The sequence below is a fragment of the Benincasa hispida genome, chromosome 3 (assembly GCF_027475165.1).
Source record: "Benincasa hispida cultivar pf3 chromosome 3, pf3_genome.v1.1, whole genome shotgun sequence".
In the NCBI taxonomy this organism is placed as follows: domain Eukaryota; kingdom Viridiplantae; phylum Streptophyta; class Magnoliopsida; order Cucurbitales; family Cucurbitaceae; genus Benincasa; species Benincasa hispida.
The window spans coordinates 56,205,317-56,277,405 of NC_143480.1; the positions used below are offsets into that span (position 1 = coordinate 56,205,317).

At 29.9% G+C, this 72,089-nt stretch overlaps 1 protein-coding gene across 1 annotated transcript; it reads right to left on the reverse strand.

Annotated features, from left to right (window-relative positions):
* Positions 1–26,090: 26,090 nt before the first annotated feature.
* On the reverse strand, positions 26,091–27,199 carry LOC120073613 (uncharacterized). The gene is made up of 2 exons (XM_090311983.1): positions 27,070–27,199; positions 26,091–26,539 (listed from the first exon to the last, which is right to left on the reverse strand). Exons 1-2 carry the CDS (start codon positions 27,197–27,199, stop codon positions 26,091–26,093), a joined length of 579 nt encoding a protein of 192 aa, XP_090168109.1.
* Between the last annotated feature and the right edge of the window lie 44,890 nt (positions 27,200–72,089).

Genomic DNA, 72,089 nt, shown 5'->3' on the forward strand with positions numbered 1-72,089 from the left:
CTATGAACAACCCTATTCAATAAATTGTAGAAAACCCTCCCATGTTTTTGTGTTTCCATCTATTACAACCCTAACAATAGTCACCATTGTTCTATTGACCTGTCTAAGTTTGTCCATCAATCTGAGGATACGTAGTGGAGTAAACTGTTTTAATATCAAGCTTTCCACAAAGTACTTTCCAAAAATGACTTAAAAATTTTACATCTCTATCACTACCAATGCTTCTAAGAATGCCATGAAATTTAACCACAACCTTAAAGAACAAGTTAGCTACATGTTTAGCATCATTAGTTTTATTACATGCAATGAAATCTGCCACTTCACTAAACCTGTAAAATACAACAAAAATGTTTTCCTTTCCTCCCTTAGATTGAGCTAATCCAAGCACAAAATCCATTTCTTATATCTAACCACAATTCACTAGGAGTTGGTAACGGTAAATATTGACCACATGGTCTTGACTTACACTTGGCTTCCCTACCCTTGCAATGCATCTTTCACACTCTTTATGTACATCAAGCCTCATTTTAGGCCAATAAAAATGTTCACTCAACATGTCATATGACTTAGTGACCCAAGAATGTCCCATTAAACATCCTCCATATGCTTCTTTAACTAATAACTCATGAATAGAACAAGTGAGAATGTAAAGCTTATTCTTCCTAAATAGAAACTCATAAAACATCATATAATCAGGCACGATACGTTTTTGCTTGATATTTTCAACAATAGGTACAAAAAAGTGTCTTGTGCATACAATATCTTAATATGTTAAAAACCAAGCGACCTAGTGTGAAGGATGTTTAAAAAGATATACCTCCTAGATAGCACATCAGCAACTACATTTTCCTTACCTTTCTTATATCGTATCACATAAGGAAAAGTTTCAATAAACTCCAACCATTTTGCGTGTTTTCAATTCAGATTTTGTTGGCATTTCAAGTGTTGTAAACTTTGGTGGTCAGTATGAACAATAAACTCCTTTGGCCATAAGTATTATTTCCACATTTGTAGTCCTCTCACTAAGGCATGAAGCTCCTTATGTAGGATATTTCAAGATAGCTCCATTTAACTTCTCACTGAAGTACATCAATTATCTTTGATCCTGCATTAAAACAACCTCAATTCTTATTCAACTGGCATCACACTCAATTTCAAATGTTAGCTCAAAATTAGGCAAGGCAAGTAAATGCACATTACATAACTTATGATTCGAATCGTTCAAAGTGTATTCTTGTGCTTGTCCCCACTCAAACTTTACATTTTCCTTTATAAGTTCATTAAGTTGTGCAAGTATGGAACTAAGATCTCTATGAACCTCCTATAGAAACTAGCTAGCTGATGAAAACTCCTAATTTCACTAGCATTTTAGGTGTAGTTCACTTCTTAATTGGTTTAACCTTTTTAGAATCAACTTCCACTTTATGTTTAGAAACTACAAAACCTATGAAGCTTACCTTTTCCATGCGAAAACAACACTTTTTGAGATTAGTATAAAGCTTTTCCTTTTTAATTGCAATCAAAACACACCTAACATGCATCACATAATCCTCTAAAGTCTTAGAGTATATTAGGATGCCATCAAAATAAACCACTACAAACTCTTCTAAAAATTGATGCAATACATGGTTCATAAGTCTCATAAAAGTAGTTTTTCATTCAACTCCAAAATTCATTCTAATTTGATGATATTCAGATTTTAAGTCTTTTTTGTAAACAATCTATAACCATACAATTCATCTAGCATGTTATCCAACCTAGGGATATGATGTCTATACTTAATTGTAATTTTATCAATAGTCCTACAATCAACATACATTCTCCAAGATCCATCTTTCTTAGGTACAAGTAAGACTAGAACGCTGTAAGGACTTAAACTTTCACGTACATATCCGTGAGCAAGCAACTCATCTACTTACTTCTAAATCTTTTTGGCCTCTTGTGGATTGGTTCGGTAGGTTGGTCGGTTTGGAATTTGGGCACCTAGAATAAAGTCATCTAATGTTATATGCCCCTGAAGGGTGAAAGCTCCTTATAAGTGTACCTTGATTTGCGTCTATGAAATTTCTTTTCAACCTTCATTGCAAGATTCACTAAGTTCTCCATATCTTCGTACACTTGCAATTCAACATGTTCAAACACATCAATATTTAATCCATAAAGAAATTTGGCCGTTGTGTTCTCTTCATCGTCATCTATCTCCAATCTTTCCATTAACATCTTCATCTCCTAGAAATAATCTTTTACACTCTTACTCCCTTGGCGCAAATCCTGAAGTCTTTGTGTACAACCTCTCAAGTAATGTTTTGACACAAACTGCCTCTTCATAAGCTTGCTCAATTCTAGCCATGTTTCCATGGGATCTTCTTGGCGCCTTCTTCTCTTTAGAACACACCTTATCCCACCAATTTTGTGCATACCTGTTAAAATGCGTTATAGAGGTAGTTACCTTTTTCTCCTTAGAGAGTTCCTTACCACGAAAAAAATATGTTTTGCCTCATGTTCCTATTAGAAAAAGTCTTTAGTATCAGGTGTACCATAAAATTTTGGAAATTTAACTTCAATGTTTCCAAAACCTTAATCTCTATAGTGGGGTTCTTTTCTACCTTGCAGTATTTTATTGTGAAAACCCCATCTTCCACTAAATCCAGTCGCTGCCCTCTTCTAGGCCCATCTATAGTAAGGTCAAGGTTAGATTCATTTTGCTTTGAGTCTTCTTCCTCCTCAGGAACATCCACAACTCGCCTTCTTACATGAGGTCTTTTCCTAGCTTGAAGCCTTTGGTCTATTCTATCCAGTCTCGCATTAATTAAGGCTTCTAAGTTTCACATTACTCCCTCATTGAGTCCTTCTTGTAACTGTCCCTATGGAACACCTCCATTGCTAGACATTGTTGGAAAACAAAAAACAAGTGAAAGAAAAGTGAATCTCACAAATCACTTCTTCACGTGTTTCATTCGATAGGTGATGTTCACTCGTGTTTACACTCTTTAACGCAGGCACTCTTTCACAAAGATGGACTTTCTCAATAGGGTGATGAGCCAAAATTTTGCAATGAAGATCAGAAGAGCATGCCAAAACAAATCAAGCAAGAATGAGTGTAAAGTGTGAAACTCAAGCAAAGAATCAGTTAAATTAAACAAAAATGAAAACTAGAAATCAAAATCCTAATGTTCAAGATCCAACAAACTAGGACACAAAACAATAAGAATATGATATCTAGAATTAAGAATCTAATATTCAAAATTCAAATAATTAAGCAAGATGGACAAAGATAACAAACTACTAGATAAATCAATGATAAGAAGGAAACAAGAATTAGGAACATAAAAAAAACCAAAGACACAAATTTAGTAAACAAATGTGCTTTTGAGACAACTAATATTTTCTTATGAATTTCAACAACTTAAAACTCATGTAATTGAGCTGTTTACTTGACCTGCCCATTTGACCTAATTGCTTGACGTGTCTGCTTGACATTTTTTATTCGAATTTATGATATGGGGCCAGCCTCTTCGATTTTTATTTTATTTTTTAATTTCTTTCTCAAATCATCGCCAGTCGCTCCTTCCAATTTTTTCTTCTTCTGCTTTCAAATTCACACAACCTCCTAGAATTTCCTTTTTTTTTTGCTTCGCGAAGGATTTTCTTTTTTTACAGCTCAATTTCAAAATCAAATTTTAGCAATCAATTAAACCTAAGATTTTGATCTTTTTTTAAAAAAAAAAAATAACAACACAACAAAAACTCTATTTCTAATCAGAAAATAAACTCAACAAAGAAAGCAATCAAAGAAAACATATATGCATTCTAGAGTCTAGGCTCTAATACCAAATGATATGAAAATCCTAGACTTCAAAAATTAGGAATCCAAAAGTTGGACCCCTAATAACAAATTCTAAAACTCCAATCAATTTGACAAAATTCCTAAAGGGAATGATTAGATTTAGATTACCTTTTGATCAATGACCAAGAGATAAGAAGAACTAGTTTCTTACTCCAAGTTCAAACATTCCACAAGCAAGATGATCAGACTTAGTTGAATGTTCTTGGCATGCAACCATAATTCAAGAATTACAAAAGTGGCTATGAAACTCTATCATTTACCAGAGAATTTTCATTCAAAGAAAACCCAAAAACTCAAAACATCAAAACCTATGTACTGTATTTTTGTTCCCTCCTTTAAACTCATCCTATTTAACTAAAGGGACTTAAGAAGTCCATTCTACCCCTAATTCAAAATGAATTAAAAACCCTATAAAACATGAATGGGTCCAATAATGAAAATAACTAAAAAAATTATGGTATGGTTACAAATTAAAATAGATTAACAATGTTCAATCGGTTTTATCTTGTAGCATCAACTGAAACAATTATAAAACTTCTGATTAGATTTTGTTGCTTGGATCCCCTAAATTGAGTTCACCTCCGCTTGAATGTGAGAATTCAATGCTAACTATAGCTTCTTGGCTCTTGAGCGTGTGATTGGTCCCAAAAGTAACACAAGAGCGTCCTTGTTTATATCATAAGATATGCTGACTATTACAAGAAATATAAGAATAATTGAAGCACCAAAGAATCTTAGAACCTAAATATTTTAACAAGATTATACGTTAGTAGTTGATTGTACTTTAGTAGTTGAACCTAAATGTTTTATCAATTTTGTCTTTATATTTGAAATTTTTTAATTTTTGTTATAATGTGTAAATATTTTTGGGATTTTTCTATTTATAAGAATTTCTTTTAATTTTAATCCTTATAATATCAAATGTCCAATTTTAAAACCTAAACTTTCAATAAATTTTAAATTTACACTAGAAGAAATTCGGACTTTAATGTCGGTTGCAACCGACATTGAAGGTCTTTAGTGATTAAAGCTTGTCGGTTGCAACCGACATTAAAGCCTTTTTTTTTTTTTTTTTGGATTCTTAACCGACACTGAAACCCGAATCTGTCCGTTTTTTAAAGTTCCCTTGCCAAATCCATTTTTTCGGTAAAAAAGTATAACATGACACATCATCATCGAACACTATGGCTATGACATTATTAATGTATGGATTGTAAATCTATTACATTTAATCCACAAATTATGCTATAGAATTATAATTTAAAAGGCGTACAATAATTCAAGCCTTGAAAACACAAATTACAAGTAATACAAAGATTATGATTTTACAAGAGCAACAGAATCTTCCGTGTAAGGGCAACACAATTTTATTTGTCTACAAATTTTGGAGGGTTTGAGAGATTAAGAGATGTAATATACGTTGTTGAGATGGACTTCATTATCAGGATTCTTCTTGTTCAGCTCATCCAGCAACTACAGAAGAATTGGAAATATTTAGAATTTAACTTCAACTAAACAAGTAATGTGCCTGAGATTAAGAATTTAACCTCAGGCAGACTCCGATCTAAGGAGAAAATTTAATATTATAACCATAACCACATTTATATAATCATATGAAAGGCCAAATGTTAATGAAACTTCAATCTGTCACACACATTGAAACGTGCTATAATGTGATCAGAATACAGAAAACAGAAGTGCCAACTCATATGTAACAGTAACACAATCAAGATAACCAACTTCTGTCAGATTGCAAAAGTAATCTCCATTCAACAGAATGAATGCATAATCTGATTATATGAAACAGGTTGAGTCAGGTAAATATACCTTATACGGTGTCATGCCAAGCTCTCTCTTGAACACTTCACACACTTGATTGTACAGGGATACTAGGCATAAAACTTACCTACAAAAACATAAGAACTAGTTTTCAGTATGAAATCCAAAGCAACAGAAGTTTCTGGATCAATATTAAACTGCATATCTTGAAACAGGAGGACAATAATGGTCTCGAAGACTATTAGTTTCCCAAAGTGAACTTCCTGTACCAATAATTCTTGTTAACAAGGATCAATCACCAAATATTAAACCACCACACAATAAACATAAAGCGGCCACCAGTAGGATTAACTCAAAAAAGCATGATTCAAATTGAGCACACATGGACTATTGTGGAACAAACAACCACGACACGTAGCTAATTGTATTTTCAACCATGAAATTTGACAAGACTTATGAATTAAAACATCTTGTGTAAACCATTGGAAAGTAAGTCAAGAAAGAAATTTTGACAAGTGATGGTGATATTAACAGTTCACCACAGGCATACTAATTAATCCACATGTCCTTGTCCCCTTCCCTCCAACAGAGAGAAAATCCAATTGGAAGGCACGGAATAAATTATCAAACGCATGATGATAAGAATATAATCCAAGAAATTAAAGAAAAAACCACCAATTTACAAAGTCAAAAGGAAAAAAGAAGAAAAAAGAAAAAGACAATACTCACTCAAGGAACTAGATTTAATAGGATCAGTTTCCTCTAGAGTTGGCAACGAGGCCGGGGCGGGGCGAGCGAGAGGGGACTTTATGTGCGAGAGTGAGAGTGGAGGTATGAGTGAGAGCAAGAGCGAGAGCGAGGGATTTGGGTGATAGGGGAGGGATTTAGGCAAGAGCCAATAGAGGAGGGATTTGGCCTTCATGAACGAGAGCGAAAGGGATTTGGTCGAGAGGGAAGGGATTTAGGTGGAGATATATATCTAAATATATAAATAATATTTATGAAAACAAGAGAAGTTGATGCACAGGTTATAGAATCTATCTATAACAATTAGATTAAAAATAGTGCTACCTTCAATCATAACCAATATATTATGATTTCTTTCTTCCGAGGGAGCATTAGCTCGACATCAGTTTTCATTCTCTGAAGTAGAAATGGTCTCAATATTCCATGTAGTTTTGCTATCATCTGCAAGATTGGAATATCTAAATATGGCACACTTATGTAACAAATGATGCTAGAAAAAAATGTCAAAAGAATTACCAACTTGGGCCTTTCTGTTCTCTTGTGTTTCTTCTTTTTCTTCAGAGAGACATGAACTAACAACGAATCAAACATCAATAAAGTCTTTCTCCAAATCTCTAATGCTCTAGTATTCCTCTCTCCCCTAAGAAGTACAGATGAATGACGAAACAAAAAATGTATCGCATTACCAAAACTCTTAGAACTTTGTGGTTTTTTTAGCTGGTATATATTCAAAAACATTAAAATGTAGCCAAATAGCATCAGCTCAGAAATAGATTCAAATCCTTCATATTACCTCAGAAATAGATTCAAATCCTTCATTACGGCTGGTGACAATCTGCAAGAAAAAAGCTCAAACCTAGATTAAAATTGATGAGAAAAAGATCTAAAAAAGGAGAAATGAAATTGCAGATTGAATTACCTCAGAAACAGATTCAAATCCTTCATATCTCTACCGATCTCTCTATTCTTTCTTCAATTTATTTTTTCAATCATCGTTGGAATCTTCTCAAAGCATCGACTATGACTCTCGCTGCTTGTTTATCATTGGCATCAGGACTACGAAAAGATGCAAAATCGATTTCAAATCGGTACTACATGGATTGGTATTGCTGACCTATCTACGGGTTCTACCATTTTTCGTTGGTTCTATATATCTCTTACTTCTCTACCTTAGAAAAAAATTCATCGATAGGTGTTTGAGGGAGTGATGATCCAAGAGATTGGCTTTTTTGGCATTTTTTATCGCCATTTTTTATAGCTTTCGGTTTCAGTTCTCTTCGCCATCTACGAAGGTTTGTCTAAAATCTGAGAGAGAAAGGAGAGAAACAAAGTATAACCTAATATCATTTTCGTAAGAAACAAAAATGGGGGGACTGGAGAAGAGGTGGCTGATGGGGAAAATAGGGTTTAGAAAAGGGATAGATAGGATAGATAGGGATAGAAGCAGGAAATAAAAAAAAATTGGGGGTGGGGGGGGAATGGGTTTTATTTTTTATTATTTTTTTTAAGGAAAAAAAAGAAAACCGGATCTAAAACCGACATTAAATGTATACCTACAATGTCAGTTTAAAACCGACATTAAAGATCCACTTTTTTTTAAAAAAAAACCCGAAATTATACATCCGGTTTCACTTTTTTCAACCGACATTAAAGCCCAAAATTCTTGTAGTGTTAGTCTTTAAAGTTAATTTTAACCTAAATTTTGACCTCAAAGGAAATACAGTATGTAGTACTTTAATCTCCATTTGTAGTACTTTAATCTCCATTTTAATTTATCTAAAATAATACTAAGATCTATTTCGATGGAGACAACAATTGGAAAAGGCACTTTAGAATAAATTTCAAGCATTGGAATAACATTCAACCAATTTAATAACTGAAATAAAATTTTCGTGAATTTCGGACGTTTAGATGCCATAGGTAACTTCTCAATATTTGTTCTCTTTTGTTCTCAATGCGTGCAACATCACTTCTTTTTAATTGGAAGCTCCAATATATGCCTAATTTGTCACATTAGATTATATTATAATCCAAATCACCAATATTATTCCAATTGCAATTGAAATATTAAATATATACATGAGATCACCAAAATACATTGCAATATTGGGAAAAATTATGATACATGTGTTAAAATGCGTCTGTGTTGAAAAAATATTGCCAAAATTTAAAGATAAATAATAGACGATGACAGTTTAAAATGTTATGAAAAGGCACATTTGATGGTAGTTCGTAACTATTATCGAATGAAAATATAACTAATTGTTTTAGCCTGTATTCTCAATTGCTTTTCATTTATGGTGGTTTTTAACCGCCATGGATGAAAATATAATGTAATTGTAATAGAAATAAAGTTAGTCGCTTTGTGGGTTTGATAAAGTTGATTATGAATGAATCTATTAAAAATAATTTTTTCAATATATGTTGATTTTCACTTTTGTTAAACTCAGTCACAGAGAATTAAACAAGTGGTTAACATATTTGATTTCTATATAATTTGTTTTAAATTTAGTTCTCTTAAACTCAAAAACTTCAAACAAATTGATTATTATGCTAATGGAAGAATTTTTTAAACTTTTTTGTATTTTCGAAATTTTAGAGTTGTTTTTTCAACGAGGTATTAATGTTTTTTTTTCATATACTAACAATAAGGGGTTTTTTTAATTTTTTTTTTTAAGTTTAAGGACGTATTTGAAACTTTTGAAAATTTAGGAATATTTTTGAAATAAAAAACTAACGTTTTGCAATCGAAATTAACGATAAGGATATGTTTTTTTTTTTCAACTCTTTTTAAAAATTTAGAAGTATTTTTACAAACTTTAGAAAGTTTAGAGATGTTTTTTTACGTAAAATAGAAAGCTTAAAAGAATTCACTATAATTTAGCCTAGACTGATGAATTAATTTTTTTTTAATAAAAAATTTAAATATGTGTTATATAATATTAGAAAACATGAAAAGTTCATGAAGTTTAATGAAAGTTGAAATATTATCTTCACGTTATCGCCCAGTGCCTGCGTCTATCGCCCAACGGCCATCGTTTAGTATTTCGCCTATCGTGTAGCGTATCTGCTCATCGTTTAGTGCAACACGGCTATCGTCCAGCTTCTACACTTATCGTCTAGCACTTTCACTGATCGTGCAGTACTTTGCCTATCGTATAGCCCGATCGTCTAGCGTGTCACTCCTCATTGTTTAATGTCGGACGCATCTTCACGATCCAATCCTTTCTCAAAGGTTTTTATTAACCTTCAATAAAAGAAAGTACATATTTCTCAAAGGTTTTTCTAATACCTTCAATAAATGTATATTTTTCTCAACGGTTTTTTATAGCCTCCAATAAAAGATTGTCGAAATAGCTCAATTTTCTTGTATTGAATCAAGGATTAAAAGTTGAAAGAAAGGACTTAACCACTAATAAAAATTGGTTAAAATATCAATTTTGTCTTCATATTTGAAATTAATTCCTTATAATTTTAATTGTCCAATTTTAGAATCTATACTTTAGAATAAATTTCTTGCATTGGAATAACATTCAACCAATTTAATAACCGAAATAAAATTTGTCGTGAATTTTGGGCATTTAGATGCTATAGGTAACTTCTCAATGTTTGTTCTCTCTTGTTCTCAATGCGTGCAACATCACTTCTTTTTACTTGGAAGCTCCAATATATGCCTAATTGGTCACATTAGATCATATTATAATCCAAATCATCAATATTATTCCAATTGCAATCAAATTATTAAATATATATGTGAGATCACCAAAATACATCACAATATTGGAAAAAATTATGATACATGTGTTAAAACGTGCCTGTGTTGAAAAAATATTGTCAAAATTTATAGATAAATGAAAAACGGTGCTTAACATATTTGATTTTTTTTTTAAAAAAAAAAAAAAAGAAACTGAAAAAGAAAATAAAGCCAACACACAGTGATTTTGAAAAGTTTGAAAACATCATCATTTAACAACTTCAAAAACAAGATGTCAATTTTGGAAGTTTTATTGTGAATGTTTCTTACCAATAAAATTCCTAACAAATTCCGTGTTTTTGTTGTTTCTCTAAAAGAAAGATGTTATTTATAGCTTTTATACCAATATTTTACCTTAATTTCAATTGAGATAGAAGTGCTATATATAAAAAAGGAAGCAATAGGAAAAGATGAGCAAACCCACAACAAAAATGGTGTCAATTAGTTATTCTAATGTGTTTTTCGGAGCTTGTGCTTTCATTCTCCTTGGGTTGCATAGTACAATCTACCAAGCAGATGCTAGAAATTTTTTTGTAGTGGAGAAAGGCGACTCTACTGTCGAAAACGAATTGAGCGACGAGAATATAAAGCATCCAAAAAGGCATATCCATTTTTCATTAGGAAAACACAAGAGAATACCTGACTTAGCTCCACCTTTTAGCTTAGGAATTCTATCGAAAGAAAAACGCGTTCCTCCATTTGGACCGAGTCAAAGTAAATCAGACAATCCATCTCCCCCACCGCACGTCTCATCCATCATTTTACATAAGGCATCTAGGATCAACTTCGGAATATTACCAAAAGGAAACCGTATTCCTCCATCTGGTCCGAGTCAAAGAACTTCAGAAAGTTCACCTCCTCCACCACATGCCCCATCTGTTATTTTACACAAGGAATCTGGTATCAGTTTTGGAATATTACCAAAAAGTATGCATATTCCTCCGTCTGGACCGAGTAAAATATTTTCGGACAATCCACCCCCTTCAATGCATGCTCCTTCCGTTATTTGAAAGAAGAAATATAAGTTTAATTTTGTGATGTATCCTAGAAACACGCCTACTCTACTATCTGCTCCAAGTGAACAGGTACCATTATAAGTACCTCATGAACCCTGATTTGCGTCACGAATCCCCATCAATTAAGAGTTCTTCCTCCTGCTTTTTATGCAAGTGTTTATACGATATTTTATGTAATCCTCCTTCAATTTAACTAATATGAAAAACAAGGGCTCACAAGTTTATGGAAAAGAAAGAATATAGTGTGGGAGGTAATTGTAATAATTAATGTAGCTTTTATCTATTTTAATCGTCTCTCCTTCTAATATTTTATAATTTTTAGATTCCGTCAAAATAACCACAGTTTCTTCTTAATGTTAAAAATATAGGGATAAATCTAATAAATCACATAAATGAGTTTATTTTATGGACATTTTCCAATTGTATTCCCTTCTAATCTTTCTTGCTCTTTTTATATGACGTGTCCATTGATTATTATTATATATCATGCTTTTGCTAAATCTGTAAATAACAATTGTAGTTCATCAAAAAAGCTTGACATATGCTAAGATTATAACGATAACAATTATAAGCAATTAATTTGAGTGTTGAGAAGAAAAAAAGTTGCTTCATATGCTAAGATTATAATGATAACAATAATAAATCACTAATTTTTAGAAAAAAATATTATTTTGGTCCATCGATGGGCGGTTTAATTTGTATTTGCTGTTTAGATTTTAGATTGTTACATTTTATTTTTATCCCTAAAACTTAGGTTTAATTTCTATTTGGGTTCCTAAGTTTTAAAATGTTACATTTATTTACCCTATCTTTTGTTGAGTTTTGTTTTTCTATTTGGTCCCTAAATTTATAGTTTTACATTTTGATTTTTCACTAATGATTCACTATGAGTCATTTACTGGTTCTTATTAATTAACTTAAAAGAATTAAATTAATTTTCACTATTTAAATTAATTAAAAATTTTCAATCTATAATTATATTGAGTAGTAATTGACTAAAGTTAGTGAGTATTAATAAAATCTAGAGGATAAAGGTAAAATATTGAAATGACTAAATAATGAGAACTAAATAACTTTGAATTCGAGTACAAAAATTTAATACTTTAAAGTCTAGAAATCAAATATAATGTAAATTCAAAACTCAAAAGTAAAATCGGGACATTATAAAATAGAGACTAAGAAGTAAAATTTTCAATTATATTTGTTATTTAAAACAACTTTGGGGAATTGGAGTGTATGGCAGAATTTGAGGTTTCATTCTGAAAAATAGCAAAATTGCCAAAGAATAAAAATTATGACAACTCATGTGACATGCACATGGTCGCAAATTTTTAAATGTCTGATTTGCCCTTCTTGTTCGTAGATGTTGTTGTTAATGAACCTACAAATACTAGGTAATTCCAAAATAAAAAACAGGGTCGAGGTATATATACAAGTAATTGTTGATATTTGTCAAGACAACTGTCCTCCTAATTTTGATCATGTAGTTAACATAATCTCTATATTTTATTATATTTGAGATTCTATTTAACCACTTTTTGAATTTATCTCACCTTAATAAAATATCTCAATTTTTCTATCAAATTTATATTTGAAATATCCATATATTATTAAAACTTCTTTTATCCATATATTTTATTCAAATCTCTATATTGTTTTTCATAATCATATACATACATTTTTCATGAATTAACTGTATATTTCTCCCATTTTTAATAAATTAGTTGTATATACTATTTTTTATATTATTTTAACGTTTTGGGAAAAGAAATATCACTTCCTAAAAATTGGTATGGGTTGATTTCACAAGAATCAGTTGGATGTTTGTTCCATACATTGCCATTACTTTTGTTACTTACACAAAGATTTCATCGATTTAAGTTTTTTGTGATTTCTTTAACAAACTAATGTTTTTGCTCTAACTTTACCATTAGGATTTGATTTAAAATAAATCAATCTCTTCCTCATTTTTCTCCCCTAATGATTCCAATTAACTATTTATTTTGATTTGATTTAACCACTTTTCGAAAATAGTTAGAATTAATCAATATTTAATTTATTTATCACCATTTGGATTTTAATTTAGTATATATCTTTAGATTTTATATTATTTTATTCATTTTTTATTATTCTAAATTCAGATTAAATTTTTTATTTTAATTAGAATTTTACGGAATATTTTATACATATAATCATCTTATTATATTATTATATCATTAATTTGTCTTTTTGACAAACAAATAACTATTCACTTTTGCAATTTTGCTGTTTTTGTTATGCCTCTACAACTAATGAGTTAGGATTTTTCATAGGTTTTTGTGGTTGATGAAGTTATAAATACTGTGTAATTGTTTGTGGTTGATGAAGTTATAAATACTGTATAATTGTTGAAGCTTATGAAAATAGAATTATGAATACACAGTAATTGTAAATAAACGAACTCCCTCCCTGATTTTTCTCGCTGAATTGTATTTGAATTTATATTTTATTATCCAATTAGATTTTATCTAATTACTTATCAATTTCTTTTAATCAGAATAAACCAAAACTTACTGTTTTTTCTATCCAATTTATATTTGAATTTATTTTTTATTATCAAATTTGATTATATCCAACTAACTTTTGATTTATTTATATGTTTGTTACAAATTCAATTGTATCTAAATATATTTTTTTATTATTTTATACATTTTGTTATCAAATTAATTTGATTTTTTTTCTTTATATTTTCGATGTTTTCAATTTTTCATATACAAACATGTAAAAATGGCTTGTTGAACTAAAAATGTTTGAAACATGTGGGTGTGTATATATATATTTTTCAGCTCATTATCATTATTATTATTAATATTAGTAATAATATTATTATTAGTATTCTTATTCTTATTCTTATTATTATCATCATCATCATAATTATTATTATTTATTGAAAGAAAATAACAAAAAACTCTAAATCTCATCTTCTTCATCTTCTTCATTTAGCCGGCCCAAAATCTCATTTTCTCTTTTGCAATCTCATATCTTCGATCGTTGGTTCAATAACTCTTTCTTGAATTCCATCATCTTGGCTAGCGTTTAACGACTACCCTCATCAAGTTGCCGACCCTTTTTTCGCTTGCATACATTTTTTTTGCTTTTGACTCTACTTTAAACATCATTTTCAACAATGACGTTCTGGGATTAATAATGTTTAAAGTTGGCTTTCAAGATCTAATGAGCAAAATAGTCACATGGAATGGAGATGATAAGACTCCCTATAACGGGTTTGATGTCAAACGCAATCCTACTTCCAATGGTTACATCGTTATGAAGTTGCAATTCCTTAACATATTCACTTGCCAACAACAAATTTTACTGGTAAAATCAACTTTGCTTTTTCTCAACTTGGAGGAAGTCTATTGTTGTATATATCCAAAAGTTTCTAATGACTCTTATCGACTGCTTGTCATCTTCCTTTGCATAAAGGACCATATTAGGTGATTTTTAATTTTGCTTATGTAATGTTTAAATACTATGTATTTGTAGTTCTAAAATGTCTAGGTAGAGTGTATTTGTGGTATTCGTGTTGTTTTTGAAGCAGTGTATCTCTCTGCATTTTCATTTGTACTTAATTTGGATGTTTTGGGTAATTTTGTCATTTACTAGTTAGTATTTTTTATTATATAAATTTGTTTTGCTATTTTTATAATTTTGAAACTTTTTTGCCATTTTTCTAAACGAATCTTTAAAATTTGCTATTTCTCTTATCGGCCCTAAAACTTTTATAATTGTATCAATTATAATACTAAACTTTTTTACCTAAAATTTAGGTTTTCTATGCTGATTTTATTTTAAAATTGTCCAGACATATAATTATCACACGTCTATAATACTTCTTTTAATGTAGGGGTTAATGTAACTTTTTTGAGAAGTATTACAATAAAATGGGTAGTAGCATAATTGATTAATATAAGCATTTTTTTCATCTTTATTCCTTCCATTTCTATTTACTTATTTAGAAAGAATTACGTGATAATAATTCTGTCTGTTTTGGTAAAGATATTAATTTTAAATGAAACCAAGTGTTAAAATAGTTATGAATACTCATACAAATTTTAACATGAAAAATGATTGTCAAGTATAAATTGACTTCTATCAAAAATATAATATCATATTCTTCAATTTTTAATATCAAATTTGAAAAAATTTCAATTTTTTATTTTGATTTAAGAAAGGATTTTGGTTATATTTTTTATGCTTCCTTTTTTATAACTATATTAAAAAAGGGTAAGAGGTGATTTTTTTTTTTTTCGAATTTTGTCATTATACTTTTTATACTTTTAATTTAAGAAAGAAATTTGAATGCATTTTTTAATACTTTATTTTTTGTATAATTATATTAAAACTACATTAAAAAAAGATATTTGTAATACATAGTAGGATAAGAGAAAAAATCTAAAAATATATTACATTTTTAAAATATTTGCAAATATAAATGAGTTGATTAGTCAATCTTTGATTTTTTTTTTTTAATTTTCAATTTCGCCCTCCCTTGTCTTATATTGTTATACACCTTTTTTAGTCTTTTTATTTTCTTTCTCTTCTTCGATTTTTGCTTCTTCCATCCCTTTTTCATTTTTTTCATTTTATTTTCTTTCTCAGTTTTTGCTTCTTCCCCATTTTTTTTATTTTATTCTTTCCTTTATCCGATTTTTTCTTCTTTCCTTTATTTTTTATTTTCTTTCATTTCCTTCTTTTTCCCTTCCTTTTTCTTTCCTTTACTTTTTTATTTTCTTTCATTTCTTTTTTTTTCCTCGCTTTTTTCTTTTTTATTTTATTTTCTTTCTTTGGTTTTTGCTTATTCTTTTTTTTTATTTTTATTTTCTTTCTTCGGTTCTTGCTTATTCTTTTTTTTTTTTTTTTCTTCTCTTTTTTCGATTTTTTGCTTCTTCCCTTTCTTTTTCTTTTTTTGGTTTTTCTTTCATTTGTCCGGTTTTTTGCTTATATTTTTTTTCTATTTAATTTTCTTTTCTTTTTTCAGTTTCTACTTCTTCTCTTTCTCTTATTTTTAAATTTTTTTCTTTCCTTTATTTAAATTTTTTCTTCTTCCACTTTTTTTCACAAGAATTATGAGGCTAAATTCCGTACACAGGACTTAAAAGTACTCAATTCATAAGTGACTTAACACCAACAAGTCAATCATCAAGTTTGATTATTATAACAAATAATAAATATAAATAGCAAATGAAAGTCTATCAGTGATAGCCATTAATATTTTCTATCATTGATAGCTTAATCTTTGATTATATTTTTGTAGTTCATAGCCACTTATAGAAATCTATCATCGATAGCCAACTTAGTGAATTTAATTGATAAAGTTGAATCTCGAACTAAAATGTAAGTGGAATGCCTAGAAGTTATCACTAATAGCATGTTTATTACTGGTAGAAGCTATCATAGAAAAGAAAAGGGACTTATAAATGTTTGGAAAGGACAAGAAATGGGCAAAAAGGTGTTCAGTGGCTATGATTGATAGAAGCTTCTACTGATAGTATGCTACCAGTGATAGAAGATAATACTAATAACATGATATCGATGATAGAAGCTACTCGATAGCACGTTATCGGTATAGAAGCTACCACTGATAGCACGTTGTCGGTGATAGAGAACTATCACTGATAGCATGATATCAGTGAGATCATTGATAGCATCTTATTACTGATGTTATCAGGGAAATAAGCTATCACTGATAACCATAATATGAGTGATGTTAGTGATATCAGTGATAGTCATGATAAAAGATTATTAGTGATAACTACTATGGTAATCAATGTTGGTCTTCTTTCAAAGTTGATCACTATTTATAAATCTATCATTGATAGTCACTGATAGCCTTAAGTAATAATATTTCAATGTCGATTCCAATTGATGAAAGTGAATCAATGAGAGCTAATAATAATTGATAGCAAATTAAAAGTTAATATTTCAAGATTGTATTAATTTTTGTAAAATTGAAAGCTATCGCTGATAGCAACTATCATCGATAGCAATTGATAGAAGCTATCAGCGATAGCAGCTGATAGCAACTATCAGTGGTTATCACTGATAGTTGCTATCAGTGATAGCTTTTAATTTGAGAAAACCGGGAAGAAGCGAACAAAATGGTGACTAGGCATGGGTTTTTTAGTCTTTTACCATTTTTTGATCTATATATACAATTATTTTATCCTTGTACTACATATTCTATTATTTTGGGCTTGAATTCTATTTATGTAACTATCCCAAAAGAAAAATCAAAGTTCAAACTTTTTTTATTTTTTTTATAATTACATTTTTATACATTAATTTAAGAAAATACTATTTTTGTGATTTAGTGGTTCTATATTATTTTATATTTAAGTGAAAATTGGAAAACCATTCAAAATTATGTAAACATATTTCTATATACTTGAACATATAAAAATATAGAAAAAAAATTAATAAGAGTATCCATCATAAAAAAAAAAAAAAAAAAAAAAAAAAAAAAAAAACTACATTATATATTCACGGTAGCTAATTATGAGTTCATTATAGCTAAAGAGAGTCTCCAAATATTGTTAACGGTATAGGTAAAGAGAGTTTTAAAATAATGTTTAATACCGTAGATAATTATGGATTAAAACAATTGTAATCGTCAACTATTATAATGGGAATCTCAAACACATTGTGTTATGATAGCATATTTCACCCAACTCAACTTGGGGCCAAACGTCGAGACTTATTGATTTGATTATCAAACTATGTATGCGTTGAACTTACATATGTCCAAAATATAATAAAAAAAATTCTAGGCATACCGAAATTTTAATTAGTTAACTGATAGAAATTAAAATAGTTCATACACGTATGCGTGAGTTGTCCAATTTTAGAATGAACTATTAAAAAAAAAAATTATAACGTTTTTCAAAATTATTATCTATTTTCAATACTCTCTTTAACTTTTAAATTTTTATATTAGTGTTTCAAACTCTTAAGAAGAAATCCATTTGGAGAAGGAATTAGAAGTAATTAAAAAAAGTTTTAATTTTATATTTTCTTAAATTATTATTGATTTTTATCGAAGCAAATACAACTCAATTGACACATAATATGTATTAACGATCAAGATGAATGTAGTTCAATAATCCTCTATTTTGTTAAAAAATAATTGGTCATGTTTTTTCATTATACGTTTGACTTTGTTTAAATTTTTGTGTTGATTTTTCAACTCCTAAAAAAAATTAGGAGTTATTAAAAAAAGTTTAAATTATAACATTTTCTTAAATTGTTATTTATTTTTAATTATGCCTTTTACTTCAAGTTTTTGTATTGGTGCCTTTAACATTTTTTTAAATAAAAAATTTTAGAAGCAATTAGAATGAATTCTTCCAAAAAAAAAAAAAGGTTTTAATTCATAATATTTTCCTTAATTATTATCCATATTCAATTATTTCTTTGACTTTGTGTTCTATATTGGTGTTTATAAACTCTAACAACTCACAATGAGATTTTAAAATTAAAGAGAATAACGTATAAACTTTTTTTTTTTTTTTTCCTTCTTGAAAAGGAGAATAACGTATAAACTTAAACTATATGATATATATTTAAACCCCTCTATCATATTCATGTATAGAGTGATGCTTATAATAAGGACAAATTATTGAACGGTTAAACGATTGATTTTTCTTAACTACGCATTTTTATAGATGTTGTTCATCACTTTATCTATCGTAAAAGTCAAGTTTTTTTTTCTTGTTAATCAGGTTTCTTGTAGTTATATTCGATTTCAGTAGAAAAAAAATACCTTCTCTTCATATTTTTCAGAGTGAAATATTGTCATGCTCATTTTTCTGAAATATTGTCATGCTCATTTTTTTGTTTATGGTTCATTGATACCTTTTTAATAGCTTGAGAATGTTTTTTTAAACCTCTCATTAGGAAGAATTGAAAACAAATAATAAAACATGTAAATATGTCAAAACTTTAGAACTAAAAACAAAAGGTCAACTTTATCTTTAATTTAATATTATATAATTTTTTTCTAACGTCACTTTTTTACAAAAAAGGAAAAAGTGATTGATTTGTTTGGACTTGTCTTATTTATATTCATGAAATTTCTCCATTTGCCTCGAGTCATCATCAATGCACTGGCCTTATGTTTCAAGCATAATTTAATAATAATAATAATAATAATAATAATAATATTATTATTATTATTATTATTATTATTATTATTATTATTATTATTATTATTATTATTATTATTATTATTACTATTGTTTTTAAAATTATAAATTTAATTTCTACTATATCTATTTCGTCTTCAAACTTTTTTTTTGAATGGATTTTAATTTTATATCTAAACAAACTTTGAAATTTTATTTTCGAGTTTAACCCATCAATGAAAACAATACAAAACTTTTAAAAATTAATTGTCTTTTAGATTTAAATTAATGTTTTTTTTTATATCGCAAACTAAAATCTTCAATTTTATTTTTAAAAGTATGGAGTTGTTATGTGGTGACTCTCCTTTTAAGTCGAGAATGAGGCAAAGATTCTAAACGATGGATAATATACTCTTCAACCCTGTCCGAAACTCCATCCCGACCCTATTTTGTATCCCTACCTGTTTGAATCTTATTAATTTATCATAATAACTTTTATTATGTTATTGTTGTTATTGTAGTAATTAATACTATTGTTAGTGTTGTAGTTATTATTAAAAAAAAAGTTCAAATCTTATCTCTAACTAATATCTACTTCATGTTAAATAAAAAGATTTTTTTAAAAAAAAATTACATTTCACTCTAGCTAATATCTTCTACTTATTGTTAAATAAGGGGAAAAAGTTTTATTAAAAAAATCATATTTTATCTCGAACTAATAATCTACTACGTACTTCACCTTAAATAAAGGAGAAAAATCACATTTTATCTCTAACTAATATCTATCTAAATTATTTTTGTATAGTCAAATTAAAATTTTAAATTTGAATTTTCTCTATAAATAGTTAGTTAAAACTTTAATTTTCATTAGGTATCTCCCTTTTTATTTTTATTTTTATTTTGTTAACATGTTCTCCTTAATTTTCTCGTGAAATTTTTTTGTATCTTATTTTTTAAAAATTTCTTTAAGCATTATTGGCACATATTTTTTTTTTTGGTTTTTTTCCTTATTCTTTAACAAGTTTTTTTTTAGCTTCAATCCTAGGCATCGCCACAATTTTTCTACTAACTAGGTATTGCACCTTCATTTTTTTTACTTGTTTAAGGCATGTTATCTTTTTTAATTTTTTTTCTTATTATTTAATATAAATTTGGTTTTTTTAAATCCTTAAGGATTGAGACTGAGCTTGAATAGTTATTTTTAAAAAAAAAAAATAAAAGAATATACTCTTTTAAAGAAGTTAAATAATAGTTATAAATATATTAGAAATAGTTTTTTATTTCAAATAAATGTGATTAGCTTTTATTTTAAAATTTTCTTATTATAAATATAAATACTGGTAGTTTGTTTGATCCCTTAATATTAAAGATTTAAAATAAGAGATCAAAATTTAATTCGAAAATTAAAAAAAAAGTTTTAAAAAAGCATATTACTTCCTATCTTTTTGGAGTAATATAAAAGTTTAAAATATATATATATATATATCTATAATATAAATATTTTTTAGTTTCTTTGAGAAAAACAATTATGATTGTGGGATTTTAAGGCTTTGAAATTTGAGTAACTTTGCATTTTTTTTTTTTTTTTACTACTTACAACAAGATAAAAAGCTTCTAAAGAAAACATATGTCCTTCTAATTTTAGTTTTTTCTTCTTTTTTCTAAAATTTACTTATCCTGCCTCTATAACATAATAATCTAGAATTAATAAATATAATCAATAATTTTTTTAAGAAAAGAATTATGATTATCAGATTTGAATAATTTTGAAATTCTTTTCTACTTAAAACAAGATAAAAAGCTTTCACTATTTCTTTTTCTAAAGAAAACATGTGTCCTACTTTTAATATTGTCTTATTTTTTCTAAAGTTTTCTTATTATGCCTCTATAATATAATAATCTAACATATCAAGTATTTTCAATAAATTATTGTACAATTGTGTTGTAAGTATGAACAATCAATATTTGAAATATATTCACCTTTATACTTATTAAAAAATAATTTTAGTATATGATAAAATAAAACGTTTTTATATGATATTAACCGACCTTGCTCTTTGAAATAATACCTAAGTATACTTGTTTCTATTTTTCTTTATTTAAAATACTAATTACATTATATTAAATAAATAACTCATTCCACATACTCACATATCCACACTAACATGAATAATTAATAGCATTTTCTTAGTCATAATCACTATTTAAACAACTAACAAAAGAATTAAAGGTGTGTTTGGTGCGTGATAAAAGTAGAGAGTTGAGTTGAGTTGAGTTAATAATTATTATCTGGAGAGTTAAATTATCTGGGGAGTTAAATTGTCCGCGTTTGTTGCAGAATTGAGTTGAGTTGGTAATTACTGTCTGTGTTTGTTGTGCAAAGTTGAGTTGAGTTGAGTTTGGAAGTCTGTGTTTGAGTGTAGCGTTGAGTTGAGTTGAGTTGGGGGATCTGATGCAGTTTTTTGTGATGAGATTAGTTTTATTTTTTTCTGTTTGTTTTTTATTTCATTGTTTTATTTTTTTAGTTTTATGCTTTGCTATTATTGATTAATTTTCAAATATACACGTATTTTCTCAAATCATTTATGACATAAATTGAACAATCTCAATTTTTTTTTCTCAATTTGTAGAACATAATAGATTGTTTTTCATATATTCTTTTCAAAAACTGTAATAATTCTAATTCTCTTCCATCTATAAAACATACCAACAAAATACATTTCATATTGTTGTTCAATTAATTGGTATATTGTATATTGTATGTATATATATGGAATGTATGTATATATATTGAAGGTAATTGTCCCAATTACTAATGAATTGGTATATTGTATGTATATATATTGAATCTTGCTAACTTAACATTATTATTTCACATATCATATAGTTTAACTTTATATAATCTGGATAGTATATTTGGAATTGAAATTGTACATAGGATAATTACTTTTCATTTGATTATGATGGTGAGAATGTGATGTAGTACAATAACATTTTTCAGAAGATCACAAAAATAATATGAACCGACCGAACATGTGGCCGTTTCCAAAAAAAATCATAAAATATATGTTCTTTCGATAATTATAATATTTGTGTCATAATACAAACACTAGAAGAAATTCGGGCTTTAATGTCGATTTTAAACCGACATTAAAGATAGTGTTATTAAAGGCCTTTAATGTCGGTTTTCAACGATATTAAAGGCCTTCAATAACACCAATATTGCAGTCAACCAACATTAAAGACCTTCAATGTCGGTTGCAGCTAACATTGAAAGTCTCAACATTGAAGGTCTTGCAACCGACATTAAAGCTTTTTTTTTTTTTTTAATTCTTAACCGACATTGAAGCCCAAATCTATTCGTTTTTTTTAAATTTTGTTGGTCAAATAAGTTAAAAACGACATTATATGTCTCGTGTTGGGTTAGGAAATGTCCGTCATTGTTTTATATTAAAAAGTATAAAAAAAATTGCATGGCGAGTCCATCAATATTTATCTTCCACCTATGAATTTATCCATAAACAAGAATCAATATTTCCAATCCATTATATATACTCATCAATATTTGTCTTCCACCTATGAATTTATCCACCAAAATTTGCAAAACAATACCAGAACCAGACTTTCATAGAATACAGCTTACACCAAAGTCATCATTTCTCTCATTCACAAATATCAATTAGTACTAATTCTATGAATAAACAAGAATCACAATGCCAGAATCACAATACCATGAATACAGCTTTCAATAATAAATATATCATGCCTTCTACCTATGAATTTATCCACAAACAAGAATCACAATACCAGAATCAGACTTTCATAGAATACTTACACCAAACCATCATTTCTCTCATTCACAAATATCAATTAGTACTAATTCCATGAATAAACAAGAATCACAATACCATGAATACAGCTTCCAATAATAAACAGATCATGTCTTCCACCTATGAATTTATCCACAAACAAGAATCATAATACCAGAACCAAAATTTCATAGAATACTTACATCAAGCCATCATTTCTCTCATTCACAAATATCATATTAGTACTAATTCCATTCACAAATATCATGGTTAGATAAATTTACATTCATTCTAAGCTAGCATTTACATTCTATTGAGACAAAAAACAAGAATTACATCCTTATACAATCGGCCAACAAAATTTGCCCATTGGTCCGAATTACGTCGATCTCTCCTTGCGTATATGCATCTTTTGTATTGAACAACAAAAAGGAAAAAAAAGAAGATAAATTCTACATAAGTTTACGTCCATTTATTAAATTAAAGCTAGCACTATATAAAAAATAAATGAGTTACGTACGAGGCTAGTAATGGGAGTAGTAGGATTATGCACTATTTCGTGTATATACTTTTGCACATAGTACCAGCATCCTACAGAATCTAATTGACGAGGGCACTGCATATAAAGAAGTTGAAAACAATTGTTAAATTGTTATAAAGAAGTCGAATGAACATAAATTGTTAAAAAATGAATACAAATTTACCTTTACAGGTTTCTATTTTGGAGAAGACCAATAGTGTTGGAGATCATGCTTGGTTTGCCATGTTTTCAATCCACTAAATAATTTAAAAACACTAGCTAAATATAAATACTTCAAAACTACAATTTAAAAGTACCATAAAAGCCCATGAATCATAATATTAATTTTTGATATAAATTTCCAACGAATCATAATATTAAAAGTACCATAAATGCCCATGAATCAGTGATATGGAACTGTCATCAAAACTATAATTTAATTACTCTAAAAACAAGTCATGCTCATAAAATCAGGTAAAACTGCAAAGGTTTATTTTCAAGGAAAGTAGTCACTCCCAGTCAAGGGTGAGAATTGTTTAGGGAGTAAGCTTCCCCACTCCCAGTCACCATTTTTCTATCTCTGTTTTTCCTGATATTCCCCAATCTTTGATAGTCACTTCATTGTCGAAGAATACAATGTAGAGGGAAGAACGATCGATGGCGTTTGAAAAAATACCTAATCAAAGAATACAATGTTATCGAAGAATACAATGTACAGATTTTTATGATTTAGATTTTTGACCTAAATCATACCATAAAAAAATTGGTGTTTCTAATTTATCCATTGAGAGTATCAAAATATCAAAATACCTAAATTGCGTGAACGATCGATGGCGTGAAGAACGATCCACGGACGGCGAGGGAAGAAAGCTGATAACGATCAACGGACAGTGAGGGAAAAGTTTAGGGATTGGGTGAGGTAAGGTTTAGTGATGGCGCGACAGAGAAGGGTTTGGGCGTAAAGAAGAGAAGGGGTGCGTGATTTAGGGATATATTATTTAATAAAATAAGAAAAAAACCGACATTAAAGCCCATCTTCAATGTCGGTTTAAAACTGACATTAAAGATCCATTTTTTTTAAACCGACATTATACATCCGATTTCACTTTTTCCAACCGACATTAAAGCCCGAATTTCTTATAGTGAAACACAAAAATTACATCTCTTGACGTATGCAAAATTTATCATTCTTTTCGACATGACAGTCCATTGTCCATTTGCTGTTATCCAAAAGAACTATAAACAAAATACAGGGATACTGGTTCAAATATCAGTGGTTAGTTTACATGTTTCTTTCTAGTAGACAGAGGCAGTACCTCGTCCGTGCCTGTTCTGGTACTGCAAGGAAGTAATCTGTCTTCTGAATGTTTGTGACAAGAAGGTCAATAAAGGTGACCTAATCATCCTCATCCAGGCCATCAATGTTGTATATGGCATTTACTACTTCCTTCCGACGCCTGAACTCCAGCTCATACTTCTTCTTCTGCCACGATGCAAGTCTACCCATGTGTGTGTTCTGCATTTCAACAGTCGATCTCATGATATCGATCATTTCAGCTTGGAATTATGGCCTCTTCCTCTTATTGCCTCGAGATGACTGGGCAGGTACACTCGCTCTACCTATAGATTACTCTACTGGCTCATCATCTATTCCATCTTGATTTAGCAGTGATTCTATTTAGCGAACCTCAGGTGTGTGAATGCATCTTCAAACTCTCTGAATGCATTCGTCGCCATCACGTATGGGTCCTCACTTGATTGTCCTATTGCTCTGTCTTTCCCAAATACGGTGGAGAGGTCATCGTGATGGGGGAATGGCTTGTTCCTCATCCCTGTATTGGGATGCTCTGCATTGATACACATACACATTATTAATACTCATATTATAACACGTACCCGTACATTTTTTTTCTAGAATCTTACCCGAACCCAAAGATCAAAAACTCCCTCTTGACCTGGACACATTTGAACTCCTCGTTCCAGCTGAACCCCAACTGACTTAACATCTCTGATATTGTGTTGTATTATTTCTTCAGACTCTTCACCTTGCACTCAATGGTGTGCAGATTCAATGCACACCCGGGCAATTTCTCATGCAGAATTCGCTCCAAGTGTTGTAGGTATCCTGGTCGAAACGTCCCATTGTGGACCTCCAATCGGACTCCACCAAATACAATAGGGCTTCCACCAACTTAGCATCCTCTATCTTCGATCATACGTGTTTAGACCTCTTGCCATTACATGCCATTATGCTGCATACATACATTTGTTGAATGAAAAGATACTATAAATTAAACACATGCACAAACGAAGAATAAACTGCTAAAATCATATGCTCCAATTTAACTTGTTCACACAGAGTCTTGGTACAAAACATTTTCACAACATACTTGAAATGTTCCATAATTAAATTCCATTTAGTAGTAAAAGAAAAGTAAGCAAAGAACATCGAATAATCAGACTCTCTGCCATTGAGTAAATATTTTGACCGCCAAATCATCCGTAAACTTAGTCCATTCCTCCAATGATTCAACAAATTCAATATGATCCCCATCAAGACTAACTGATGCAGAATTCTTCTCATCGGGCATGTCAAGCATTGCACCAATTCCCATCTCCCTTGTGATCAAGTTGTGAATAAGGAAATATACAGTTATTGTTCGACATTGGACTTGTATTGGGTTGAATGATTTTCTCCTAAGAATAACCCACTTCCCCTTTAAGAACCCAAACGCTCGCTCGATAACATTCCTTGTTGAAGAATGTTTCATGTTGAAAAATTCTCTTGCAGTTGTCGATGCGTTTCCTGCTCCACACCAATCAGAGAGATGGTATCGTTCCCCTCTGTACGGTGCCAAGAATTCTTCAGCGTTAGGGTATCCAGCATCACATAGGTAATAGTATCCTATAAATGTTTCGAAATGTCATGCACATGTGTTGCGGCATGTACACCTATTAAAATAAGGTATATGGTTAGTATAATACCCTTTGAAACCCTCAATCCATATGATCGTGAAACTGCATCCCTAAGAACCCTTGAATCGACTGCAAACACTTCCTACCCTGGCAAAACGAAGACAAACTCCCCATTTTGATCACTTACTGCAAGAACGTTTGTGGCAATATTTCCTTTTCTCGTCCTATATCGAGGTCGATCGACGACATTAACATTCACTTTAATGTATGTGTCGTCTAACGCACTTGGAAAATCCTGTTTCTCTCAAGTGATCAGAATGAATTTTAAAAAATCTATCGTAACATGCATATTTATGATGTATTCATACAAAAAAACTGAGTACTTTTTGTACCTAAAACCACTTCCATCTTCCATCGGTGCATCTATTTGTGATCGGTTCTGGTCTTTTTTCAACAAAACAATGTAAAGTTGTAAGACTGCCCTAAGAACTACGTTGAAATATCTCGAAACTATCTTACCAGAACTCGAAAAGCTTCGGCGTACCACTCGATTCTTGACATCGTGTGCAAGAATGTGTAGGAATATCACAACCATCTCTTCGACGTCCACACATCTTGTTGGTTCCAAACAACCAGTCGACCGTAGCATATTACATAGAATCGTAAAGATATGTCTATTCATTCAGGTGCTTTCACAACATGCCAAGTCACTCTCGTAAATGAGGTGGAAGAAGGTCAACTGCCTAATGCAGTGCCTAGCATATGTCAGTTGTCTCTCTATCCTTCGGCAGTTGTTCAATAACATGGTTAGTATTATGAACAACTGTATTTGAGATTGCGAATAATTCTCATGATCGAAAAGAGGTCTTCAACAGTATCCATCTTTATAGAGAAAAGGGATACACAAGTTGTTCCTGAAAGGGTAAGGTATTTGGCAGATTATGTTTTATGATTAAGAAAGAATAGCAAACGATGTCAAACGTCGGTACTGGCCATATTGGGTTATAGTTAAGTTTTATGGTGTTATTTCCCAATGTACCTATAATAATCTAAAAATACATGTTTTCAAGGGTTTTGTGGATTTTTTCTTCCCTACGGATAGGGTTAATGGTATTTTAGTTAAGTCCTTTTAAAGGCTTAGTGGGTTTTTTTCCCCCTAAATTGGCTTATGAATAATTTGTATCAGCTTCTAAAAACGTTGTTGTCATACTCCTAGTTCCTAGGACAGCTCACCGAAAGATGTGCTAAAACGATGTATATAGAAAATATCTGCATTTTTTCATACTTTCAAAACTTGGTGAACCAATTGTATGAATATTGATGTGTATTTTTTTTTTTAATTCTTATGTCACCGATTATAAAGTATATTTTTCAAAAAGTAAACATTGGTTATAATATTAATACCACCATTTCATTACAATTACATAATTTCAAAAAGAATGTTAAGTTTCAATTTTGATTGTGAAACGACAGTAAGACGTATTAAAATTAATCCTGAAACCAACTTGATAATAACACAAAAAAATGTATAGAATAGGTTCTTATTGAAGCTGAAAAAAAAAATTGAAATGAACGTATTATTAGATGAAAATAAATTACATAACTGTACTATTTCACCAATAATTTACCAAAAAATTGAGAAGTATCAGATTAAAAAATATAATGTCGCCAACAATTAATAAAAAATCTGTGAACTAGTATGCCCAAAAAAATGTGAATAACAATTAACAAATAACATATTTCTATAAAAAATAAAAATAAAAATAAGTCCCCAATTTCAGTAAAAAAGGGAGATACTTCGAACGTCAAAATAACAAACCTCAAACTAATTAGGAATGATTTGCACAATTAGTTTGGGTCCTACAAGAAACACAAAATAATGATAGCTAGATTAGAAATAAAATAAAATAAATTGAACTAAGGAGTAACGAACGGCAACATACATTTTTTTAACGTTCAACACCAACACACTATATAAGAGAAAATGGAGAAATATGAAAAGAATGAGGGGAGAAATAATCTATAAATAGAAGAGGGAGAAAGAGGTGGTTGTTGGAGAGAATTGGGTATATTTAAGGGCACCTAACCTCATTAATTAAAAAGTAAAATTAATAAAAACGAATGTCAACTCAAGTTTAAATAAAGTCAAGTAGACTGTAGTTAGGTGGTTCAGCCAGAGTAAATACAAATATGACAGTAGAATAAATCTTCATATAAAACAGTTAGGGCCTTAGATAGAACATAATGTCAGATAGATCGGTCCTTGGAAGAAATCCAACAAAAACAATGAACCAAATCATCATATCAAATTTTTGTGAAACTAAAAAGTAAGCTGAAAACAATTTTAAATGAACTGGAAAAAAATATTTATGTAATATAACACAAAAAAATCTATTAAATTAGCTACCAAATTTGAAATGAAAATCAAATTAGGATGTATAAAGAAAATAGATGTAAATAAAGGACAAGATAAATATAAAAACATGAGGTAAGAATTCGAAAAATAGAACAAAAAAAAAAAAAAAAGCAACAGAAAGAAAATGGAAGAAGAAAGAGGGACGATGAAATAAGAGATAAGATGAGGGAAGAAACTGAACCGCGGGAGAAAAGAGAAGATGATGGAAAAACTAAACATCGAGGTGTCGAAAGAAGAGAGAAGGAAAAATGGCATAAAAAACACTAGAAGATTCCGGGGGGATTCGGCGTTTGATGAAAGGAATTAAGAAATTGTTAGCAATGGCAACCACCATGGAGAAACTTTGGAAAGTGACATTCCAAAGGTTTGACGATAATTAAAAAAAAAAAAAAAAAAAAAAAAAAAAAAAAAATCAGAGAATCCTAGGGGAGAATCCAAACAGCAAAAGATGAGGGAAGAGAGAAGTAAATGAAAATATAACTAGTTTTTAGGGTTAGTATTGAGTGGGTAAAAACGGTGGGTTTAATAACTCATCGTTTTTCTTTATGGGCTTAACAAACATTGGTAATAAATACCTACCCAACCCAACAATCTATACCCATTTATCAAACGCCCCTAAATAATAATTTATAGATAACAATATATCACATTTGAAAACGATTTGTTCTCTATCCATTTGATCACAAAAACCGAGTTTCATATGTATCCGTTTATTTTTTCTTTCATCATAATTTGTTGATCCTAGAGTCTTTGACATAATGGAAAGACATAAATTTTACTTTTTTAAAAAATAAAAGTCTTATCTTTCTCCTTTTTCATTATTTTTTATTGTTATTTTATTGTTGATGATGCTTCTTTAAAAGAACACAAACAACAAAACATTAGGACGAATTCACAAAAAGACCTAAATTCAATATTTGATCAAATAAAATTGAAATACTACGTGCAAAGCATGTACTAAAAGCTAGTATATATATATAGGTTTAGTAAAAGCTCACGTGAAATATATTCCCGACTAAAAGGATCAAATATCTAAGGGGTATTTATTTCAAGGGTTGGAATTGGATGGGTTAGCAACCTAAGCCCAACCCTTGTTTGAAGCAAGGATCTAGGACGTTGGTTTCCTACACCCTTTACCCATGGTTTTGAAATAGTAAATAACATTCAAATCCATGTGATACTTTCTTTTCTTTTTTTTCCTAATTTAATTTCACTAATCAACTTTCGAGACCACCTCCAGTGACCGCTGCTGACCAACTCCAACTACCACCTCTGACGACTGTCACAGGCGAACCTTCGGTCACCAAGTCTGGCGACCCCACCCGTGAACTTTTTCCTAAGTCATTCCAAAGAGACCCTTAGTTTAACAATAATATTTTTTAAAATACACTATTTATCTTCTAATTATTTTTTCTTTTGGGTTTTCTGTAGTTGTTATTATTATTAGATTATCTTCTTTTTTAATTCTCTCTCTTCCCTTCTTTGTTCAAAATTAATATTTTTACATTTTAGGAGATTTTATTTATTTTCTAATTTTTCAAGTGGAAAACCGATCACCTATTTATGAGATTTCAAGTATATGCCGAATATACTGGTAATATAGTGAAAAATGTAAATATTTTTCGCATATATCATGGTTTATTTTTTAGCATGTTAACAAATATACTTTAAAATGTAAATATATGTAAAATATAAAATTTTATTGTTCATGCACTTATCAAATATATACTGATTTATTTATAGAAAATTAAAATATATAGTGCTATATATATCGAATATACCTTGTTTTCTCGTTCATAGCTTCTTGCCGATTATTGTTTTTTATTTATGAGGGCAACAATTTTCTGATTTTTGGAGATATTTCATTTCTTATATAGGTTCTAAAAAGGAATCTCTTTTAAAAAGTTTGCAACCACAATAAACTTCCCTTACATGCTGAGAGCTAAAAAAAAGGTAAATTAGGCCATATTTTTGTGTAAAATAATAGCTCACAAGACTAAAATTATATAATTAGATATGTTTTTTTAGGCTATATGTATAGAAAGTCCGAATTTAATTGAACATTTTCATTTTTTTTCTGTTGGTCAATTTAATGAACTCGAAGATTTAAAATTATTTTTTAAACATATAAAGGATTAAAATGTTGGTAACAACTTAGTGCCAAATAAAAATTAAAACTCAAACTTTATGATTTTTTTTATGCCTTGAATGTAATTTGATAAAAAAAATATGATAATTTTTCAATAACTGAATTTAAGACTAAATTACTAGTTTATTTTAATTTGAAGTTAGCATACTACGATGAAAAAATTCTATCATTTTCAAATTAGTTAAAGTGACAAAAATCTATGAAGTTTTATCTTAAGACATAGTAAAATAAAAATATCAAACTACTAAAACAATAAATTCTATAGAATTATAAATTTAGTCCATCTCTATTTCAATTCTTTTAAAAAAAAACAAACAAATATTCTTCTATTTTTTTTTAGTTTATTTTAAACTTAATTATATTAAAATAATTAAGATGATAAGTTTTAACTAATAAAGCTAACCACTGATTAAACACAATACACAAACTCTAGATTTATAAATTACACTTCCCTCTTAGGCTTCATAAGCCTGCACTCCAAATAAAGGTTTCTTAAACCCAAACTTCCAAAACTTGTACTCCAAACACAATTTTCCAAACACAATTTTCTTAAACTCATATTATCTAAACCCCCAACTAAACCCCAGACTTAATATTGTGAGACTTAAGATTTCAAACTTGTACACCAAAGTTAGGTTTCTTTAGTATAAAAATGACGTAAATGGAGGATTGAACTTATAAAATAAGTCTATATAACGTTAGTCTCTCTCGTCTCTCTAGTGTTTGAGACATGGATAGATGTTATCCACGTAAAATAAAAAAATAAAAATGACAGATTCTTAAAAAAAAAAATTGATATTAGGTGGCATTTAATATTGACTTTTTTGAGAGTTTTTCTTTTCTTATACGTTTTCCGCTTTTTGTATTTTTTTCAATTAATTTTTTTTGTTCCAAGACTCAATGTCACTCAATTCTCAAATATAATGCTAACCTCGACCCTTTTTATATTATTATTTGAAGGGTTCTTAACCTATCCTTAACGATAACCTTTTCTTTAAGAAAAATTTTAAAATCAAATTCCAGGTTGGTGGTTGTTGGAAAAAAAAACATCAAAGAAAAAAAAGGAAAGAAAAATTCAAGATTGGTGATGTTAGAGGTGAGTTTGGACAAATTGAGAATGGAAAACGGTGCGGTGTGTAAAATTGAAGATAAACCAAGTCAAGATCAATCCAAATTAGTAATGAACAAAAATTCGAACCTTAAAGGCCAACCCAAGATCCAACCAAACTTGGGAGGAAGGCAATGAGGTCAAGTGTTCTAACCGAGTTCTTGGCATCCTATTCCATTGCAAAATCTGCTTTTTGAAGGGTACAGTTGGCCCAATTTTTCTTTTTTGAATATAATCTAATTCAAAATAGAACAAGAGAAACTTTAAGTATACCCCTTCATAAAATACATCATCATAACTCCATGAAAAGTAAGTTCGTATTCTTCTCTAAATAGTTTACTATCTTCAATGCTCTAAACTAACCAAATTGAATATAAGTTAGTAATAAAGACATATATTCTTGAAAGTCGGAAGTTCAAAATCACACCGAGATATATAGAACTAAAAAAGTTCTTAATCGGCATTTATTTGACTTTTTTTTAGAGCTTTCTTCAATGTGTTTAAATCGTTTGACTTATTATTATTATTATTTTATAATCATCACTATTTATTTTATGACTAATCATCATTATTTTGAGTGTAGAGACCTTATGCCACTCAAATGCCAGTCTCGAAATATATATATATTCCCTCTTTCAAGGTTTCTTCGAACATAACTTTTCCCTTTTGAATATTCAAATTCAAGTTCAAACTTATTGACATTTTGACATTTTTCTTCTAATTGAAAATGGTCACCACTCCTCAAACCCTTTCCTATCTGCTTTGTGCAAATTATTTAATATTTTAGTTTTGGTTTAAATTTTAAAGTACATATTCAAGTTGATTGGTTAGTAAGATAATAAAATAGATAAAATTTAGAAAACATGAGAAGAAAGATAATTAATTGATACATAAGAGTATATATCATTGATACATCACGTTTACGTGGTAAAGTATATCATTGATAACGTAATAAAGTATATCATTGAGATATTGTTTTTATGTTAACTTGAGGTTGTGCATAAATGGTCATATTCAAGGAGGTTCGAATGATTCCACATATTGTTAAATTAAAAAAATAATATTAATAAATTAAAGAGAAAGAGAAAATATATATTACTTGTATATCTTTGATTTTATATCAAGGATAAAATATATATCACTAACATACAAATATAAAAGTATAGAATTGATGTATGGTTTTTTTATCATATTGATAAAACATAAATGAAATACCATTTTAAGTTTCCATTCTATTATAATTATAATTCCAGGTACATTTAATAAATCTTAAATATTTTAGTCACTCAAGGTTTTTTTTAATCAAATTTGGTTAAATAATAATATCATTATCAATTTTCCCTAAAGGATAGAGTTGTTTTTAAATATAGTAAAATGAGCAAACTTATTTACAAGTACAACTCATTGTTTATGGATGACAATAGATATCTCAGTGTCTATCACTAACACTCATAGATGTTTATCAGTATTTATCACTAACACTGATACTATCAATATCTATCAATGTCTACCAGTGATAGATAATGATATTTTGGTATATTTAAAAATATTTACAACATTTTTGTCATTTAAAATAATTAATTTTTTTAATAGAAAATTTAATATAGTTATAAAAAATGGAGTATAAAAAAATCTAATCAATTTCCTTTATTAAATTGAAGTATAACAAAGAATAATTACAAAAGAAAATCGAAAAAATTTCAAGTTTGACATTTTATTGGTAGCTTTGATATAGATATAAAAAAATATGTATAAAAAGTTTATTTAATTTTTTTTCTTAAATTTAATTATAAAAAATGTAATTACAACAAAATTGGAAAAAAAAAAATTCAACTTTGGCATTTTTTTTTTTGTTTTTCTTTTTCAGTTCTGGTATAATTCTAATAAAGCATAAAGAAAATGCAATAAAATTCATTTATTAAATTAAAGTATATAAAATATAGGAAAATGATTTTAAATGACAAAACTGCTGAAAGTATTTATGAATAATAGTAAAATATCACGGTCTATCGTGATAGACTACAATCTGTGTCTATCATGACGCAGATAGACACAAATACTAGTCTATCGCCGTCTATCGAAGATAGACGGTGAAATTTTGCTATATTATTTATAAATATTTTGGTTAATTTTTCTATATTTGAAAACAACCCTAAAATGTAATTACAAAAAAGATTAAAAAATTGTCCAAAGAACTAAACACTGACTTTAGTTACATGTATCATAAACATAACCTACTATAACTTAGAGTAAAATAGTTTGCATCCCAATTAAACTATTACTACTTATACTATTTTACTGTTTCGCATAAAATTTAAAATACCATAAACTTTAAAAAGTTTTAAAAATACCCTTTAATTTAAATAATAATAATAATAAATAAATCTACTCGCTTCAATTAAGGTGATATGAAAGCCCTACGATTTGAAAATTAGGAACCCAAATGTTGGACCCCTAATATCAAATTCTAAAACTCCTAATCAATTAGACAACAAACCCAAAGGGAAGGATTAGAGTTGGATTACGTTACCTATTAAATAACATTTTTTAAATATATATGCACGTGAGCGATTTTCGGGCTGAGTCGGTCAGGATACGTCAGGGTTTTATTTTTTGGGAGAAAAATCGATACCGACCAGGGGGTACGTCGGGGAATACCAAGAACATTTAAGTCTAATCATCTTGCTTGTGGGGTGTTCGAACTTGGAGCAAGGAACTAGTTCTCCTTATCTGTTGGTCATCGATCAAAAGGTAATCCAAATCTAATCTTTCGGTTTGTTGTCTAATTGATTAGGAGTTTTAGAATTTGATATTAAAGGTCCAACATTTGGGTTCCTAATTTTCAAATATTGTTTAATAGGTAATGATTACCTATTACAATAGGTAATAAATCATTACCTATTAAATAAATAAAATATATATTTTATTATTTATTTAGTTATTTAGTTTTTTCTTATCTTTTATTTTCTTTCTCTTCTTCTTCCTCTCTCTTAATTTTTTTTCCATTTCTGTCGTTTCTTCATCTCCTTCGTTTTCTTCTCCATTTCTTCTATTCTCTTCTCTTTCTTGTCCTCTCTATATTCTGTTTTTATTTCTTTACAAATAAATGTTCTTATCCTCAAGCTCATTGCCAAAACAAATCGATCAAATCTAGGTGCTCAATGGCCGGTGTTTACCCTATCTCTAAAACTGCCGAAAATCTCCTGATAAAACTCATGAGTTCGATGGCCGGTGGCGATTTTTATCCAACTCTGACCCCGTCCGACTAATATTCACCCCTATCTTCTCCCTCCTTTAAATGATTCATCTTCAAATCAAGTTAATTATCTACATCAAAAAGAGTTAAGTAAATCTTAAAAGTAGCAATCACACCATATTTACCTTCAGGATCAATCTGGTAAGCATTGTCATCGATTTTCTTCATAACTTAAAAAGGTCCATCTCCTTTGATTTAACTTAGAATCTTACTAATGTGGAAATCTTTCCATCCGAAGGTGGACCTAAACCCAACTCCCTCCCTAAAATATCATAGGCTTTTGATGTTGGTTAGCCCTCTCCATTACCATTACCTTCCCATTTTGCTTTTCAATCCTTTCTTTAACCTCTTTATATAGCTCTCGAATGACAATGGCCTTCTCATTAGCTTAAAAATTCACAACCTCGTTAGAAGGCAAAAACAACAAATCAATAGGTGATAAAAGGTTAAATCCGTATATAATCTCAAATAATGTACATTTAGTACTATGAACAACCCTGTTGTATGCAAATTCAATAAATGGTAGAAAATCCACCTAAGCTTTTGTGTTTCCATCTATTACAACTCTAAGCATAGTCATTATTGTCCTATTGACCTACCTCATTTTGTCCATCAGTCTCAGCATGCGTAGTGGAGTAAACTAAATCAGTACCAAGCTTTCCACAAAGCACTTTCCAAAAAATGACTTAAAAATTTTACACCTCTTTCACTAACAATGCTTCTAGGAATGCCATGAAATTTAACTAGATCCTTAAAGAACAAGTCAGCTATATGTTTAGCATTATTAGTTTTATTACATACAATGAAATGTGCCATTTCACTAAACCTGACAATTACAACAAAAATGTTATCCTTTCCTCTCCTAGATTGAGGTAATCCAAGCACAAAATCCATTGAAATATCTAACCACGATTCACTAGGAGTTGGTAAAGGTAAATATAGACCACGGGATCTTGACTTAAACTTGACTTCCCTACCTGCAATGCATCTTTCACACTCTTTATGTACATCACGCCTTATTTTAGGCCAATAAAAATGTTCACTCAACATGTCATATGACCTAGTGACCCCAAAATGTCTCATTAAACCTCGCTTCTTTAGCTAATAACTTATGAATAGAACAAGTGGGAATGCAAAGCTTATTCTTACTAAACAGAAACTCATAAAACATCATATAATCAGGCACAAAACTTTTTTGCTTCAGATTTTCAACAATAGGTAAAAAAAATAAGTGTCTTATGAATAGAATATCTTAATATGTTCAAAACCAAGCAACCTAGTGTGAAGGGCGTTTAGCAAGATATACCTCCTAGATAGCGCATGAGCAATTACATTTTCCTTACCTTTCTTATATCGTATCACATAAGCAAAAGTTTCAATGAACTCCATCCATTTTGCATGTCTTCAATTCAGTTTTTGTTGGCATTCCAAGTGTTGTAAGCTTTGGTGATCAGTAAGAATAGCAAACTCCTTTGGCCACAAGTATTGTTGCCACATTTATAGTACTTTCTAACTAAGGCATAAAGCTCCTTATGTAAAATATTTCAAGATGCTCCATTCAACTTCTCATTAAAAATACATCAATGGTTTTTTATCCTACATTAAAACAACCTCAATTCCTGTACCACTGGCATCAGACTCAATTTCAAATGTTAGCTCAAAATTAGGCAAGGCAAGTAAATGCACATTACATAGCTTATCTTTCAAATCTAGCTAGCTCATGAAAACTCTAATGAGATGTTCTTGTGTAGATGTTCTTGTGCTTGTCCCTGCTCAAACTTTACATTTTCCTTTATAAGTTCATTAAATGGTGCAACTATGGAACTAAGATCTCTAATGAACCTCCTATAGAAACTAGCTAGCTCATGAAAACTCCTAATTTCACTAGCATTTTTAGGTGTAGGCCACTCCCTAATTGTTTTAACCTTCTCATAATCAACTTCCTCTCCATGTTTTGAAACTACAAAACCTAGGAAGTTTACCTTTTCCATGCAAAAATAACACTTTTTCATATTAGCATAAAGCTTTTCCATTTTAATTGCAATCAAAACACATCTAACATGCATCACATAATCGTCTAGTGTCTTATAGTATATTAGGATGTCATCAAAATAAACCACTACAAACTTTCTTCAAAATTCATGTAGTACATCGTTCATAAGTCTCATAAAAGTACTAGGTACAATAGTTAAGCCAAAAGACATAACTAACAATTCATATAAACCATGCCTAGTTTTAAAAGCAGTTTTCCATCCATCTCCAAAATTCATCCTAATTTGATGATATCCAGATTTTAAGTATGTTTTTGTAAACAAGCTATAACCATACAACTCATTTAGCATATCATCCAACTTAGGGATATAATGTTTATACTTAATTGTAATTTTATCAACAACCCTACAATCAACACACATTCTCCAAGATCCAACTTTCTTAGGTACAAGTAAGACTAGAACACTATAAGGTCTTAAACTTTCACTTACATATCCGTGTGCAAGCAACTCATCTACTTACTTCTGTATCTTTTTGGCCTCTTGTGGATTGGTCTGGTAGGTTGTCGATTTGGAATTTGGGCACTGGAATAAAGTCATCTTATATTGAATGCCCCTCAAGGGTGATAGCTCCTTAGGTAACTCCTCGGGAAATACTTCCTTGAATTTCTTGAAAAGAGATACAAAAATACTAGGTAAAGAGGAGTCAAGGTCCTTGGTTAGCAAACAAGCTTCTTTAAATGTAACCATGAGTATGGCTCTTTTGAGAATATAGCCTTCCTTATATCACAAGATTTAGCACTCCAACTTGCTAGTTTTCTCTCTTTTTTTCTCTCTAAGTCACACTATGATCTCGTTTTTCTCTCTGTCGCTCATTTTCTCTCAAACTTTCTTTTTCTTTTCTCAATCCCTCATTTTCTCTCAAGCTCTCTTTTTCTTTTCCTTTTTTCTTTTCCTTTTTTCTTTTGCTTTTGTTGCAACCTCTTCTTTTCTTCTTTTTTTTTTTTTTTCTAACTTATCTTTATCAATATACATTTCTTTGGGGAGATATAGTACAAGTACAGTTTTCCTACCATTGTGCGTGAAAGTGTAATGGTTAAAAAAAACCATCATAGATAACCTTCCTATAAAATTTCTAAGGCCTACCAAAGAGTATGTCACCTGCTTGCAGGGGCACCAAATCACACAATACTTCATCCTTGTATCTCCCTATGATAAAAGGAACCTTTACCTGCTTAGTCACCCTAAGTTTCCCATAATCATTAAGACACTATAGTTTGTAAGGTTATGGATGAGGTGTAGTATCCAAGTCTAATTGCAAGATCAAACTAGAGCTCATCACATTCGTACAGCTCCCGTTGTTAATCACTACACTACATAGTGCGGTTTGTACAAGGCAACGTGTATGAAAAAGATTTTCTCTCTGATTCTCCAAATCATCCTCCTTCATATGTGTACTTAAGGCCTTTCTAGTGATGAGCAATAACTGTGAAGTATCTTCCACTTCTTATTCTCCTTCTTGGTCACTCATTAATTTTTCAATCTTTTCATTATCTTCACTCACATCAGTGACTATCTCTCTTTCTCAAAGAATCATTGTCCTCTTATTAGGACATTCTCGATTTATGTGTCCCACTCCTTGACATTTCCAATACTTAAGGTTTCTATTTCTACTAGTGAGTGCCTCCACCTTTGGTTTTGTTTTCGATGAGGATTTCCTCTTATCTTTAGGTTTATTACTTCCTATCTTGGATTTAAATCTAGAGTGTGGATTTGTCACCCTATTTCCAAGAAGTTGAATTGGAAATTTTTTTAGAAGTGTACCTTGATTTGCACCTCTGAAATTGCTTTTCAACCTTCATTGCAAGTTTCACTAATTTCTCCATATCCTCGTACGCTTGAAATTCAACAAGATCAATCACATCAATATTTAATCCATGAAGAAATCTGGCCATAGTGTTCTCTTAATCCTCATCTATCTCCAATCTCTCCATTAACATCTTCATCTCCTTGAAATAATCTTCTACACTCTTACTCCCTTGGCATAAAACTTGAAATCTTTGTGTACAACCTCTCAAGTAATGTTTTGGCACAAACTGCCTCTTCATGTGCTCTCTCAATTCTAGCCATGTTTGCACGGGACCTTCTTGGCGTCTTCTTCTCTTTAGAACATACCTTATGCCACCATGTTTGTGCATACCCATTAAAATATGTTATAGAGGTAGTTATCTTTTTTTCTTCAGAGAGTTCGTTACCACGAAAAATATGTTCTGTCTCATGTTCCCATTAGAAAAAGTCTTCAGGATCAATCCTACTATAAAATTTTGGAAATTTAACTTTAATGTTTCCAAAACCTTGATCTCCATAGTGGTGTTCTCTTCTACCTTGCAGTCTTTTATTGTGAAAACCCTCACTTCCACTCAACCCATGTCACGCCCCTCTATTAGGCCCAACTATAGTAGGGTCAAGGTCAAATTCATTTTGCTTTGAGTCTTCTTTCTCCTCAGGAACATCTACAACTCGCCTTCTCACTTGAGGTCTTTTCCTAGCTTGAAGCCTTTGTTCCATTCTATCCAGTCTCGCATTAACTAAGGCTTCTAAGTTTCGCATGACTCTCTCATTGAGTCTTTCTTGTAACTGTCCCTATCGAACACCTCCATTGTCCAACATTGCTAGAAAAAAAAAAAAAGTGAAAGAAAGTGGACCTCATAAATCACTTCTTCACGTGTTTCACTCGATAGGTTATGTTCACTCGTGTTTACACTCTTCAATGTAGGCGCTCTCTCACAAAGATGAGCTCTCTCAATAGGGTGATGAGCAAAAATTTTGCAATGAAGATCAGAAGAGCAAGGCAAAACAAACCAAGCAAGAATGAGCGTAAAGTGTCAAACTCAAGCAAAGAATCAGTTGAATTAAAAAAAAAACGAAAACTAGAAATTAAGAACCTAATGTTCAAGATCCAACAAACTAGGACACGAAACAACAAGTTCATGAGATCTAGAATTAAAAATCTAATATTCAAAATTCAAATAATTATGCAAGATGGACAAATATGGCAAACTACTTGACAAATCAATGATAAAAGGGAAACAAGAGTTAGGAAATAAAAAACAATCCAAGACACAAAATTACGATACTCCAATTTAACCTCAATAAACAAATGTACTTTTGAAACAACTAATCTTTTCTTATGAATTTCAATAACTTCCTTCAAACTCATGTAATTGAGTTGTTTACTTGGCGTGCCTATTTGACCTAATTGATTGATGTGCCTGCTTGACTTTTTTTTTATTCTAATTTACTGTCTGGGGCCAGCCTCTTCGATTTCTTTTTGTAAAAAAAATTCTTTCTCAAATCACTGTCAGTCGCTTCTTCAATTTTTTTTTCTTCTTCCCCTTTCCAATTCACACAACCTCTTAAAATTTCTTTTTTTCTTTCCTTCGCCAAGGATTTTCATTTTCTACAATTCAATTTCAAACTCTAATTTTAGCCATCAATTAAACCTAAGACTTTGATCCATTTTTTTATCAAAATAACAACCCAACAGAGACCCTATTCCTAATAAAAAAAAATAAACTCATCAAATGATATGAAAATCATAGACTTCGAAAATTGTTGGACCCCTAATAACAAATTCTAAAACTCTAATCAATTTGACAACAAACCTAAAGAGATTGATTAGATTTGGATTACCTTTCGATCGATGACCAAGAGATAAGAAGAACTAGTTTCTACTCAGAGTTCAAACACTCTACAAGCAAGAAGATCACACTTACTTGAAAGTTTTTGGCATTCAACCCTGATTCAAGAATTACAAAAGTGGTAATGAAACTTTATCATCGACCAGAAAATTTTTATTCAAAGAAAACCCTAAAACTCAAAACAACAAAACCTACCTGTATTTTTGTTTCCTTCTTTAAACCAATTCTATTTAACTAAACGGACTTAAGAAGTCCATTCTACCCCTAACTCAAAAATAATTAAAATCCTAAATCAAACATAAATGGGTCCAATAATAAAAATACCCAAAAAATTATGGTATGGTTACAAATTAAAATAGATTAACAATGTTCAATCGGTTTCATCTTGTAGCATCAACTGAAATCAATTATAAAACTTCTGATCAAATTTTGTTGCTTGAATCCCCTAAATTGAGTTCGCCTCCACTTGAATGTGAGAATTCAATGCTAACTGTAGCTTTTTGGCTTTTGTCTTGAGGGTGTGATTGATCCTAGAAGTAACACAAGGGCGTCCTGGTTCATATCATAAGATATGCTAACCATTATAAGAAATATGAGAACAATTGAAGCACCAAAGAATCTTAGAACCTAAATGTTTTAACAAGATTGTACGTTAGTACTTGAGTGTGTGTTAAAAGCATAATACATTTTTTTTTTCGTATTTTGCTATTTATCGTTTTGGTATGTTTTAAGGGAAGACTTTGGTTTTGGGACCTTGTAAGATTTTGTGAGACTTTTTGTTTTAACTGTTTTAGTTTTAGTTGTGGTTGCTGAGAAAAATGGTATAAGAATTAAAAAAATTAGGAGAAAATCGAGAGTAATGAAAAAAAGAGAGAGAGAGAGGGGATGTCTATATTGTTTGTTTTAAATTTAGTTCTCTTGAACTCAAAAACTTCAAACAAATTGATTACTATGCTAACGGAAGAATTTTTTTAACCTTTTTTTTTTCTTTTCAAAATTTTAGAGTTATTTTTTCAATAGGGTATTAATGATTTTTTTTCATATACTAAAATTAAGGGTTTTTTAAAAAAAAAATAAAGTTTAAGGGCATATTTGAAACATTTGGAAGTTTAGGATTATTTTTGAAATAAAAAACTAACATTTTGCAATCGAAATTAACGATAACGGTATGTTTTTTTAACTCTTTTTTAAAATTTAAAAGTATTTTTCAAAACTTTTGAAAATTTAGAGATATTTTTTTTTAACGTAAAATAGAAAGTTTAAAAGAATTCACTATAATTTAGCCTAAAAGGATGAATTCATGTTTTTTTAATAAAAAATTTAAATAATAATATTAGAAAACATGGAAAGTTCATGAAGTTTAATTGAAGTTGAAATATTAGGTTCGCGTTCTTACAAGTTAGATTGCCAAAATGAAAATATGTCAAAGTTTTAGGGCAAACAATCAAGGATTAAAAGTTGAAAGAAAGGACTTAATCATTAATAAAAATGTGTTAAAATATCAATTTTGTCTTTATATTTGAAATTAATTCCTTATAATTTCAATTTTCCAATTTTAGAATCTATACTTTCAACAAATTTTAAATTTAGTCGTCAAAGTTAATTTTAATCTAAATTTTGACCTCAAAGAAAATACAGTATGTAATACTTTAGTCTCCGTTTGAATTTATCTAAATTAATATTAAGATCTATTTCGGTGGAGACAACAATTGGAGAAGACACTTTAGAACAAATTTCATGTATTGGAATAACATTCGACCAATTTAATAACCAAAATAAAATTTTCGTGAATTTTGGGCGTTTAGATGCCATAGATAACTTCTCAATGTTTGTTCTCTCTTGTTCTCAATGCGTGCAACATCACTTCTTTGAAGCTCCAATGTATGCCTAATTGGTCACATTAGATCATATTATAATCCAAATCCCAATATTATTCCAATTGTAATCAAAATATTAAATACATACGTGAGATCACCAAAATACATTGCAATATTGAGAAAAATTATGATACATGTGTTAAAATGCGCCTGTGTTGAAAAAAGACTGCAAATATTTATAGATAAATGATAGACGATGACAGTTTAAAATGTCATGAAAGCCACATTCGATGGCAGTTTGTAGCTGTTATCGAATGAAAATATAGCTAACTGTTTTTGCCTACATTCTCAATTGCTTTTCATTTTATGGTGGTTTTTAACCGACATGAATGAAAATATAATGTAATTGTTATAGAAATAAAATTAGCCGCATTATGGGTTTGATAAAGTTGATTATAGATTAATTTATTAAAAATCATTTTTCCAACTTTTGTTGATTCTCACTCTTATTAAATTTAGTCACACAAATATCGAACAAGTGGTTAACATATTTAATTTTAAAAAAAAATGGAAAAGAAAATAACGGCAACACATTGATTTTGAAAACTTTGAAAACATCATCGTTTAAAAACTTAAAAAACAAGATGTCAATTTTGGATTGTTATTTTTATTGTGAATGTTTCTTACCAATAAAATTTCTAACAAATTACGAGTTTTATTTGTTTCTCTAAAACGAAAGATGTTATTTATATCTTTTATACCAATATTTTACCTTAATTTCAATTGAGAAAGAAGTGTTATATATAAAAAGGAAGCAATAGAAAAAGATGGACAAACCCACAACAAAAATGGTATCAATTAGTTATTCTAATGTGTTTTCCGGAGCATGTGCTTTTATTCTCTTGGGTTGCATAGTACAATCTATCAAGCAGATCCTAAAAATGTTTTTGTAGTGGTTAAAAGTGACTCTACTGTCGAAAACGAATTGAGCGACCAAAATATAAAGCATCCAAAAAGACATATTCATTTCTCACTAGGAAAACACAAGTGAACACCTGGCTTAGCTCCACCTTTCAACTTGGGAATTCTATCGAAAGAAGAAAGTATTCCTCCATCTGGACCGAGTCAAAGTACATCAGACAATCCACCTCCCCACTGCACGTCTCATCCATTATTTTATATAAGGAATCTAGGATCAACTTCAGAATATTACCAAAAGGAAACCGTATTCCTCCATCTGGGCCGAGTCAAAGAATTTCAAAAAGTCCACCTCCTCCACCGCATGTCTCATCCGTCATTTTACACAAGGAATCTGGGATCAATTTCGAAATATTACCAAAAGGCATGCATATTCCTCCGTATGGACCGAATAAAAGATTTTCGGACTATCCACTCCCTCCAACGCATGCTCCTTCCGTTATTTTAAAGAAGCAATCTAAGTTTAATTTTGTGATGTATCCTAGAAGCACGCCTACTACACCATCTACTCCTAGCGGACGAGTACCATTATAAGTACCTCATCAACACCCTAATTTACATCACTAGTTCCCATCAATTAAGAGTTCTTGCTCCTACATTTTATACAAGTGTTTTGACGATATTTTAAGTAATCCTCCTAAGGTTTACAAGTTTATGGAAAAGAAAGAATATAGTGTGGGAGGTAATTGTAATAATTAATGTAGCTTTTATCTATTTTAATCGTCTCTCCTTCTAATATTTTATAATTTTTAGATTCCGTCAAAATAACCACAGTTTCTTCTTAATGTTAAAAATATAGGGATAAATCTAATAAATCACATAAATGAGTTTATTTTATGGACATTTTCCAATTGTATTCCCTTCTAATCTTTCTTGCTCTTTTTATATGACGTGTCCATTGATTATTATTATATATCATGCTTTTGCTAAATCTGTAAATAACAATTATAGTTGATAAAAAAAGCTTGACATATGCTGAGATTATAACGATAACAATTATAAGAAATTAATTTGAGTGTTGAGAAGAAAGAAAGTTGCTTCATATGCTAAGATTATAATGATAACAATAATAAATCACTAATTTTTTTTTAAAAAAAATATTATTTTGGTCCATCGATTGCATGTTTAAACTTTTATTTACTGTTTAAATTTTAGATTGCTACACTTTAGTTTTATCCCTAAAACTTAATTTTAATTTCTATTTGATCCCTATGTTTTAAAATGTTACATTTATTTACCCTAGCTTTTGTTGAGTTTTGTTTTTCTATTTGGTCCCTAAATTTATAGTTTTGTACTTTTAACCTTGATTGTTCACTAAAAACTCACTTTGAGTCATTTATTATTGCTTATTAATTAATTTAAAAGATTTAAATTAATTAGAAATTAAATTAATTTTCAGTATTTAAATTAATTAAAAAATTTCGATCCATAATTATACTAAATAATTGACTAAAAGTAAACGACTTTGATAGTATTAATAAAAGCTAGAGAATAATGGTGTAAAATATTGAAATCTATAAACTAAATAATGAAAGCTAAATAACTTTGAATTTGAGTAGAAAAATGTAATACTTTAAAATCTAGAGGCCAAATAAAAAGTAAATTCAAAACTCAATGGTAAAACCGGGACATTTTGAAATATAGAGACCAAAAAGTAAAATTATTTTCGTCGTTTAAAACTTTTATAATTGTATCAATTATAATACTAACTTTTTAAAGTTAAATCTATGTTCTCTATGCGGATTTTATTTTAAAATTGTCCAGGCATATAATTATCACCCAATTATGAATATTGTAATAGAAAATAGATGCACATTGCTTAGTGTCCCAAAGGTCATGTGTCACCATTCATGTTCTCCATATGCCTTATATATTCACGCTTGGCGTCCATGTAAGTAGTGACATTTGATGGATCTTAAAATACACATACATTGGTGAGAATTCCACTTCCAATAATTTTCATATTATCCAATTTCATGACTTTAGTTATTTTATGTTTTTAGTATTATATTTTATAATTTTAGTTTTTATTTATTTAGTATTATTATATAAAAATATTATTATATTATATTTTTCATATATGTATTCTCGTTGTGCTCCTCAATTTCATAACATGTTATCAACACGAGCTCCTTTTTCTTTCCCCACTAAAGGTAGGCCCTAAAGATATGTCGGTTTTTTCCTCTTCGTTATAATTAATAAATTTAGTGTTATTTTGCATATTCAATATCTATTAAATTTCTAACATAAGTACGATATTTTATGATAGTTCTGTCATGACAAATCTCACAAAATTAGAATTTTTTGCCCTTGATATTAACAACAATAATTATTTATCATGGATACTTGATGCCGAAATCCACCTAGATGCTATGAATCTTGGGGAGACTATTAAAGAAGAAAATACGACATCCAGCCAGGACAACGCAAAAGCTATGATTTTTCTTCATCATCATATCCACGAGGGATTGAAAATGGAGTTGTTGGGTTTTATGTCCTAAAAATTTGTGGTTTGTAAACAACAAAACTCATTTTGAAAAATTCAATAAGTTGTTATTAAATATATGAATTGGTTATTTTTTTTAAGAAATAAATCCAATAAATTAAAAGATTCATGACTATTACATGAGTACTTGAATTTTATGTAGAGACATAAAAGTGGATCAGGTTCGAGTAAATAGTCAAAATGATCTATAGTAGATGAATAAATTTGGGTGCCTTATTCTGGTAACACCATTGGATGCGGCCTACTCTGTAGTAGTTACAAGGAATTGTAAAGTGCTACAGACAATGTGATCCTAATTCGTACATGTTATGATATAAGGAATGGGGGTATCCTGTGCATTGGATTTGTACAAGATCGGACCACGAAATCAGTCACTCTTACTTTATAACATTGTTTACTGTTTAAGATTGACTATTTCAAAGCAATAACCTAAGTAACTTGACCTTAATCCTGAGCTAACTATGAACTCCTATATATTCGGGGTTATCCTTGAATTTGCATAGGTGGGGTTGGCTCAGCAACGTCGGCTCAATAAACTTCCATTTCAAGGGTCGAAACGGATAGATATCTGGGAACATAGGGTGCAAGATGGAATTCACTCCTACCCGCTTTCAGGGATAGTAGAGAGGTTGTTCCCTTAAGTGCTGACTCCGGGTCTTGAACAAGGGGCCCCACCCTCTCATTGGACCGAGAGGGACTCGGTTTGTTGATCGGATCACAAACCAATTGTTCATTAAAGGATCAGTGGGACTTAAGGAACAAGAGATAATCTCGGGGTAAAATAGACATTTCACCTAGTCGTTATTACGAACAATCTGTGAAGGATTAACTTACTAATCATGGTTATATCGAGTGGACATAATATATCTACAGTGAGGGGAGTGCAACTATGGGCTTTAGTGGAGTGACCGATTAGTTAACGAATGGAGGTTAATTTGGTCTAAAAAGTTTAGCCAATTAATCTCGGATCGTTGGAGCCCATGATCTAGAGGTCCATGAGGTCCCTCTACTAGCTCGTAAATGGATTAGTTTTAGAGTAGCATGATAAGTTAATTTGAAATGTTCAAATTAGTTTCAAATTAGAATTAAGGGAATTAGTAATTATATGTATTATAATGACGCGTGAAGAATTAACTAATATTTAAATATGATTTAAATATTAAATTCATGAATAGAAATTCATGATGATGGAATTTGTGTAAAAATAATTTAATATTTGATATTAAATTAATTAAAATTTTTAATTAATTAATTATTATTAATTTTATTAGAAAATTAATTAATGAATTAATTTTGTATAATTAATAAAAAATTTCAATTTTGAAAACAAAATTGATTTTGGATATCAATTTGAAAATAAAAAATTGGAAAAGGTGAAAATGGAAAAAGTGGAAGATCTCCACTTTCTCCTTTGAGTAACTCATTTATTTCCCACCTTCTTCTTGAGTCAAAATTCCTTGCAAGAGTTGCTCTTCATGCAACAATCTTCATTGCATAATAGTCCTACAATAAATGGAGAAGATTGAAGTGGAAATCAGACATGCAACTAATGCAATTCATGAGTTTTTATTGAAAAGCTTAAGCAGTTGAAGAAGGTGTTCTTCAAGCTGTAGCAATCTGCTTGTTCTCCAAATTCTCTTTATTCAAGCTTATTTTAAGTCCCACAAGTCAATCTAAGGCTCCAAAAGAATAGTAGAGAAGGCCTTGAGGTGGTTCACAAGAAGTTTTAGAGAAGATTTGCAGCTGAATTCGAGTTCCACGTGGTTCTACAAAGGTATGTCTTGAAATCCTTTTATTATTATATGAGCATGATTTATTTATAGCCAAATTTAATGAATTAGAATGTTTATTGATCCTTGTTGCTTCCGCTGCATGCTGATATGATCCTTGGTTAAATTTAAGCATTCTCGGGAGTGATATTCAATAAAGTTATAGAAATCACTATATGGATTGAAACAATTAGGATGAATGTAGCACAATCGTCTGAGTGGATATTTATTGAAAGAAAGATATCAAAATAATCCAATATGTCCGTGTATTTTTATAAAAAAAATCAAAATCAGGATTTGCTATTATAACTGTATATGTTGATAACTTGAATATAATTGAAACTCCTGAAGAGCTTTCAAAGGCAATAGAATATCTTAATAAAGAATTTGAGATGAAAGATCTCATAAAGACAAAATTTTGCCTTGGTTTTCAAATTGAGCATTTAGCAAATGGAATATTTATTCATCAACCAACTTATACATGAAAAATTTTGAAAAGATTTTATATGGACAAAGCACATACATTAAATATTCCAATGGAAATCTATTCATTGGATATAAAGAAAGATATATTTTGAGCTCGAGAAGATAATGAACAACTTATTGGTTCTAAATTACCATATCATAGTGCAATTGGTGCACTTATGTATCTTACTAATAATACAAGACCAGATATTGCATTTTTAGTAAATTTATTAGCTAGATATAGTTCTTCTCCTACAAAAGGACATTGGAACAAAATTAAGCATATACTTCGTTATCTCCAAGGAACAATCGATATGAGTTTGTTTTATTTAAATAAATCAAATTTTGATCTAGTTGGTTATGCAAATTCTGGATATCTGATCCATACAAAACTAGATCTCAAACAGGTTATCTGTTCACATGTGGAAGAACTGCTATATCATGGCGATCGGTGAAACAGACTAGAACGGCCACTCCTCAAATCATGCTGAAATTCTTGCAATTCACGAGGTTAGCTAAGGCCAATGACTCAACACATTCGTGAAATGTGTGGCTTGTCTTCTAATAAAAACCTTCCAACAATATTATATGAACAACACAGCTTACATAGCCCAAATCAAAGGAGACTATATTAAAGGATACAGAACAAAACATATTTCACCGAAGCTTTTCTACACTTGTGATCTTGAAGAAAATGGCGACATCATTGTACAACAAATTTGTTTGAAAGATAATCTGGCAGACTTATTTACAAAGGCATTACCAATCGCAACTTTTAAAAAATTGGTGCACAACATTAGAATGCAGCGTCTTAGAGATCTTAAGTGATGTTTTCATGAAGGGAGTAAATATATTATATTTTTTTAGGAGTATATATTATATGAAATATGTACTCTTTTTCCTTCACTAGGGTTTTTCTCATTGGGTTTTTCCTAATAAGGTTTTAACAAGACATTTCATATATATATATAGGCATTTAAGGGAGAGTATTATGAATATTGTAATAGAAAATAGATGTTCATTGCTTAGTGTCCCAAAAGTCATGTGTCACCATTCATGTTGTCCATGTGCCTTGTAGTTATTTATGTTTGGTGTCCATGTAAGCCCACATCCTACTTGTCACTTCGCCTATAAATAGTAGCATTTGGTGGATCTTAAAATCACACATACATTGGTGAGAATTTCACTTTCAATAATTTTCATATTATTGAATTTCATGATTTTTGTTATTTTATGTTTTTAGTTATTTTATTTTATAATTGTAGTTTCTATTTATTTATTATTATTATATAAAAATATTATTATATTATATTTTTCATATTCGTATTCCTATTAATGTAATCTTTTGAGAAGTATTGCGGTAAAATGGGTGGTAGCATAATTGATTAATATAATCATTTTTTCATCTTTATTTCTTCCATTTCTATTACTTATTTTAAAATAATTAGGAGATAATATTTCCGTCTGTTTTGGTAAAGATATTGATTTTAAATGATGTTGAGATAATTTTAAATGAAATCAATTGAAAAAATAGTTATGAATTACTCATACAAATTTTAAACATGCAAAATAATTGTTAGGGTATAAATTGATTTCTATCATAAATATAATATCATATTCTACAAAGGTGTGAGGGCTAAAAAATGACTAAATTGTTCCTTTTTTTTTCCTTATAATAAAAAATTGACTAAAAACTTTTGGTTAATATAGCATGTACTTTGATCTCATTCTAATTTAGACTTTTCCAAGTTTAATATTTAAAATTTTTTAATGGATTTTAAAACTAGTTTTTATTGTTAGTTCGAAATTAATTTTTATCAATTTTAATTAAATAATAATAATCATTTCTATTAAAAAAACACAATATGAGTATATTTGTAAAAAAAATATAGAGCGATAATTATTTAAAAAACAAAAGAAAACAAAAGAAGAAGAATAGCTAAAAGTAAAGCCACGGAGTGAAGTTTAAAAAAAAAAAAAACTTAGGCTTGTTTGTTAATAATTTGGTTTTTGAGTTTTTTTGTTTTTTTTAAAATGAAGTCTATAGATACTACTTCCACCCCAAATTTCTTCATTTGTTATCTACTTTTTATCAATAGTTTAAAAAACTAGATCAAATTTTGAAAACTAAAAAAGTAACTTTTAAAAATTTGTTTTTATTTTTGAAATTTGACTAAGAATTTAACCATTATACTTAAGAAATAAACAAATCATGGTACGAAATGTAGAGAAAGTAGACATAATTTTTTAAAAACCAAAAACAAAAAATAAAATAATTACCAAATGTGACCTTAAAAGTTAACTAATAATTATAATTAATGATAAGGTTTATTAAAGTAAAAAAATCAAAATGATTTTTCAATCAAAAAATTAAATAGGATTTTTTAAAGTAATGCAACAATATCAATTATTGATGTAATGCAAATGAAATGTGATGTCCCTCCCAACTCCCAAACAAGCACTCATTGCAACACCTTTTTCAATCCTTTTCAAATGAAAAGACCATTGTACAAATAAGTCAATTGAGTTATGCCCCAATACAATAAAAAAAAATGCAAGAAAAATTTACAATCACAAAGACATTTATTTATTGTGGACATGCCCATTCAATGTCACCAATAGAGAAACAATAAAAATTTCATAAGTCAAAATATCATTTTGATTCATAAGTTTGCTCACTTTTAGTTCATATACTTAAAAAAATGTTCAATTTTAGTTCGTGTAATTATAGCAAGTCTTAAGTTTAGTCTTTGAAGTTAATTTCTATCAAAATTGACTAAATAATAATAAAGAAAATTATTTTAAATGGCAAAATTGTTAAAAATATTTACAACTAATAGCAAAATATTATAGTGTATCTGTGATAGACTACGATAGACAACGATAGACTATTATCTATGTCTACCTATGTCATGATAGGTTATGATATTTTGCTATTATTTGTAAATATTTTGGTCCTAATAATAATAACGATAATTTTCATCCAAAGAAATACAAATATACAATATGTGAATATGTTTTAAAAAATTATAGTAAAAATGTTAATAGATAACAAAGTTTCTATTGAAAAGAAAAAAAAACTAAATTTATAGACTAAAATGTGAAAGTACGAAAACTAGAATTAAATATATTTCAAAGTACAAAGACTAAAATTATATTTTAACTAAATTTTATTTATTTGTTTATTTATGATTATTGCTTTATTTTGCCTCCCTTATTTAAAAGTTAAGATGGCTACAAGCCTACAACAAGTCCTTCAAATTTTGTTTCAAAATCTTTAATTTAAAATCATATATATTTATGAAATTGTATTTACTAATTTTATTTTATTTTTTCTAAATTATAATATCTTTGAGAGAGTCGTACATCAATTCTGAAAAACTATTCATTATCCATGTGCTTCTTCCTAATTCCTCTTCCTCTTGTTACTTAGCAACTAATCTCTTGTATTTTTTGTCTTCTTTTTTTCTTATTTTAGGAAACAAAATGCTTTTGTATATTGTATTTTCTAGACTTGTTTTGTTCTTCTTTTTTTTTTTTTTTTTTTTGAATCTACAAATTTGGTTAATTTTTTTTAGACTTCATTTTTTATAATTATACTAAAATTACAAATAAAAATCATATTTGAAAAAAATTCAATTTTTTTACTTTGATTTGAGAAAGGATTTTGATTGTTTTTTATGGTTCAATTTTTATAGCCTAAAACTAAAAGAAGCCAAAGTTGAAGCTTTTTTGTATTACATTTTTTATACTTTAACTAAAAAAAATGTGATTACAATTTTGATGCTTCTTTTTTTATAACTATATTAAAAAAGGGGTAAAAAGTGAACTTGTTTTCGAATTTTGTCATTATACTTTTTTATACTTTAATTTAAGAAAGAAATTTGAATTTTTTTAATACTTTATTTTTTCTTATAATTATACTAAAACTACATCAAAAAGGTGAAATTACTACATCAAAAAGGAAAAATCAAAGTTGAAATTTTTTTATCTTTTTTATTACATTTTTATACATTAATTTAAGAAAATACTATTTTCTGTAATTTAGTGGTTCTATAGTATTTTATATTTAAGTGAAAATTGAAAACCATTCAAAATTATGTAAACATATTTCTATATACTTGAACATATAAAAATATAAACAAAAATTATAAGAGTATCCATCATAGAAAAACTACATTATATATTCACTGTAGCTAATTATAAGTTCATTATAGCTAAAAAGAGTCTCCAAACAGTGTTAATGGTATAGCTAAAGAGAGTTTTTAAATAATATTTTATACAGTAGATAATTATGGACTAAAACAATTGTAATAGTCAACTATTATAATAGAAAACTCAAACACACTTGTGTTATAATAACATATTCCACCCAACTCAATTTGGGGCTAAACGTCGTGACTTATCGATTTGGTTATCAAACTATATATGCGTTGAACTTATATATGTCCTACATATAATTAAAAAAATTTCTAGGCATATCAAAAGTTTAATTAGTTAAATGATAGAAATGAAAATAATTCATAGATACGTGTATGCGTGAGTTGTCCATTTTTAGAATGAACTATTAAAAAAAATTATAACATTTTCCAAAATTATTATATATTTTCAACTCTCCATTTGACTTTTAAGTTTTTATATTGGTTTTTCAACTCTTAGAAAGAAATCCATTTGTAGAAGGAATGAGAAGTAATTAAAAAAAGGTTTTAGTTTTAATGTTTTCTTAAATTATTATTGATTTTTATCGAAACGAATATAATTCAACTGACACATAGTATATATTAGTTATCAAAATGTCTGTATTTCGAATAATCCTCCATTTTGTTAAAAAAATAATTGGTCTCGATTTTTCATTTTACATTCGACTTTGTTTAAATTTTGTGTTGATGTTTCAATTATTAATAAAATTAGGAGTTATTAAAAAAAAAAGTTTAAATTATAACATTTTCCTAAATTTTTATTTATTTTCAATTATGCCTTTTACTTAATAAAAAATTTTAGAAGCAATTAGAATGAATTCTTCAAAAAAAAGTTTTAATCATAATATTTTCCTTAATTATTATCCATATTCAATTCTTTCTTTGACTTTTTGTTCTATATTGGTGTTTATAAACTCTAACAACTCACAATGAGATTTTAAAATTAAAAAGAATAACGTATAAGCTTAAACTATATGATATATATTTAAATCCCTTTATCATGTTCATGTGTAGAGTGATGCTTATAATAAGGTCAAATTATTGAATATTTAAGAGATTGATTTTTCTTTACTACACATTTTTTTATATGTTGTTCACCACTTTGTCTCTCGTGAAAGTTAAATTTCTTTTTCTTTTTAACCATGCTTCTTGTAGCTGTATTCGAATTCAGTAGAGAAAATTTTTCTCATTGTATTTTAGATTTAAATATATTTAATACCTTTCTCTTCATATTTTTCAGAGTGAAAAATCTTATCATGCTCATTGTTTTGGCTATACACTTTTTTAATAATTTGAGAATGTTTTTTTAAACCTCTCATTATGAATATATATATATATATTTGTGTCAAAACTTTAGAACTAAAAACAAAATGTCAACTTTGTCTTTAATTTAATATTATAAAAAAAATTTCTACGTCACATTTTTATTTACAAAAAAGGAAAAAGTGAGAGATTCGTTTGGTTTTGCCTTATTTATATTCAAGAAATTTCTCCATTTGCATCACGTCATCCTCAATGCACTGGCCGTATGTTTCAAACATAATTTAGTAATAATAATAATTATCATTATCATTATTAGTATTTTTTATAAAAAAAAAAAAAAAGTTATAAGTTTAATTTCTAGTATATCTATTTACTCTTCAAATTTTTTTTGAATGAATTTTAATTTTATATCTAAAAGAACTTTGAAGTTTCATTTTCCAATTTAACCCAATGAAAAGAATACAAAACTTTTAAAAGTTAATTGTTTTTTAGATTTAAATTATTTTTTTTATGTTACAATCTAAAATTTTCAATTTTATGTTTAGAAGTATGGAGTTGCGATGTGGTGATTCTCCCTAATTTACTCCTCATCTCTATTTGCAACTCCATCCGAACCCTATTTTCTATCTTTATCTGTTTGACTCTTATTAGTTTATCATAATAACTTTTGTTATGTTATTGTTGTTATTAATATTATTGCTAGTGTTGTAGTTATTATTAAGAAATATCACATATTATCTCTAAATAATATCTACTTAATGTTAAGTAAAGGGATTTTGTTTTTAAAAAAAGATTACATTTCATCTCTAGCTAATATCTACTATTTGTCGTTAAATAAAGGAAAAAATATTTATTAAGAAAATCATATTTTATCTCTAATTAATAATATACTACGTGCTTCACTTTTAAAAAGAGAGAGAGAAAAAAAAAAGAGCTCATTTTATCTCTAACTAATATCAATCTAAATTATTTTTATACAATCAAATTAGGATTTTAAATCTAATTTTTCTCTATAAATAGTTGAGTTAAAACTGTAATTTCCATTAGATATCTCTCTTTTTCTTTTTTCTTTTTTCTTTTTTTTTTCTTTTAAATTTCTTTAAGCTTTATTGCCACATTTCTTTCTGTTTTTTTTCTTATTCTTTAACATTCTGATTTTTTTTTCCTAGCTTCGATCCTAGGCATCGTCACAATTTTTCTAATTTTTTTTATAAAAAAACTAGAAGTTGCTAGGTATTGACCTTCATTTTTTATTTCTTTAAGGCATGTTATCCTTTTAAATTTTTTTTTTCTTATGTGAGTTTTTTTAAATCCTTGAAGGATCGAGAGTTAGTTTGAATAGATTTTTATTTTTTTAAAAAAATAAAAGAATAGAATTTTTTAAAGGAAGTTAAATAATAGTTATAAATATATTAGAAATAGTTTTTTATTTCAAATAAAAGTGACTAACTTTTATTTTAAAGTTATCTTATTATAAATATTGGTAGCTTGTTTAATCTCTTAATATTAAAGATTTAAAATAAGAGATCAAAATTCAATTCAAAAATTACAAAAAAAGTAGTTAAAAAAAACTATTACATCTTATTTTTTTGGAGTAATATAAAAGTTTTTAAAATATATGTATATTGGAGCAATATATATACATCTAATATAAGACTTTTTTTTTTTGTACAAACTGAAAGTGGAGGGATTGGAACCACGAACTTTTGATCCTCAATGTATACTAATGTCAGTTGAGTTAAGCTCTTATTGGCTCAAGTATAAAACTCTTTTTTTCAACTTATATATGTAGATTTCATTTTCAACGTTATGAAATACGTGCAATACACGTAGTTCCAACTAATAATTAACAAATGAACTTTAATATCCATTTTAAATAGCCAAAAAGAGTTTAGTTCAATTGACATCCGTGTGTACCAAGTGTCATGATCGTACTTTTCCAACCGTTTGGTGCCATAATCTTTTCTCGAACATGGCTAGCCTAAAGGCTAACTCTAGCCAACATATTCCTTTTCACTAGCCATCATTACTCTGTCGGACCTTTAGAAAAAGGTTTTTTCATCCCCAACCGAGCTTATATAATCTTTGCCTCACGACTTGCATCCAACATTCATTTGACTAGTCGTACATATGAGCATCCTTTCACTCGTCGACAACGTCGTCTTAACTGACTGTTCTCAACTTGACGCTTGCAACTTAGCTTATCTTGGCAATGTACATCGCCCCTTCGTACATTCCAATACCTTTCATTCATCTTAGTTCTTGACCACTCGATCATCCCACTTCTCACAGCGAGTCGAGACTTTATCGAGATGATTCTTGACCTAACACAGAGTCAGTACTACTTTATCAAACTCACTGTAAGCTTCATGTTTCACCTCGAGTCAAGAACTAGCTTAACTTGCCAACCGAGATAAGGCTTGCTTCTAATCGAGCCACGACTAACTTTTCAATGCTCACCGGGTGCCTACCAGTATTCAGCAATGCCATTCCGAACCTTAAAATAATATAAGGCACCATTTCACATATGACACATTTATTTAGAACCGATTCTTGGGTCATTCACTTTTATCGAGACCAACGGGACAATCATCGATCCGAGCACCATTGTGGCATGATGGCACTTGCGACAATACCATGTTGTTTAAGGATACCAAACTCGAGCACATATACCAACCTCTGACCTTCACGAGAAGACGCAATGTCGGCACATCCGTGCCACCCGAAACTGTCCTTGAGTTACTCTTCCTCACAAGAAGTTGTCCGAGACCATCTCCATGTGACACTCGCCCACGCCATGACATACTCATGTGTCATTAGGGTTGAAAATGGGGTCGGGGAGGGGTTTCCTGTCCCCATACCTGATGGGGAAATTTACCCCCATCTTCGCCATTTGAAGGCGAGGATTCTCCGTCGGGAAAATGGGTCCCCACAAGGACCTATGTCCCACATCCCCTTTTATTTCCCCACGGGGATCTTTTTTTCTTTAAAATAATTCCAAAAAATCTCTTTGATTTGGGCTTGGGCAGTTTAGTTGGGCTTAGATTGGCTAAATTAAACACTAGGCTAAATGTACAAAGCTATATATATAACCAGGGTGGGGATGGGTGGGGATACCCTCTCAATCCCTACAACGTCCCCAGTTCGGGGACCCTGAATAGGTCCTCAATTTGATTCCATCCCTGGTCAAACTGAGGATTCTCCGTCTCAATCGGGTGGGGCCTTGTGGGAAATTTTGCCAACACTATGTGTCATGTGATAGCTCACTTAGGCACTAAGGCCTAGGGGTGGGATCCAACAGAGAATTTGGCCAACCTTATGTGTCATGTGAAACCTCTCCCTATAGTACATTCTGAACATTTTCTTATTTGCCACCCATGCTTGTGGATTATGGCGAACGATCACTCACAGGCATAGAGCGCTCGTTTGATCTCCGATTGACATGAAATTCTACGTGCTTGAATGTTTCCTCATTATACGTCTAACTCCAAAGCCGCTTGTCCAAACTCGTGACAGAACCCCAACTTCCGAGGTCATGATCGAGGACTCGATCTGGCCCTCCCTAAGCTTGTCACTTACACCACCAATGATACTGGTGCTTGTCTTCTTGTTTGATGTTCAACCTAACATGTTTTCTCACTCAACTTTTTGTGTTGGATGATGCATCGTCCTCCTCGATCGCATGCATCATGGCACTTCACTTCTCTCGCCCTTTTTTTGGCCTAACTACACCCTGTTAGATGTCATCATGCTTGCTTTTTGTCTTGTCCACCTCATGGGATTCTCAACCCACTATCTCATAGAGGGTTGAGACACTCTCCCCAACTTAATATCATCATCATCCTCGATGACGATTTTTCTTATAGTAGGGTAGAGACACTTTCCCCCACTTAATCTCGCCATCATCTTCGATGACGCTCTTCCTTATAGTAGGGTTGAGACATTCTTCCCCACTTAATCTTGTCATCGTCCTTGATAACGTCTTTCTTCTTTTAGACTGTCTAACTGACTCTACTCTTCCTTTTCTAGCGCTTCAAACGAACATTAACCTAGCACAATGCTTCTAAGGTTGTTTCCTTTTATGGACCTACTTGCGCCCCACTTGTAGACTTGGCCAGAAACATCTCACCAAGACACTAAATTACACTTATGCACTGTCTCCCTCGCTACAAGGCCACTTGGCTTCAAATTTCCTGTCCCTAAACAACTGACAACTGAATTTCATGGTGAGACAGTCAAATCTTCTCCCTTTGTTCTTCTTTGAAAATGACTTCTCTGTTGGGTTGTATGTCCTAAAACTCGCAGTTTTTAAAGTTGAACATTTTCTATTATCAATAAAAATGTTATTTGACATTTACTCAATAAAGTTTTTGTTGAATATGTAAATTGTACTTGTAACGACTAAATCCAATAAACTAAGATCTATGGTTATTATATGAATACTTGAACTTTATGTAGAGAAAAAAAGATGGATTAAGTTCGAGTGAATAACCAAAACGGTCTATAGTAAACAAATAAGGTTAGGTGCCTTATTCCGGTATCACTATTGAATGCGATTCACTCTATAGATGTTATAATTTGTTGTAAGGGTGCTACAAACGAAGTGGTCCTTATTCATTCATGTATTGACATGAGGAGTGGGGGTGCCCCATGCAATGAGTTTGTGTAAGATCGAACCAAGAAATAAGTCACTCTTACTTTATAACGTTGTTTACTATTTAAGACTGACTATTTCACATAAAAGACCGGGTAGATAGCTGAGGACATAGGGTGCAAGATGGAATTCACGCCTACCTGATTTAGGGATAGGAGGAAGGTTGTTCTTTTAGTGTTGAATCCAGGTCTTGAACAAGAGGCCCCACCCTTTCATTAGCCCAAGAGGGATCCGGTTTAGTGATTGGATCACGAACTAATTGTCCATTAGAGGATCAGTGGAACTTAAGGAGCAAGATGAAATTTAGGGGGTAAAACAATATATTGACCCAGCTGTTATTACGAACGAAGGGTCAACTTACTAAATATGGTTAAATCAGGTGAACACAAATATATCTACAATGAGAAGAGTGCAACTATCGAGCTATAGTGGTGTGCCTCGGTAGTTAACAAATATCGATTAATTCGGTCTAAAGAGTTTTAACAATTTAATCTCAAATTGTTGGAGCTCATGATCTGTAGGTCTGTAAGGTCCCTCTACTAACTCTTAAAACATGAACACCTGGATTAGTAAATTGAGTGAATTTGAAATATCCAAAATTGATTTTAGGCTTTCAATTTGAAATGTTCAAATTGCAAATTAGGGTTTAAATTTGAATTGTTCAAATTCAAATTGGGGTTTTATAATTATATTCAATACAATTAATCATTTAATTTATCAATTAAACGAAATTGGAGAGTTTAAAATATTTAAATATTGATTACTTGAATAGGATTCATGTATAAATTAGGTGTTTGATTAAGTTAATATTTGATATTAAATTATTATTTAATTAATTAAAAAACAAATTAATTTTTTAATTTTCAAATCCATTTTAGAAATTTACTTTTGAAATTTATTTAATTTAAAATTAAATCAAAAGGAAATTAAAAATGGAAATTGTGATAGTGGAAAAATTCACATTCTTTGAAGTTGGAGGTGGATTAATTTCCATAGCAAAACCTAGACCACTTCCAAGGTCAAATTGAGGTGTCTATCATCATAAGAGCTGATGAGTTGTATGTATTGGATACATAAAACACCTCAATTTTGATATGAGAATGAGGAGATGGCTGAAAAAAAAGAGTTTGGTTGCAGAAATTTAGTTTCTGTTTTTTTTTTTTTCTCTTGAAAAAAACACTCACCAATTCCCTTAACTTTTTACTTCAATCTTAAGTTCCACCATTCAAATTCAAGGTTAAGAATAGTAGAGAAGATCTTTAGGTAGTTCACTGAGGTTTTGACGCTGAGAATTCGAAGAGAGCAGCTTGGATTTGAATGATTCTACAAAAGTATGATGTTCTTGAAACCCTCTTCTGTAAATTTTGCTTTTGCATGCTTTTAGAACTCAAATTAAAAGAAATTAGAGTGCTTATTGATTCTGATTGCTTCCGTTCCATGATTCTACTTCCTATCAATTGGTATCAGAGCATGATTTAAGCACTCAATTAATGCTAATTTGAATTTGGTGGGTGAATTTCTATGATTGCATATTTGGACACTGATATGATGCTTTAATAAGCTTTGGCATTAGATTTTTCTTTGATTTCCAAGTTAAATTTATAATTGCCTCTTGATTGATGAGCTTATATGTGTGCTCTAGAGTCTGTAATTTAATTGAAGTCAATAGAGTTGAAATTAGGTTGTAATTTGAAGATTGAAGCAAGAAAGCACAAGAGCAGATTTCTGGAGAAGATGCTTCTATCAGGCAGCGTTGCAATGCTGCTCATAATTTAATAATAATCATTATTATTGTTGTTGTTTTTTAAATTATAAATTTAATTTATAGTATATCTATTGAGTCTTCAAAATTTTTTGAATGAATTTTAATTTTATCTAAACGAACTTTGAAGTTATATTTTCGAGTTTAATCGGTCAATGAAAAGAATACAAAACTTTGAAAAATTAATTGTTTATTAGGTTTATTTTTTAATTGCAACCTAAAATCTTCAATTTTATGTTTAGAAGTATGGAGTTGTTATGTAGTGATTCTCCTTTTAGACAAAGAATGAGGCAAACATACTAAACGATGGAGAATATAGTCCTCACCCAGTCCACAACTCCATCCCGTCCCTATTTTCTATCCCTACCTATTTGACTCTTATTAATTTACCATTAAAAACTTTTGTTATTTTATTGTTGTTATTGTAGTTATTAATATTATTGCTAGAAGTGTAGTTATTATTAAAAAAAGAATACATCTTATCTCTAACTAATATCTACTTCATGTTAAATAAAGGAATTTTGTTTTTAAAGAATTACATTTCATATCTAGCTAAATATCCACTACTTGTTGTTAAATAAATGGAAAAAGATTTATTAAAAAAAATTATATTTTATCTCTAACTAATAATCTACCACGTATTTCACATTAAATAAAGGGAAAAAATCACATTTTATCTTTAACTAATATCTATCTAAATTATTTTTGTATAATCAAATTAGGATTTTAAACCTAATTTTTCTCTATAAATAGTTGAATTAAACCTTTAAATTCCATTAGGTATCTCTTTTTTCTTTTTTTTTTCTAAAAAAAATTCTTGAAGCACTATTACTACTTTTTTTCTATTTTTTTTTTCTTATTCTTTAACATTTTGAGTTTTTTTTTTTTTTTTTTTTTTTTTTTTTTTTTTTTTTTTTCGATCCTAGGCATTGTTACAAATTTTCTACTAACATCTTACAATTTTTTTTTTAAACTAGAAGTAGCTAGGTATTGCATCTTCATTTTTTATTTGTTTAAGGCATGTTATCTTTTTTAAAAAAAATTCTTATCCTTTAACGTGAATTTTGTTTTTTTTTTTTTTTTTTTTTTTAATCCTTAAAGGACCGAGACTTAGTTTGAATGTTTTTTTAAAAAAAAATAAAATAAAAGAATAGACCTTTTTAAAGGAAGTTAAATAATATTTATAAATATATTAGAAATAGTTTTTTTATTTCAAATAAAAGTGATTAGCTTTTATTTTAAAGTTATCTTATTATAAATATAAATATTGGTAGTTTTTTTGATCTCTTAATATTAAAGATTTAAAATAAGATATCAAAATTCAATTCGAAAATTAAAAAAAGAAAAAGGAAACATATTACTTCTTATTTTCGTGGAGTAATATAAAAGTTTTTAATATGTGTGTGTATATATATATATATCAAATATAAGACTTTTTTTTCGTACAAACTAGAAGTGGAGGGATTTGAGCCACGAACTTTTGGTCCTAAATGTATATTGATGCCAGTTGAGTTAAACTCTTGTTGGCTCAAGTATAAAACTCTTTTTTTCAACTTTTACATGTAGATTTCATTTTCTGTTGGCTTTTTTGCCCTTAATCTCAAATTAATTAATTAATCAATATTTTGATGATAATAAACTCAATTTTTTTTTACTGAAAATCTTAGTGTTTTAATATGTCCATAGCGTAGAGCTCGGAACAACGATTTCAACACCTCTTGAATCACTCAAATCGGAGCTAAAACGAAGACGATATGACCGAAACAAGTCTATAGAGAAAATACCGTGGTGGATGACGTGGCATAACTAGACCATTTGCATGTAGACATGTGGCAGCATATTGGTTAAATGGTGGATCATTAAGAGATTAACATATGATGTTTTTTTATTTTTGGATTGACTTTAAAGAAAATGAATTTAAAAAGAAAATGAATTAAAAGAAAAATGAATTTAATATTAGTTTATGTTTGTGTCTAACAGCTAATTTTTTACACATGGTATGTTTTTTTATTTTTGGATTAATTTTAAAAAGAAAATGAATTTCAAAAGAAAAAGAATTTAATATTATATTTTGTTTGTATCTAACGACTAGTTTAGTTTAAAATCTCCACCATTGATTTTTCTTTTCCAAAATCCAATGGTCCAAATTAATTGTGGTTTCTAAAAATTTTTCCATCTCTATATAAACCATCTTCCTCTCCAAATTTTAAACCAACAAATTTTACATTTCATAATCCTCCAAAACTCAGAAGTTCCATTGTTGCTTTCTCTAAGTTCTCAGTTATTTTCCTTTTCATCCTATTCTTGAAAGAGTGTTATTGTATTGTGAGGATAAACTTGTTGAGTGCTTAAACTTGTAATCCACTCTAGTGAGAGTTGTATTGTGTTCTTATTCCAACATTTGTAACGGTTTGATCCTAAACCGTGGAAAGGATCGGGTTTACTCTTGAACCCGTAAAAGAAGCGGTGGTGTAACGGTTGGGCTCTAATCCGTGGAAAGAGTCGGAAAGATTTTATTCAAATTCCCAAGAGGCGCTTGGGGAGTGGAGTAGGTCGAGTTTGACCGAACCACTATAAAAATTACAGTGTCTCTTCTCTAACTCTTTCCTTTTTATTTTTCCAATTAATTTAAGCAATTTATTGTATGTTTTAGTTTGTTCTTATTTATTTGCTAAAATTTGATAGAATTAAATTATTACATTTTTTGTCATCTTATTTGTTGCATAATTTGAATTTTTCTTATTATTTAAAAAAAAATGTATTAATTAGTTTAATTAGGTTAATTTAGAAAAAAAAAAGTTTAATTAAACCCTATTCACCCCCCTCTAGGGTTGCCATATCGATCCAACAATTAGTATCAGAGTGGGTTGCTCTTCTCAAAATATTTATTTCTTGATAAACTTAAATTATTTTTTAGCTATGACAACTTTAGGTTTTATCCCTTTTACCGATAGTCAATCTATTACAAAGCTTCCTTTCTTTAATGATACTAATTATAGTTATTAGAAAAATAGAATGAGATTTTTCTTGCTTTCTATCGATTATAATTTATGGGATATTGTCGAGGAAGGTTTTAAAATTCCAACAAAAGATGTTGATGGTGTTAGCACTATAAAACCTAAGGAAGAATGGTCAATAAATGAAAAGAAAGCATGCTCTTTAAATGCCAAAGCTATTAATTGTTTATTTTGTGCTTTGAATGAAGTTGAGTATAATAAAGTGTCTATTTGTAAAACCGCTAAAGAGATATGGAATAAATTAGAAATTACTCATGAAGGAACTAGTCAAGTAAAAGAAACAAAGATTGACATGTTAGTTCATCAATATGAAATGTTTAAAATTGATGAAAATAAAGCTATTTCCGATATATTTATTAGATTTACTAACATTATCAATGCTTTAGAAGGACTTGGGAAAAAGTACTCAAATCTTGAGAACATAAAGAAGCTATTGTGGTCTTTGCCTAAACAATGGGAGCTTAAGTCACTGCAATTCAAGAGGCAAATGATCTCAAATCTCTCTCCATTGATGACTCATGGGCTCGTTGTTGACGCATGAGATAAAGATCAAGAAAAACATGGAGGATGAGAAGAAAAAGAAAGAAAAGAGTATAGCTTTAAAAGACCATTTCTTTAAAAGTTGACTCCCAAGATGAAGATGACCTTGATGAAGATGATGTTGCCTATCTTTCACGTAAGTATAAGAACTTCATCAAGAGAAAGAAGCAATTCAAGAAGCATCTCTCCAACCAAAAAGAGTCCAAAGGTGAAAAGAGCAAAAAAGATGAGATAATATGCTATGAATGCAAGAAGCCGGGTCATATTAGAACCAATTGTCCTTTTCTCAAATCATCCAAGAAATCCAAGAAGAAAGCAATGAAAGCTACTTGGGATGATAGCGATGAAAGCGAAAGTAGGAGTGATAATGAAGAAGTAGCCAATTTTTGCTTCATGGCTCATAGTGACAAAGAGGATGAACAAAATGATGAGGTAACTCTAGAACCTCTTTCTTATAATGAATTGTTCAAAGCTTTTGAAAATATGTAAAATGATTTAGAAAAAGTTAGTTCTAAGTATGTTGTGCTTAAAAAGAAATACAATGTTTTATCGAGTAAAAATAAGTCTTTACTTGAAGAAATTGCTTGCTTAAAAGAGAATGAGCATGATACTATGCATATTGATGAAATGAATATCTCTTGTGACAAGCATGCTTTTGATTGTGATGAGAAAAACGCCTTGCTTGACAAAGTTAAATTTCTTGAGCACGATAGTTGTGAAAAAGATAATTTGATTAAATTACTCAAAGAAAAGAAATTTGGTGCTTTGCAAGAACTTGATAAGGCTAAAGAATCTATTACAAAGTTGACAATAGGTGCTCAAAGATTAGACAAGATAATTGAAGTAGGCAAGCCTTTTGGTGATAAAAGAGGTATAGGCTATATTGATGAATGTTCTACTCCTTCAAGTTCTAAAACTATCTTTGTTAAAGCATCTCATAATATGCCTAATGTTGTGTCTAAGCATGTTAAATCCAACTTTGTGCCTATATGTCATTATTGTGGTGTTGAAGGCCATATTAGATCTAAGTGTTTTAAATTGAAATATGCTCATACTACTTCTCCAAGAAGAAATTTTTTTCAAAGGGCAAAGTTTCACAATGCTCCAAGGAATAATTTCTCCAAGAAAAGTAGAGTGCATAAATTTGTTGTAAGAGATAAATCTTTGCATAATGTTGTTTGTTTCTCATGTGGCAAGTTTGGACATACAACTTATTCTTGTTACTTGTCTAAATCCAATGTCTTAAATGTCTATGCAAAAATGAAATGGATTCCCAAGTTTGTCAATGCTAACCATCTAGGACCCAAACAAGTGTGGGTACCAAAGAATCAAACTTGAACATTTGTGTTTGTAGGTTTGTTTGAAAGCCTCTAAGAAAAACAAGTGGTACTTGGATAGTGGTTGCTCGAGGCACATGACGGGAGACCCATCCAAGTTTATCTCTCTCTCCAAAAAGGATGGAGATCTTGTAACCTTTGGTGACAACAAGAAAGGTAAAATAATTGGTAAAGGTAGTATAGGTAATGAATCTTCTATTTTAATTGAAAATGTACTTTTGGTTGATGGTTTGAAGCATGATTTACTTAGTATTAGTCAATTGTGTGATAAAGGCTTTAGCTTGTGTTTGATAAAAAGAATTGCATCATTGAAAATGCTAGTGATAAAAAAGTTATATTTGTTGGAAATAGAAATGAAAATGTTTATGCTATTGATTTGAATGATTGTCCTATTAATGATAAATGTTTATCGGCTTTGCATAATGATTCTTGGTTATGGCATAGAAGACTAGGATATGCTAGCATGCACTTAATTTCAAATATTTCTAAGAATTCCTTGGTTAGAGGTCTTCCCAAATTTAAATTTGAAAAAGACAAAGTTTGTGATGCTTGTCAAATGGGTAAGCAAACTAAGCCCTCTTTCAAATCTAAAAATGTAATCTCTACAACTAGACCCCTTCAACTATTACACATGGACTTATTTGGCCCTTCTAGAATTGCTAGTTTTGGAGGCAACTATTATGCCTTTGTGATAGTTGATGATTTTCAAGATTTACTTGGGTTTTGATGCTAAAACATAAGGATGATGCTTTGAAAAGCTTTTCTAGTTTTGCAAAAAGAGTTCAAAATGAAAAAGATTTTTTGATTTCTAAAATTAGAAGTGATCATAGAGGAGAATTTGATAGCAATGCTTTTGAAACTTTTTGTGAAGAAAATGGTTTTGCTCATAATTTCTCCGCTCCAAGAACTCCTCAACAAAATGGTGTAGTTGAAAGGAAAAATCGTACTTTGCAAGAATTTGCTAGATCAATGTTGCATGAGTATGGTTTACCTACATACTTTTGGGTGGAAGCCATTAACACTGCTTGTTATGTTTTAAATAGAGTTTTAATTAGACCTTCTTTGGATAAAACTCCATATGAACTTTGGCATAACAAAATTCCAAATATTGGGTATTTCAAAGTTTTTGGTTGCAAATGTTTTATTTTGAATAACAAAGAAAAACTTGGAAAATTTGATTCTAAGACGGATGTTGGTATTTTCTTTGGCTATTCCTCTACTAGTAAAGCTTATAGAGTTTTCAATAAAAGAACTTTAGTAATTGAGAAATCTATGCATGTAGTATTCGATGAATCTTGCAATGTTATTTCTAGTGAGGCTATTTATAGTGATGTTTTAGAAGGAAATTGTTTCAAGTAAGCAAGAGGTGAGTTTAATTGAAAAGAACGAAGTTGGTTCTTCATCCATGCCTAAAGAATGGAGGTATACTCCTTCCCATCCGAAAGAATTAATTCTTGGTGATCTCGAACAAGGTGTGAAAATTCGTTCCTCTCTTAATATGTTTAATAATCTTTCTTTTGTTTCTCAAATTGAACAAAAAAATTTTAAAAATGCCGAAAATGATGAATTTTGAATTTTAGCTATGCAAGAAGAATTAAATCAATTTGAAAGGAATAAAGTTTGGGAGTTAGTCTCTAGGCCGTCTCATGCTTCTATAATTGGAACTAAATGGGTCTTTAGAAATAAAATGGATGAAAATGGAAATATCATTAGAAATAAAGCTAGACTTGTAGCTCAAGGTTATTGTCAAGAGGAAGGAATAAATTATGAAGAAACTTTTGCACCCGTTGCTAGATTAGAAGCTATTAGAATGTTGCTTGCTTTTTCTTCTTATAAGAATTTCATTTTGTATCAAATGGGTGTGAAAAGTGTATTTTTAAATGGTTATATCATGGAGGAAGTTTATGTAGAACAACCTCCGGGGTTTGAAAGTTTTGATTTTCCTAATCATATCTATAAGTTGAAAAAGGCTCTTTATGGCTTAAAACAAGCTCCAATAGCTTGATATGATAGACTTAGTAATTTCTTACTTGAGAATGGATTTAAAATGGGTAAAATTGATACTACTCTTTTTATTAAGACTAAAGAAAATGATATGCTTTTAGTACAAATATATGTGGATGATATTATTTTTTGTTCTACTAATCTATTTTTATGTGAAGAATTTTCTAAGTGTATGCATAGTGAATTTGAGATGAGTATGATGAGAAAACTTAGCTTCTTCCTTGGACTCCAAATCAAACAACTCAAGGATGGTATTTTCATAAGTCAAGAAAAATACACAAGGGATTTGCTCAAAAGGTTCAAATTCAATGAAGGTAAAATTGCAAAAACTCCTATGAGCACATCCACTAAGCTTGACAAGGATGAAAAAGGTAAGTGTGTAGATATAAAAACTTATAGAGGTATGATTGGATCTTTACTTTATTTAACTGCTAGTAGACCCGATATTATGTTTAGTGTATGTCTTTGTGCTAGATTTCAATCTTGTCCTAAGGAATCACATTTACATGCCGTTAAAAGAATTTTTAAATATTTGCTTGGTACTATTGATTTAGGCTTATGGTATCCTAGAAATGTTGAATTTAATTTGGTAGGATATTCCGATGCGGATTTTGCGGGTAGTTTACTTGACCGTAAGAGTACTAGTGGGACTTGTCAATTTCTTAGTAGTTCCTTAGTTTCTTGGTTTAGTAAAAAGTAAATTCGGTTGCCTTATCCACTACCGAAGCAGAATATATTGCAGTTGTTAGTTGAGTGCTCAAATTCTTTGGATGAAACAAACTCTTTGTGATTTTGGATTAAAGTTTGATAATGTGCCTATATTTTGTGATAATACTAGTGCTATTAATTTGACTAAAAATCTTATACATCATTCTAGGACTAAGCATATTGATATTAGGCATCACTTTATTAGAGAGCATGTGCAAAATGATAATATTACTCTTGAATTTGTAGGCTCTAATAATCAATTAGCGGATATTTTTACCAAACCTTTGAATGAAGAAAACTTTTACAAAAATAGGCTTGAGCTCGGTATTATTCGTTGTGATGCCTCTTGATTTTATAATTTTATTTGTTAAATCTTTTAGAAGGTATTTTGATAGAGGAAGATATGGAAAGCATGTGTTAATATTCTTAGGGGGAGTTGTGCTAAATTTATGTTCATGTTTTTAAGGGAAACATTTATATAGTTCTAAATTTTTCTTAATTATTATTTTTGATGATTCCAAAGGGGGAGAAGTTTAAGAAAAATATGCTATAAATTTGTTATGATTTTGATTGTATTAATTAGGGGGAGAATTTATTTTTTTTGAATGAATTTCAAGAATGATCTTTATGGTGATATGTTGAATTTTATTATGTGCTACATATGGTTTACATGTATTTCAAGCTATTTTTCTTGAATGGTTTGTCATCATCAAGGAGGGGAAGATTGTTGGCTTTTTGGCCCTTAATCTCAAATTAATTAATTTTAATTAATCAATGTTTTGATGATAACAAACTCAATTTTTTAATGAAAATCTTAGTGTTTTAATATATCCATAACATAGAGCTCAGAACAATGATTCCAACACCTCTTGAATCACTCAAATCGGAGCTAAAACGAAGACGATATGACCGAAACAAGTCTATAGAGAAAATACTGTGATGGATGACGTGGCATAATCAGACCATTTGCATGTAGACATGTGGCAACATATTAGTTGAATGGTGGATCATTAAGAGATTAACATATGTTGTTTTTTTTATTTTTGGATTGACTTTAAAGAGAAAGAATTTAAAAAGAAAATGAATTTAATATTAGTTTATGTTTGTGTCTAACGGCTAGTTTTTGACACATGGTATGTTTTTTTATTTTTTGGATTAATCTTAAAAAGAAAATGAATTTCAAAAGAAAAGGAATTTAATATTATATTTTGTTTGTATCTAACGACTAGTTTAGTTTAAAATCTCCACCATTGATTTTTCTTTTCCAAAATCCAATGGTCCAAATTAATTGTGGTTTCTAAAAAAATTTTCATCTCTATATAAACCATCTTCCTCTCCAAAATTTAAACCAATAAATTTTACATTTCATAATCCTCCCAAACTCAAAAGTTCCATTGTTGCTCTTTCTAAGTTCCTAATTTTTTTTCTTTTCATCTTATTCTTGAGAGAATGTTATTGTTTTGTGAGGATAAACTTGTTGAGTGCTTAAACTTGTAAATCCACTCTAGTGAGAGTTGTATTGTATTCTTCAAAAATTCCAACATTTGTAACGGTTTGATCCTAAACCGTGGAAAGGATCGGGTTTGCTCTTGAACCCGTAAAAGGAGCGGTGGTATAACGGTTGGGCTTTAATCCGTGGAAAGAGTCGGAAAGATTTTATTCAAATTCCCAAGAGACGCTTGGGGAATGGAGTAGGTCGAGTTTGACCGAACCATTATAAAAATTACAGTGTCTTCTTCTCTAACTCTTTCCTTTTTATTTTTGCAATTAATTTAAGCAATTTATTGTATATTTTAGTTTGTTCTTATTTATTTACTAAAATTTGATAGAATTAAATTATCATATTTTTTGTCATCTTATTTGTTGCATAATTTGAATTTTTCTTATTATTTATAAAAAGTATATTAATTAGTTTAATTAGGTTAATTTTAAAAAAAAAAGTTTAATTAAACCCTATTCACCCCCCTTCTAGAGTTTCCATATCGATCCAACATTTTTAACGTTATGAAACACATGCAACACACGTAGTTCCAACTAGTAAATAACAAATGAACTTTAATATCCATTTTAAATAGCCAAAAAGAGCTTAGTTTAATTGATGTCCGTGTGTGCCAAATGTCACGATCGTATTTTTCCAATTGAGTGGTGCCATAATTTTTTCTCGAAAATGGCTAGCCTAAAGGCTAACTCTAGCCAACATATTCCTTTTCACGAGTCATCTTTACTCTGTCGGACTTTTCGCCGGCGAGGTTCTTTCATCCCCAACTGAGCTTATAAAATCTTTGCCTCACAACTTCCATCCAACATCCATTTGACTAGTGGTACACATGAGCATCCTTTTTCTTGCCAATGACATCGTCTTAACTGAGTGTTTTCAACTTGATGCTTGCAACTTAGCTTATCTCGCCAACGTACATCGCCCATTCATACATTCCAACACCTTTCATTCATCTTAGTTCTCGACCACTCGATCATCCCACTTCTCACATCGAGTCGAGACCTTATTGGGATGTGTCCTGGCCTAACACGGGGTAAGTACTACTTTATCAAACTCACTGTAAGCTTCCTGTTTCACCTCGAGTTATGAACTGACTTAACTTGCCAACTGGGATAAAGCTTGCTTCTAATCAAACCATGACTAACTTTTCAATGCTCACTGGGTGCCCATCGGTATTCAGCAATGCCATCCCGAACCTTAGAATAAAATAAAGCACCATTTCGCATATGGCACATTATATATTGTGAATCGACTCTTAGATCATTCACTTTTATCGGGACCAATGAGACAATCATCAATCTGAGCACCATTACGGTATGATGGCACTTGCGACCATACCATGTCGTTTGAGGATACCGTGCTAAATCTCGAGCACATATACCAACCTCCGACCTTCATGAGAAGGCACAATGTCGGCACACCCATGCCACCAGACACTGTCCTTGAGTTGTTATCCAAGACAATCGTCATGCAACACTTGTCCACGCCATTACATATTCATGTGTTAATAAGGTTGGCAACGGGGTTGGGGAGGGCAGGGAGGGGTTCCCCTTCCCCGTCCCCGTCCCCAATGGGAGAATTTACCCTCATCCCTGCCACTGTCTCTGCCATTTGAAGGCAGGTATTCCTCGTAGAGGAAATAGGTCTTCAGGAGAACCTATTCCCTATTTATCCTTTTATTTCCCCAAGGGATTTTTAAAAAAAAAAAAATCCTGAAATTCTCTTTGGTTTGGACTTGGATACTTTAATTGGGCTTAGATTGGAATAAACTAAACAATAGGCTAAATGTACAAAGTAAAATACCTAATATATATATATATATATATATATATATATATATATATATATAAATCTAATCGGAGTGGGGTCGGGGTCGGGACGAGGTGGGGATACCCTTCCCATCCCTACACCGTCTACAGTTCAAGAACCTTAAAGAGGTCCTCAGTTTGATCCCATCCCCGGTCAAATCGGGGTAGGGCCCTGCGAGGAATTTTGTCAACCCTATGTGTCATATGGTAGCACATTAGGCACCAAGGCCTAAGGATGGTGGAAAACCAACACCATGCCTCTCTCTATAGTACATTCTGAATGTTTTCTTATTTGCCACCCATGCATATGGATTATGGCGAACAATCATTCATTAACGTAGAGCGCTCGTCTGAAATTTGATTGACATAAAATTCTACGTGCTTTTATATTTCCTCAATATACGTCTAACTCTAAAGTCGCTCGTCCAAACTTGTGACAGAACCCTAACTTCCGAGGTCATGGCCCAAGACCCCATCTGGCCTCTACTAAGCTTGTCACTGACCCCACTAATGACACTTGTGCTTATCTTCTTGTTTAATGTTCAACCTGACATGTTTGTTCACTCATATTTGTGTGTTGGATGATGCATCTG

Excerpts from the sequence above, each read along its gene's own strand:
- LOC120073613 (XM_090311983.1), bottom strand. The coding sequence starts at position 27,199 with ATGCTACGGTCGACTGGTTGTTTGGAACCAACAAGATGTGTGGACGTC. Across the intron at positions 26,540-27,069 it reads CCGAAGCTTTTCGAGTTCTG|GATACTATTACCTATGTGAT; the intron begins GTAAGATAGTTT and ends AAACATTTATAG.